General features: G+C 39.7%; 2 protein-coding genes across 3 annotated transcripts; both read right to left on the reverse strand.

Moving 5' to 3' along the window:
* Positions 1 to 2266: 2266 nt before the first annotated feature.
* Positions 2267 to 29826, reverse strand: LOC135465704 (alpha-(1,3)-fucosyltransferase 7-like). Its single transcript, XM_064743018.1, has 2 exons — positions 29589 to 29826; positions 2267 to 6258 (listed from the first exon to the last, which is right to left on the reverse strand). The coding sequence occupies exons 1-2, from the start codon at positions 29591 to 29593 to the stop codon at positions 4995 to 4997; spliced, it is 1269 nt and encodes a 422-aa protein (XP_064599088.1). The 5' UTR covers positions 29594 to 29826; the 3' UTR covers positions 2267 to 4994.
* A 13779-nt stretch (positions 29827 to 43605) lies between these two features.
* On the reverse strand, positions 43606 to 58436 carry LOC135465813 (uncharacterized). Of its 2 annotated transcripts, none has more exons than XM_064743165.1 (4): positions 58355 to 58436; positions 46484 to 46698; positions 45578 to 45706; positions 43606 to 44520 (listed from the first exon to the last, which is right to left on the reverse strand). In XM_064743165.1, the coding sequence occupies exons 2-4, from the start codon at positions 46643 to 46645 to the stop codon at positions 44494 to 44496; spliced, it is 318 nt and encodes a 105-aa protein (XP_064599235.1). In that variant the 5' UTR covers positions 46646 to 46698; positions 58355 to 58436; the 3' UTR covers positions 43606 to 44493. The 2 variants fall into 2 exon arrangements, with proteins under 2 accessions (XP_064599235.1, XP_064599234.1); XM_064743164.1 differs by lacking the exon at positions 58355 to 58436 and adding an exon at positions 55007 to 55270.
* Between the last annotated feature and the right edge of the window lie 13653 nt (positions 58437 to 72089).

The raw sequence follows: 72089 nt of genomic DNA on the forward strand, positions 1-72089 counted from the left end.
ACCAATCAGGATTCTTTCTCCTACTATTTGGATCCGATTTCATCACATTTCCTGAACTCGGGCTTTTATCCAGTATGACTTGTGCGTGAAATTTGAAATTGTTATACGAAATGAAAGTTCACCAACAGCAGATTTTCAGTGAATCAGATGATGAATATTTATTATGACGAGGGAGGAACCAGCAGTTGACACAAGAAAGAGTTGAGTTGAGTTCCAGTTAAATGTCATATGAGACAGAGTTCCAGGTGAGTGTCATATGTGACAGAGACCCAGGTGAGTGTCATATGGGACAGAAAGTCTCATTAGACTTTTGTCTCAAATTATGGTACCATAGTTCAGTTGATATATTCTGGTATATAGTCCACTGTGGTCCACTTAATATCTCATGTAATTTCTACTTTCATGACACTGGAGCTGGATTCTCAGGTTTTGTGAGACTGGAGAGTCCCAGAATTTTGGGACTGGGAAAAATCCCAGATTTTTGACACTGTATTCTCGGCTTCCTGGGACTGGTTCCCACCAAGTGTCAACTGTCTCTGAATTCTTAAACTGGATCACAAATCACTATTCCCGATACTGGGACTGTTTCCCAATTCACGGTACAAGAATTTTCCCACTCTTAATAAAATAGCTACTTACTGAGAATGCTTACCAGCAGTTTGATGACAACTCTCTGCAGATTCCAAGGCCATCTGCAGACGCTGAAAAATCAGGCCTATTTATAGATTTCCACATGGTGTGGGCGGAGCAATGAACCAAATCAGAAGACTCTGATTTGTTAGACGAGCAATTTTTTATTGTTTGTAAACACAGATGACACGATGACGTCATCACGATCGCGACCAAGAACTCCAAAATAATGGCTTCGCTTTGAAGCCAAAATGTAAATGCCAATGTCTGAAAAGTCCGTATTTTTATCCATATTACTCAAAAAGTATAACCAATTTCCACACAGTGACATTACATGATAAATTCCTTTTCAAACTGTGGTGGGAAAATCCTGGTATGATTTCTAAAAGCCTGTAAGTGCGGGTTCTATAGACACCTAATTACCATAAATGTACAAAATGGCGGCAACACAAACCTCTGCTTTCCAGGTTGAACTGAGGACAATAAATGCCATATTTTCTGTGTGGAACAAGAACGAAAATAAAAGGTAAAGATTTTCCAGATAAGACACTGACATAGAATTTCGTAAAGTCTACATTATCATCACTACATTGCTGAAAAATACTTATAATTATCCCAAATATGTAGGAACGCCGATACAACAACAACATCACTCGTCCATGAAACAGATAAACGTAAGTTTAAAACTTCCTACGAGAATAAATAAACGCTATCCTGGCAAATATTGGTTTATTTATTTGATTAGTGTTTTACGCCGTACTCAAGAATATTTCACTTATACGACGGCGGCCAGCATTATGGTGGGTGGAAACCGGGCACAGCCCGGGGGAAACCCACGACCCTCCGCAGGTTGCTGGCTGACCTTCTCACGTACGGCCTGAGAGGAAGCCAGCATGAGCTGGACTTGAACTCACATCGACCGCATTAGTGAGAGACTGCTGGGTCATTACGCTGCTCTAACGCGCTAACCAACTGAGGCAAATATTGGCTTCGTAAATTAACTAGTATGGCCTCAGATAACGATCTTAACAAAACTTCCGTGAAAATTCATTAAAACATAAATATATGAAACTTCCATATGTTAAATTTATTTCTTAAATCCTACTTCCTTAAATCCCGCTATATTACCCTTCCGTTAATACGGGTATACAAAACATTCCACGAGTACATGGGATTTGGATATGGTCGAGAAAACGGGTGGACGTTATCGACTTCCATACATGTATGTATCAGTGCCCTGTTGGCACTCCCGATTTTCGGGATAAATGTGGAGGAAAAGTCTTTTTTCGCTGTCATTTTTTTGTATAAAGGTGCAAGCAAATTCTGGGAGAGAGGAGATAACGAGATAACGTGGTGATGACGCTATGGGTGACATCCCTTTAGTATTGCTTTGCACTTTTCTCAGCTCCTGACATAGAAATGTCCAGATTTTGAGGGTCAACCTATGTCCAGATTTATACAGCTGCTTTCTCACAGACTGAGCAAGGTATGCATCAAAGGTTACTCGGCATTCGCGTGGACTAAGGTGCTGTTTACGTGTTGATTTCTTGGTGCCCTTTAACATCACCCCCCCCCCCCCCACCCCCCCACCCGACGTCCCCGTTACTGTTTTATCAATGCTTAAAAATGAATGGGGAGAGGTTCAATTTACATACAAATAAAAATAGCGGTAAAAGTAAGACGTTCTTTACTTCAATCTCTGTAACACCACACGTAGTTGACAAAGTAAAAATTTACTTTCTTGGAGCATTTCGCTATCCCAAGTAGCATGGAATGCTTAGAATGAATTTTATTTAGAGTAACTATTGGTTCAAATCTGAAAAATGAATGGACTATATTGCAAATGTATACATATAATAAAAACTTGAAGACGGTCACACATTACAAAGAGGTGCAGCAGATCTTCTGCGCGCCCCTTGCAAAACACACACATATTTGCATTGATCAGTCCAAATCTATACAACTTTTGCCTCGAAAAGATTTCACTACGTGGGTCACACTGTGATTTGAATTCGGGTTTCAGCAGCCCAAGTCCAGCTCTCTACCAGCTGAGCTAAAGGGAAAAATCTAATTGCTGACCCCAGCGGCTCTACACTCAACACATATAGTATTGCATAGGGCATCTTTGTCGCATTGACTTTCGCCACGATAGGGCTGAAATATTGCCGATGTGGCGTTAAGCCATTATCATTCATTCATGCATTCAATCGTATGGACTTACCCGCTGGAAAATATTTAGTAACACGCCCATTACATTGCACAACACTTCTGGTAGCATGGTATAAAACTTCAATCCCTTTACAAAGTTTATACCGTAACGAAATTTGTGTAACACTTTGTGCAGGTACTCATGCGAAACACTATCAAAGGCCTTTTCTTGATCGAGTTTTAGGAAACTCCTAAATCATACGCATTAACCTATTTCTCTAAATTAAGAAGATGATTGATGTTACGATCACTCTCGCGAGTGTACAAATCTCTGGATCGCAACACCGTCCCCATATAAGTTTCTTTCTCATAATTAGATAGCCCCTCCTGTAGTTCAGATATCACAGAAGAATCATAATTATCTATATAAATGAGGCCCATGCGTATTCTTTTTCCAATCTTTGTCATATTGCGTTGATGTTTTTGTACTTTTTGGCTTTCTCTTCTTTGTCGTAAGCGTGGACAAACTTTTTAATCTTATACTTCAGATGATCCTACCAAACGCAGATATCGTCCGTATACAAGGCACAGGAATAGTGTTCGTCGATAAAGCCACTTCACCCCTTCACAAAAATCCGTCTCATTTAATAACATATTGTTTAAAATATAAAGGCCAGAGTCTCTTTCAATTTGATCAAATTCACATTTCCAAAGCATAATGGAATGGTCGCTATATGACGTAAATCGATTGTCAGAAGGTTTTAGTGAACAGGTAGGCCTAAAGGTCAATGCTGATTTGCTGTACAACTTCCTTGATTACTCGGCGCCAAGTAAATGATTTGTAAATGGTGTCGGGACTTCTTACGCGCCATGTGTCTTTTAGCTAAAACGCCGACATCAGATTACACAGAAAGTGTCGATAATTATCTCGCTCCAAAAATGAACAACCCCTGTAGTCCGATGCTTATACCACTGAACCTCTCGAGTTGTTGTGATCAAAGGTGTTTGAGAACGAGATGAACATGGTAAGAGTTGAATGCGCGTGTGCGTGTGCCATATGCTTTTGTCACGTGGACTACATCTGAAAAGGGTCTCCTTTATATCTGGCCAACCTACAGGCCCTCGTCTCGATAAAACAAGCCTGGAAATATCACTACATGTGTACTGTATGTGCATAGAAAGGCAAGATCGGAAACACAATTTTAGAAATAAAGCATTTCCCCGCTAAGTTTACTCGCATCTGGACTTCCTGATGTTATGCGAGTCTCATGCTGGCATTAGTTTATCTGATTTATCCACAATGTGAACATAATTCATGAAAACATCAGAAAATAGATTAGTACATGATCTGGAGACAGCGCCATTGGTTATTTACTAGTACATCCCATAATATCACGGACGTCATGTTTCTGTACAAAAGAGGAAATGTGGCGATAGGCTCCGTGTACATATATCTATGCATTATTTAGTTATATTATAGACTTTGCGACAGAAAAAAGCAAATCCTTTTTCAGATGTCCTCTTAAAAAGATTAATTAAACTTCTCAAATGACCACAAGCTGATACTTCTGTTGAAAGGGAAATGGTATACAGCACTGTACAAAAAAAGCGTTACACTCAACAGACTAGCTTAATTGTCCTGAGAAGCCTATAAAACCACAGCAGGACTGGCATGCAGAGCAGCCCTGTTAAACCATGGGCTGTGACTGACCAACCCAGCTGACCAGGACCATTGACCCTGGACTGGCCAGAGGAACATCTACTTAATCCTGTAACATTTAATGTCATTTGGAATTGCATGTTTGAATGCATTGGACAACATACGTGGGAACACCTGTCACCAACCCAGTCTGACCAATCAACAGCAGATTTACATTCCATGGAAAGTTAGTGATGCATACATTTGTTGTTAATCGTTAATGCCCTAAACTGCGATTCTTTTGATTCTACATTGCTTTTGTTGGTAATTATTCCTTACACCTTTAAAGGAGATGTAGGTCATTTGTGTCTGAGTTGTATTAACATCAATGCATCGCTGCAAATGACTTCTGACATCGCAACCACCGTTATGTTGAATTAGTTAGTATATGTAGGTTATATTTAACGGAACAATCTGCTTCAATAACAAAATACATCCTAGCATCACTCAGATAACAGGCTTTCTGCTAAATTTAACAGAATACTTTTTGAGAGTACATATCAGCGGCTAGCCACTATTAAATGCAGCTAAACATGTCTCTGAAGTTCTTCCTAAAGCAACAACGATTCCACGATGTACAGAATACATTCGGATGGTCGTAAGGGCATACATCTTGCGAATACCAAGCTGCTAAGTCCGTGTAGACTTGGGAAGGTAAAGATGAATTATGCAGAGCTGCACACAAATCGCACCAAGCCGGGTGGGGTGGAAGGCTACTCTTCCATCTTTTCTGTGAGATAAGCCCGAGAGATACTACCTTGTAGTTCTTCCTCCAGTTGTGATACTCCATGTATAGCTGGTCGTCTTTATCCAACTTTAATAGGTAAGTAGCTAACTCTTTGGGAGAAGAGAAGTCAGCCGTGTTTATATACGAACCAGGGGGCGCTACTAGTTCATAGTCACGTGGCGAAGATCCCCCGAGGACAACCGGAACAGCATCGAAGGTAAGCAAAGCGTTCCAGAATTTCTCCGTGATGTAATTCAGGCAGTTACCGTTTTCAAACGCCAGAAAAAATTTGTATTTCTTCATAGCTGCATCATTACATTCTGCATCAAAGCACGGCCGTCCGGCGCATTTTCCGTAGAAATCTAAGTGCATGTGCGTTTGGAGCTCCCGGACATATTCGAGGCGGTTGTTTATGGCAAAACAGTTAGAAATTATAGCAATAGCAAGTTTTGTTTTTGTCCCGACCTCTACCTTAGTAAAACTGCTACCTCCATCATGAGGACTGACCTGGTTGTAAGAATATACAAAATCCGAATCTTGTCTGTAAGACATCGTCCAGTTGAACAGGCTGTTATACTTTTGCGGCAACATGCTACTTAAATAAGGTGGTTCCACGTTAAACAGCAGCCACCTTTGATGTGGCCATTTTTGCGTCGGGAGATACTCATCGTTTATATTTCTGGAATGAAACACAACGACGTGGCTTTTCTGCAGTTGTCCTTTGTCGCTGGTAAATCCACAGCTTGAGACCGGACATTGTTCGAAAACATTATCCTTCATCCAGCCATCATTATTAAAGAACTTCGTCCAGAGTAAAATTAGTTTCTTCTTGCCTTCACCGAGTGAGGTGTTTTTAATTTCCCAATACCGATGCAGGTTGCTGGACTCGGAAACAGACTTCTCAACTGTAGTGGAATTAGTTGTTCGTTTTTCACCAAATTTCCATAACAAGAACACGACGCTAACAGAAAACATGCATAGAGTTAGTAGTATTTTCCACTTGACCATGATTGTAGCTTTACTTGCATGCAGACAACGGATGCCGGGGACACACCTGAGGAAAGTAAACATTGCAGTCAATATGAGCGGTTCTACTTGGACGAGTCCAAATGTACAGGTTATTTACGGGTTGGGCAGCTGGTGCACTGAAAAGCTAGGTAGCGACCATTGTAAGGGATACAGTACATGAAATGGTCTGTTTATTTCTTAAAATGCTGTTTAGGATGGGTAATAATATAACAGTACAAAAATGTTCTCTTTTCCGTGAGTAAAAATGGCCTTAATGTTTTCAGTCCCAGCGGTCAGACTGGAAATTAGTTAACCTGCACTGATGACGTCAACGATATTTTACATGGCTGTAGGTAGGTATCCATTTTGCAACCAGCTAGGTAAGGAACGGGTAGTGAAATATTGGTTTTAGTTACTATCTGATGTAAAAACATATACTTTCAAGGCTTACAAAGAGCAGGAGTGGTTCTCCAAAGTAAAGGGGCAAAGTATTATCACAGGAACTTGGATCAAACAAACTGGGGTTATAGCAAGATATTTCACACACGTCTTTCCCTGCCATTAAGCTAAGGGTGCGTAATCACTAATATCAAACAAGGCGTTAAAGCCACGTATGTTAAGGCAACTGCATCTTTCTACCAATAGTGGGCTTACCTATTATACTGAAAATATGGAAACAAATCTTCTTGCATATACGTACATAGAAACCGGGGCCTATGCATTTATGTAAACTAGCCTGCGGATTGTAGTGGGTTTGCCCCGGGCTCCAAACCGGTTTTCTCTCACCATATAATGCTGACCGCCGTCGTGTAAGTGAAATATTCTTGAGTAGGGCGTATAATATCAATCAAGTAAATAAACTGTAAACTAAAAAATAATTAGCCCTACCGGCTACCAATAAAAAATCTGCAAATAAAGGGGTGATTTGACAGGTCACGATATCATGCTCTAAAGGAAGGGGCCGCAAAACTCAACATTTCACCAACAACAGTAAATTCGGTTTGAGTGAACAGAGACCAACGTAAATTTTGAATCCGTTGTAGACTGCCATTCCGCATGCAAAACATATCGGTTTAAAACGCTTAATGGTGGAATTGGACAATAAAAAGCATTCCGATCCCGATTTTCCGGACGCTGAAATTGAAACTTACGCGAATATACTCGATTTCATTTCATGTCATACAGGTTGTGTAAGTTCTGTATTTGTTGGCTTTATTGTTTATTTGTTTATTTGAATGGTGTTTTACGCCTTACTCAAGAATATTTCACTTATACGACGGCGATCAGCATTATGGTGGGTGGAAACCGGGCAGAGCCCGGGGGAAACCCTCGACTATCTGTATGTTTGCTTTATTACATTTGTTGCATTATCCTTTATCAATATCCTATTATTTTGTTTTGCTGTTCTCACTCCTAGCTGACCGCACATGCACATGTATAGGACAGGTTTAGGGGTGAGTGAGTGAGTGCTTGGAGTTTAACGTCGTACTCAACAATTTTTCAGTCATATAACGACGAATGAATCATTTGGGTGCATGTACGTGTAATGTGCCTCCCTTGTTGCAGGACGGATTTCCACCGCTCTTTTATTTAGTGCTGCTTCACTGAGACGACTTACCGAAGGCAAGTAAGCTGCCCCGCCCGAGCCATTATCGGGCATATATTGCACTATCCCCATCATGCTGAACGCCAAGCGAGGAAGTTACAACTTCCTCTTTTAAAGTCTTAGGTGTGACTCGATCAAGGATTGATCCTCGATCTACCGGTCCCGAAGACAGGTTTATGCTTGTTTAGTCCAACGGCACATCACACATGTATAGGACAAGTCCAACAGCATATGCACATGTATTGGGCAGGTCCCCGCCTGTTTAGGCCAACAGCACATGCACATGTATAGTAAAGGTCCCGGCTGTTTACGCCAACAGCATATGCACATGTATAGGACAGGTCCCCGCCTGTTTAGGCCAGCAGCATATGCACATGTATAAGACAGGTACCCGCTTGTTTAGGCCAGCAGCACACCTACATGTATAAGACAGTTCCCCGCCTCTTTAGGCCAAACAGCATATGCACATGTATAGGACAGGCCCACCTCTTTAGGCCAACAACATATACACATGTATAGGACAGGTCCCTGCCTCTTTATGCCAACAGCGCACGTACGTGTATAGGACAGGTCCCCGCCTGTTTAGGCCAACAGCATAAGTATAGAACAGGTTCCCGCCTGTTTAGGGCAACAGAACATGTGCATGAATAGGAAAGTTCCCGGCCTGTTTAGGCCAACAGCACAAGTATAGAACAGGTCCCCGCCTGTTTAGGCCAGCAGCATATGCACATGTATAGGACAGGTCCCCGCCTGTTTAGGCCAACAGCATATGAACATGTATAGAACTGGTCCCCGCCTGTTTAGGCCAACAGCATATGCACATGTATAGGACAGGTCCCCGCCTTTTTAGGCCAACAGCACAACTATAGGACAGGTCCCGTATGTTTAGGCCAACAGCACATGTACATGTATAGGACAGGTCCTCGCTTGTTTAGGCCAACAGCATATATGTAGGACAGGTCCCTGCCTGTTTAGGCCAACAGCACATCCACATGTATAGAACAGGTCCCCGCCTGTTTAGGCCAACAGCAGATGCACATGTATAAGACAGGTCCCCGCCTGTTTAGGCCTACAGCATATGCACATGTATACGACAGGTCCCCGCCTGTTTAGGCCAACTGCATATGCACATGTATGGGGCAGGTCCCCGCCTGTTTAGGCCAACAGCGCAGCTACATGTATGGGACAGGTCCCCGCCTGTTTAGGCCAACAGTATATGTACTTGTATAGGACAGATCCCCGCCTGTTTAGGCCAACAGCGCACCTACATGTGTAGGAAAGTTCCCGGCCTGTTGAGGCCAAACAGCACAAGTATAAAACAGGTCCCTGTATGTTTAGGCCAACAGCACATGTAAATGTATAGGAAAGGTCCCCGTCTGTTTAGCCCAACAGCATATGCACATGTATAGGACAGGTCCCCGCCTGTTTAGGCCAACAGTACATGCACATGTATAGGACAGGTCCCCGCCCTTTTAGGCCAATGGTACATGCACATGTATAGGACACGTCCCCGCCAACAGCACACGCACATGTTTATGGATGTTTTTCTCACTTTTCAAATTGAATAACATGATGATCAATTAGGCTGTATCAATTCGGACTTCCCCACAAAGTTGACATTATCACAGTGAGGATACTTAATTTCCAGACTGACTACTGTAGCCTTTAGAAAACTGTAGGCCTACTTTAAAGCCACATTTACACTCAAAAGAAGAGTGGAGAATTTCTCCTTCTGTTACATGTTGTTACCATTCTAAACTGTATATAAACAAACAAATACCAATCCCTTTCATGCAGCCTGAAACAGTTATTGGACTTAAGCTAACTCCCACATTTTCAATTCATTGTTTATAAGTATTTAATCCTTATATATTAACTTTCGGGGTTGTGAACAACCAATTGTCGGACACAAGTGAGGAATATAAGCGTCATTTCCGACGTTTGTATACCATTCGTAGTCCGTAAAGAGCGTTCCAAGTCGATAATCGCAAGATCCATTTCCAAAACAACGTTTAACACTAGCTCCCAAAGACAAAGGTGTGTAAGAAATTATACACATAGAAAATAAAGCCGGTAACACACAAGAGAGAAGCGGTCATCAATTTTGACTGATGCCGGGCAGACAGTGGATATTTCAGGCATGAATTCCATGTCAAAGTCCAAATTCGTAGTCCATGAATGAGTTCCAGGACAAATAACAATTAAACAAGGTATCTTAGTCGCGCTTTGATTGCAACTGTTCACAAAGGCATCATGCAGATGTAATGAGCATGGCTGCCTTTACGCCCCCTAGTCCTAGGTTAAGCGCTATTATATACAGTTCGAAAATGACGAGCGTTACAGATCTTAACCGAACTGATTGTGAACCACTGAGATTTGTCAGCTGCGTTAAAAACAAAAAACGCCTACTTTTAAACATAAGACAGCTGAATAAGTGGGGATATATTTACAATACCGACGTGCAAGGAGTCTGAGTAAACAAAGTCACCATTAATCTATACGGACACATCTCAAACCAAGGAATAAAATCATATCTCATATACAACCTTGATTTTTTTTTTGTTCTAAATATTCCAGGAATGTATATTTTGAGGTAAAACAAGTGGTATTGACTTAAATCCCTTCATTATCCATTTTTCTGCAATGAATATGGACATCTGTTTGAAATTCATGTTGAATAAATTAATCAGTCAATCAAGATTATCACGCTCGGTTTTCTGAATTTCAGAAAATATTTTAGGGTGCCCAATTCAGAAAGCTGTATTTGACCCTCCCCATATTGAAGAGTTTTTCCATAACGCTAAAATGTACGTAGATTAGGTTGACTGCAGGCTATAAACCATAATAAATTCACAGCTTGCTCACGATGGACTGCGTTTACATGTACACGTACAGATTATACAATGTAGTGTTTTAACAGGTTTACTGGTGGAAGCCCTACCTGATGTTATTCTATATACCATCTACATACATAGCTGTTTTACGTATTTTATGTTTAAATGTAGGAACAGTTTATAAATCCTTAACATTTTGTCTTTGTGATGTTGCATAACTGCAGAAAAATCGTGCCACCATGTTACCAATTTTGATCAGTCAGGCGCGAATTATTGTTATAACTCGAGAACGCAGCTGTTTCCGATTACGTCACCCAAACAGTGGTTTGCCCTTTAACACTGCGTGGGTTGCAAGTGACGCGACAAGTTTTTCCCATTATTTAAACGTGGTGCACCCGATGGCCTCGTAACAATTCTAAATTAAAATTTGATTTATCCATGCTATTTACACGATCTTTTCACTGGCTTGCCTGCGCCAATAAAGCTGACGTGTTGGTACGAATAAAGTGGCAAATACCTGGATGCCCGTAGTTTCGAATAGGCCTACACCACAAGATAATCAGTGTAAACGTAAGCAGGCAACCAGTCAAATGCTGCTAGGTTCACAGCGTCGAACTTTCCTGATGTCTAATAAAACTCTGATTGGACGACGCATCGTGATAATTTGCATACAGCTGTCATCTCCCGACAGTGTCTGTTGACATTCTAGTAACTTATACTGAGTGGAAAGAATGCGGGATTTCCTGTTCAGAAATAACTTCACTACTCTCTCATATTAAAACTGATCTACGGGAGCATCCACCAGGTCGCAAAGCGGAATTTCATGATGATACAAGCCAGGTTAAACTCGACATTCTAAAGCTCTCTGTGCGACAAAACACACAGGTCACGGCTTCGTACAACGATTCCTTAGTTTTATTGCCTTGCGTTAATATGTTTGAACATACAACAATATGTTTTAAGACTCGATTCTGATAAAGGATCTGGTACGGTAAGACAGAGAATCGGTTCCAAAGATTTTATTTTATTTTATTTATTTGATTTGTGTTTTACGCTGTACTCTAGAATATTTCACTTATACGATGGCGGACAGCATTATGGTGAGAGGAAACCGGGCACAGCCCGTGGAAAACCCACGACCATCCGCAGGTTGCTGCAAACTTTACCCACTTACGGCCGGAGAGAAAGCCAGCATGGGCTTGACTTGAACTCACAGCTACCGCATTGGTGAGAGGCTCCTGGGCCATTACTCTCCACTAGCCACGGAGACTCGATTTGTCATGACAACTGTTTGGAAGTCTTAACCTTGTTAAGGCATACACATTTTTGCTCTCAACTTTATAATAGCTATACTGAAAAAATACATATTTTCAATCTGACTGATTTGCTCAACGTGCCTTTATGTAACCCGAATATACGTGTTTTCATTGAAAATGTTGTTAATAGCAACACTTCTGCGAATCATGATTCGTCGGTCTAGAATGTGTCTGTGTTTTAAATGCTCGATAACTTTGTCTCAAATGTTACTATAACTCTGATAACAAGTCAGGGAGATTGTGTTTTATCTGTGATGGAAATTCATTCAAGAATACTCTAAATAAACCAGTTCACGGTCGTAAATTTACAGACAGACGTTCTATGTATTATTCAGATCTCAGTTTAGAACTATTTCTTTAGTTTTGCTTCTTAGTCATTCTTATACATCCAAAATGCATGTAGTGGAATAAAAAACCTGTGATGCTGAGACTGGAATGGCAGCTTCACACGGTAAGAACAACCGAGCACAATAGAACTTACACATTTCCTAAGCTGCCACTTTCCAGGGCCTTCGACTTTGCCTTACCGCCGAAACGATCAGTGTGCCATTGGTATCGGTCATGTGTGGTATAACTGAATTTTTCAGTTTGATTAATCTTTGGTTTAGCTTATAGACGCTAAAGGTGTGTTAAAGTAGTGAGGAAAGTAGTCTTTTTTTAAGCTCTGACAAACCATGACAGCATGGATGTACACGTTACACGCGACAAATTAATTATGTATTTATAAGCTAATGAGATATTAAAATGCTACGCACGTTAAACGTGGTCGTTTACATGCGAGTGCATGTCTGTTGACTCGACAGTCAAATTTGTCTTAATATAGGTCGTGTATTTTTGGTAACGGTTCCTTTTTGGCTTTTTTTTATTTTGTAACTATGATTATCCAAGTTAAACGGTTAACACTGTTGTTAGCTCATCATTTCCCACCAATCTGTATTTTCCAGAGGAATTCTATCCCTAGTTGTATTTATTTATACAATGTGAAGAATGGCTGACCAAATGCATTTTTCGCCAAGCAATGATGTGAGTTTACGTTTATCGTTATTCGGTTAAGAATTTTATACAATTAAATGTAGTGTAATGTAAAACAACTAAGATTTTTTTTTTGGCATTATTTGATGATTACAGAATTCTAGTCATATTATGTAAACAAAAGAGGGATTTATTTTTTTTTCTTTACTGTTCGATTATTTTGTAGACTCCTTTCAGAAAGACGGATTACAGCCGTGGAATTCTTGATGCAGTACGTAGTAGACTGAGCTTCACAGAATACGCAGAACGTGACGAATATGCGATAGAACAACAGAATCCAAATAATATGGATCAATACCAGTACGCTAGCGATGAACTTAATGATATTCATAATAATTATGAAGAAGAAGAAGGCTTATTATTATTATTTGAAAATTGACGACAACGTATATATAGACTTTGTGTCTATGTAGGGATGGACCGTTGTGTTCATGTTACATGAACAGACAGTGTTGTGGAGAATGCAATTTTCAGACAAAATTAACAATATTATTTTTATCTTTTTATAATTCTATGGTGGTGGTGTTTTTTTTCAACGTCTCTCAATACATTTTGAATAACTTAAAAATGTCTGAATACGAGTTGTTGTTGATGCTGCTGCTGTTATTCTCTTTATATCACATATTTTACGTAGCTTATTTTAGTTTTTAGTTCAAGACGGGGTTTTTTTTTCTTGTCGATTATCGAATTTTTTTCTACTGATAATCATGGGGTCGGGGATTAAAACAGTCACTAGTATAGTAACAGTTGTGGACCATAAAATATACTGATCGATTCGATATTTAACCAAAAAATTGCATTGCTCGGTTCATATGCGAATAACGGCATGGATGTACACGTTACAGACGACAAATTGTTAATGTTACAGTATTGCGGACAACTCAACGATTGCGTAAAATATTATATGGAACCGTAATCACACCGAATAATTATTTTATTATCGGTTTTTTTTTCTACTCCATTACAACAGATAAGGCACGTGGCAGTATCGATCGTATGTATCTATTCGAGACATCGTCATTTAAACACCACGTATCATCATATGGTCACACGTGGTATTGATCTCGCTGCGTGAGTGTATTCACCACTGACCTATACATTACTACAATGTGTGCTTGGATCTTTATAAGTCCCATGCTTGCCATATAACAGGCAAAGAAAGATAAAACAGAACGTAGCCTTAGGAGTGTGTCAGCAGAGGTCACTCACAGTTCTAGCCAGCATTGCTTCTTGAGGTGCACAGTTTCTTCCACTGGGGTCGATTCCCCGCCTAACCATACCAGGTCTTTTCAAAAGGCTGGGTAAATCAATGAATATTTACTGAATTTGTTTTCATATGGTTTGGTTGAAAGTGCGCGGCACCGGTTTCTCTCTCACACACACATGGCTGCCGTCAGGAGGTTTCTCTCAAGAGGTTTCTTTGCCACATACAGATGGCTGCTGTAAACACGTTTCGGTCTCTCTCACGCATACACACATGGTTGCTGTCAGCAGGTTTCTGACTGCCTCACATGGCTGCTGTCAAGAGGTTTCACACACACACACACGGTTGCTGTCAGCAGGTTTCTCTCACTCACACACATGGCTGCTGTCAGCAGTTTTTTCTCTCTCACACACATGGCTGCTGTGAGCAGGATTCTCTCTCACACATATGGCCGCGGTGATCGTGTTTCTCTCTCACGTGCATGGTTGCTGTGAGCATGTTTCTCTCTCACATACATGAATGCTGTAAGCATGTTTCTCTCCCACACACACATCATTTTTCAGCAGGTTTCTCTCTCACACACGCACATGGCTGCTGTCAGAAGGTTTCTCTCTCACACACACATGGCTGCTGTCAGGAGATTTCTCTCTCACACACACATGGCTGAGGTCAGCAGGTTTCTCACTCACACACACATGGCTGCTGTCAGCAGGTTTCTTTCTCACACACACATGGCTGCTGTCAGCAGGTTTCTTTCTCACACACACATGGCTGCGGTCAGCAGGTTTCTCACTCACACACACGTGGCTGCGGTCAGCAGGTTTCTCTCTCACACACACATGGCTGCTGTCTGAAGGTTTCTCTCCCTCTCACACACATGGTTGCTGTCAGAAGGTTTCTGTCTCACACATACATGGTTGTTGTCAGAAGGTTTCTGTCTCACACACATGGCTGTTGTCAGAAGGTTTCCGTCTCACACACACATGGCAGTTTTCAGGAGGTTTTTCTCACACACACATGGCTGCTGTCAGAAGGTTTCTCTCTCACACACACACATGGCTGAGGTCAGCAGGTTTCTCACTTACACACACATGGCTGCGGTCAGCAGGTTTCTCTCTCACACATACATGGCTGAGGTGAGCAGGTTTCTCACACACACACACATGGCTGCTGTCAGCAGGTTTCTGTTTCGCACACACATGGCTGCTGTCAGCAGGTTTCTCTCTCACACACACATGGCTGCGGTCAGCAGGTTTCTGTCTCACACACACATGGCTGCTGTCAGCAGGTTTCTGTCTCGCACACACATGGCTGCTGTCAGCAGGTTTCTCTCTCACACACACATGGCTGCTGTCAGCAGGTTTCTCTCTCACACACACATGGCTGCTGTCAGCAGGTTTCTCTCTCACACACACATGGCTGCGGTCAGCAGGTTTCTGTCTCGCACACACATGGCTGCTGTCAGCAGGTTTCTCTCTCACACACACATGGCTGCTGTCAGCAGGTTTCTGTCTCGCACACACATGGCTGCTGTCAGCAGGTTTCTCTCTCACACACACATGGCTGCGGTCAGCAGGTTTCTCTCTCACACATACATGGCTGCTGTCAGCAGGTTTCTCTCTCACACACACATGGCTGCGGTCAGCAGGTTTCTCTCTCAAACACACATGGCTGCTGTCAGCAGGTTTCTGTCTCGCACACACATGGCTGCTGTCAGCAGGTTTCTCTCTCACACACACATGGCTGCTGCCTGAAGGTTTTTCTCCCTCACACACACATGGCTGCTGTCAGAAGGTTTCTGTCTCACACACACATGGCTGCGGTCAGCAGGTTTCTCTCTCACACACACATGGCTGCTGCCTGAAGGTTTTTCTCCCTCACACACACATGGCTGCTGTCAGAAGGTTTCTGTCTCGCACTCACATGGCTGCTGTCAGCAGGTTTCTCTCTCACACACACATGGCTGCTGCCTGAAGGTTTTTCTCTCTCACACACACATGGCTGCAGTCAGCAGGTTTCTCTCTCACACACACATGGCTGCTGTCAGCAGGTTTCTCTCTCACACACACATGGCTGCGGTCAGAAGGTTTCTCTCTCACACACACATGGCTGAGGTCAGCAGGTTTCTCACTCACACACACATGGCTGCTGCCTGAAGGTTTTTCTCCCTCACACACACATGATTGCTGTCAGGTGTCACTCTCACACACATGCATGGCTGCTGTAAGGATTTATTTATTTATTTTTGTGATTGAAGTTTTACGCCGTACACAAGAATATTGCTACTGTTAGGAGATTTCTCTCTTACACACACACATATATGCATGTTGTACTTATCACATTTCAGATAATATGCAGATTCTTCTGACTGATCTATCAACTTTGGATAAGCTACCCCAGTCGCCGAACAGGCGAGGAATACAACCTCACGCGTTAAGTATTTTTCTTTGTACCTGACGGAAACATTGATGCACGTGCTGGCCAAAAGCAAGGCTTGTCGACAATGTACTAGTCAATAATTCTTTGCCTTCTTTTTCAAAAGAGTTCTCATGATTCAGCAGCTTTCAAGAACAAAATGTGAAAGCAATTTTCCTAAATACTTTTTGAGATCATGAAACTGCTCACGACAGAAAACTGATCTAGCAGTTCACTTTTTGCCAGCATTTTCTCTCAGCCCAACCAAGTTTTCTTGCCAAACATTGTGCTCCTCTTCTTATCCCGTGAGTCAAAACCTCGGCTTCAGTGGCAAAGTGGAAAAGCCTTGGTGAAAACAAAGAGTTGCTTGAAGTACAGGAATCGGTCCAACAAAAGTTGTCCATAATCCTCTTGTTGTCTATACATGCGTGAGGTAAATTAAAAACTGAATCATTGTCTACATTTATTGTTACAATATCTGAAATAGTAAACAAAGAATTTTTGAAATATATATTTGTATATTATCTGTATAATCAGCTTGACTTATGCCTATAGTTGGCTCTTCCATCAACCACATACCGTCCTAAAGCAAAGATAAATAATACTTTTACTTTAAGAATAGAAACAAGCCATCGAGAAGATATTTCTAGTTCATGTATGACAGGACTGAAATAAACCAGGTGAACACATGTGGGTCCTATACTGGTACTTTGAAATCGGTCACGCCCATATCAAAAAATTACCACCTCCTCTACATTTATCTGGCCTACTGTCTTGAACTTGTGAGATTGATTCTGGCTTAACAGATGAAAAACAACTGTTTGTAAGAAAATGAATCACGTGTTTATTAATATTGACTGTATATCGTGATTGTCTATGAAGTTTGTCTGAAATCATGTTGGAATTACCCAGTAGTTTCTTATAAAACTATCCATATTCAAAAACAGAAACAAGACATTATTTAACCATTGTAGGATTTGCCTTTACATGTAGAGATGCAGATAAAATCTCTTGAGCCGCATTTCACCTCCAGCCTGAAATACATATATACTACTTTTTGAAATTTATTTACACTTAACTTGGTGCACCTTGTATTATTCGCAATGTACATGCGCAAAGACTTTATAATTCTTTTCAATATATAACTGCTTCGTTATTTTTTTTAAATCAATGTGAAGTAGTTTACATTTGCTAATGAAATATAAGGTTGTTGGAAATACTTCGCAGTAAAAGTAAAAAATAAAATCTGTTGTTTTACCTTCTACCAGCGGGCATCATTGCTGTTGTGGGCCTACGGCCGATGAGATTAGCAGTCTACATGTATATGTGGTGTGTGCTGTTTTTGATCTGGTGAGCGTCAGGAAAACTCGTTTCAAAATATGTCGAATTTATTTTCTACTGTGCCCTCTGAGGTTAGCGGCCTAAAACAGGATCGCTGAATAGCGCGTGGTTGCTAGGATACCTCGACAGTGAACTTCGTCGCGCTTTCGCCTTTGGGGCTCATACGCAGTCACAAAGAAATAAAAGTGTTCAAAAGATTAATGATGCTGGTGAATAAGGCAGTGAAAATGAAGAGCCTTCGGCCCAGATAAATTTAAGATCAGGTTTAAGATTTGGAGCGGTAGACACTTCTTAATCAGTTTATCACAACGTTTTATGACGTAACAATATAGATCTAAACTACCCAGCCGTAAAAAACGCAGAACGTGACGTGACGAATATGTGATTGAACAACAGAACCCAAATAATATGGATCAATATCAGTACGCTAGCGATGAACTTAATGATATTCATAATAATTATGAAGAAGAAGAAGGCTTATTATTATTATTTGAAAATTGACGACAACGTATATATAGACTTTGTGTCTATGTAGGGATGGACCGTTGTGTTCATGTTACATGAACAGACAGTGTTGTGGAGAATGCAATTTTCAGACAAAATTAACAATATTATTTTTATCTTTTTATAATTCTATGGTGGTGGTGTTTTTTTTCAACGTCTCTCAATACATTTTGAATAACTTAAAAATGTCTGAATACGAGTTGTTGTTGATGCTGCTGCTGTTATTCTCTTTATATCACATATTTTACGTAGCTTATTTTAGTTTTTAGTTCAAGACGGGGTTTTTTTTTCTTGTCGATTATCGAATTTTTTTCTACTGATAATCATGGGGTCGGGGATTAAAACAGTCACTAGTATAGTAACAGTTGTGGACCATAAAATATACTGATCGATTCGATATTTAACCAAAAAATTGCATTGCTCGGTTCATATGCGAATAACGGCATGGATGTACACGTTACAGACGACAAATTGTTAATGTTACAGTATTGCGGACAACTCAACGATTGCGTAAAATATTATATGGAACCGTAATCACACCGAATAATTATTTTATTATCGGTTTTTTTTTTTCTACTCCATTACAACAGATAAGGCACGTGGCAGTATCGATCGTATGTATCTATTCGAGACATCGTCATTTAAACACCACGTATCATCATATGGTCACACGTGGTATTGATCTCGCTGCGTGAGTGTATTCACCACTGACCTATACATTGCTTCAATGTGTGCTTGGATCTTTATAAGTCCCATGCTTGCCATATAACAGGCAAAGAAAGATAAAACAGAACGTAGCCTTAGGAGTGTGTCAGCAGAGGTCACTCACAGTTCTAGCCAGCATTGCTTCTTGAGGTGCACAGTTTCTTCCACTGGGGCCGATTCCCCGCCTAACCATACCAGGTCTTTACAAAAGGCTGGGTAAATCAATGAATATTTACTGAATTTGTTTTCATATGGTTTGGTTGAAAGTGCGCGGCACCGGTTTCTCTCTCACACACACATGGCTGCCGTCAGGAGGTTTCTCTCAAGAGGTTTCTTTGCCACATACACATGGCTGCTGAAAACACGTTTCGGTCTCTCTCACGCATACACACATGGTTGCTGTCAGCAGGTTTCTGACTGCCTCACATGGCTGCTGTCAAGAGGTTTCACACACACACACACGGTTGCTGTCAGCAGGTTTCTCTCACTCACACACATGGCTGCTGTCAGCAGGTTTTTCTCTCTCACACACATGGCTGCTGTGAGCAGGATTCTCTCTCACACATATGGCCGCGGTGATCGTGTTTCTCTCTCACGTGCATGGTTGCTGTGAGCATGTTTCTCTCTCACATACATGAATGCTGTAAGCATGTTTCTCTCCCACACACACATCATTTTTCAGCAGGTTTCTCTCTCACACACGCACATGGCTGCTGTCAGAAGGTTTCTCTCTCACACACACATGGCTGCTGTCAGGAGGTTTCTCTCTCACACACACATGGCTGAGGTCAGCAGGTTTCTCACTCACACACACATGGCTGCTGTCAGCAGGTTTCTTTCTCACACACACATGGCTGCTGTCAGCAGGTTTCTTTCTCACACACACATGGCTGCGGTCAGCAGGTTTCTCACTCACACACACATCATTTTTCAGCAGGTTTCTCTCTCACACACACATGGCTGCTGTCTGAAGGTTTCTCTCCCTCTCACACACATGGCTGCTGTCAGAAGGTTTCTGTCTCACACATACATGGTTGTTGTCAGAAGGTTTCTGTCTCACACACATGGCTGTTGTCAGAAGGTTTCCGTCTCACACACACATGGCAGTTTTCAGGAGGTTTTTCTCTCACACACATGGCTGCTGTCAGAAGGTTTCTCTCTCACACACACACATGGCTGAGGTCAGCAGGTTTCTCACTTACACACACATGGCTGCGGTCAGCAGGTTTCTCTCTTACACATACATGGCTGAGGTCAGCAGGTTTCTCACTCACACACACATGGCTGCTGTCAGCAGGTTTCTGTCTCGCACACACATGGCTGCTGTCAGCAGGTTTCTCTCTCACACACACATGGCTGCGGTCAGCAGGTTTCTCTCTCACACACACATGGCTGCTGTCAGCAGGTTTCTGTCTCGCACACACATGGCTGCTGTCAGCAGGTTTCTCTCTCACACACACATGGCTGCTGTCAGCAGGTTTCTCTCTCACACACACATGGCTGCTGTCAGCAGGTTTCTCTCTCACACACACATGGCTGCGGTCAGCAGGTTTCTGTCTCGCACACACATGGCTGCTGTCAGCAGGTTTCTCTCTCACACACACATGGCTGCTGTCAGCAGGTTTCTCTCTCGCACACACATGGCTGCTGTCAGCAGGTTTCTCTCTCACACACACATGGCTGCGGTCAGCAGGTTTCTCACTCACACACACATGGCTGCTGTCAGCAGGTTTCTCTCTCACACACACATGGCTGCGGTCAGCAGGTTTCTCTCTCAAACACACATGGCTGCTGTCAGCAGGTTTCTGTCTCACACACACATGGCTGCTGTCAGCAGGTTTCTCTCTCACACACACATGGCTGCTGCCTGAAGGTTTTTCTCCCTCACACACACATGGCTGCTGTCAGAAGGTTTCTGTCTCACACACACATGGCTGCGTTCAGCAGGTTTCTCTCTCACACACACATGGCTGCTGCCTGAAGGTTTTTCTCCCTCACACACACATGGCTGCTGTCAGCAGGTTTCTGTCTCGCACACACATGGCTGCTGTCAGCAGGTTTCTCTCTCACACACACATGGCTGCTGCCTGAAGGTTTTTCTCTCTCACACACACATGGCTGCGGTCAGCAGGTTTCTCTCTCACACACACATGGCTGCTGTCAGCAGGTTTCTCTCTCACACACACATGGCTGCGGTCAGCAGGTTTCTCTCTCACACACACATGGCTGAGGTCAGCAGGTTTCTCACTCACACACACATGGCTGCTGTCAGCAGGTTTCTGTCTCGCACACACATGGCTGCTGTCAGCAGGTTTCTCTCTCACACACACATGGCTGCTGTCAGCAGGTTTCTGTCTCGCACACACATGGCTGCTGTCAGCAGGTTTCTCTCTCACACACACATGGCTGCTGCCTGAAGGTTTTTCTCCCTCACACACACATGATTGCTGTCAGGTGTCTCTCTCACACACATACATGGCTGCTGTCAGGATTTATTTATTTATTTTTGTGATTGAAGTTTTACGCCGTACACAAGATTATTGCTGCTGTTAGGAGATTTCTCTCTTACACACACACATATATGCATGTTGTACTTATCACATTTCAGATAATATGCAGATTCTTCTGACTGATCTATCAACTTTGGATAAGCTACCCCAGTCGCCGAACAGGCGAGGAATACAACCTCACGCGTTAAGTATTTTTCTTTGTACCTGACGGAAACATTGATGCACGTGCTGGCCAAAAGCAAGGCTTGTCGACAATGTACTAGTCAATAATTCTTTGACTTCTTTTTCAAAAGAGTTCTCATGATTCAGCAGCTTTCAAGAACAAAATGTAAAAGCAATTTTCCTAAATACTTTTTGAGACCATGAAACTGCTCACGACAGAAAACTGATCTAGCAGTTCACTTTTTGCCAGCATTTTCTCTCAGCCCAACCAAGTTTTCTTGCCAGACATTGTGCTCCTCTTCTTATCCCGTGAGTCAAAACCTCGGCTTCAGTGGCAAAGCGGAAAAGCCTTGGTGAAAACAAAGAGTTGCCTGAAGTACAGGAATCGGTCCAACAAAAGTTGTCCATAATCCTCTTCACTGTGATAAATATTGATCTTCGAGACGAAATATCAGGCCTTACACCCACACAATACTATGCCTGGTATAACATAATATCCCTATCAAATGAAATAGGTAAAGCCTAAGACAGAACATATTGTACAGGCCTAAATATACATGCGTGAGGTAAATTAAAAACTGAATCATTGTCTACATTTATTGTTACAATATCTGAAATAGTAAACAAAGAATTTTTGAAATATATATTTGTATATTATCTGTATAATCAGCTAGACTTATGCCTATAGTTGGCTCTTCCATCAACCACATACCGTCCTAAAGCAAAGATAAATAATACTTTTACTTTAAGAATAGAAACAAGCCATCGAGAAGATATTTCTAGTTCATGTATGACAGGACTGAAATAAACCAGGTGAACACATGTGGGTCCTATACTGGTACTTTGAAATCGGTCACGCCCATATCAAAAAATTACCACCTCCTCTACATTTATCTGGCCTACTGTCTTGAACTTGTGAGATTGATTCTGGCTTAACAGATGAAAAACAACTGTTTGTAAGAAAATGAATCACGTGTTTATTAATATTGACTGTATATCGTGATTGTCTATGAAGTTTGTCTGAAATCATGTTGGAATTACCCAGTAGTTTCTTATAAAACTATCCATATTCAAAAACAGAAACAAGATATTATTTAACCATTGTAGGATTTTCCTTTGCATGTAGAGATGCAGATAAAATCTCTTGAGCCGCATTTCACCTCCAGCCTGAAATACATATATACTACATTTTGAAATTTATTTACACTTAACTTGGTGCACCTTGTATTATTCGCAATGTACATGCGCAAAGACTTTATAATTCTTTTCAATATATAACTGCTTCGTTATATTTTTTGAATCAGTGTGATGTAGTTGACATTTGCTAATGAAATATAAGGTTGTTGGAAATACTTCGCAGTAAAAGTAAAAAATAAAATCTGTTGTTTTACCTTCTACCAGCGGGCATCATTGCTGTTGTGGGCCTACGGCCGATGAGATTAGCAGTCTACATGTATATGTGGTGTGTGCTGTTTTTGATCTGGTGAGCGTCAGGAAAACTCGTTTCAAAATATATCGAATTTATTTTCTGCTGTGCCCTCTGAGGTTAGCGGCCTGAAACAGGATCGCTGAATAGCGCGTGGTTGCTAGGATACCTCGACAGTGAACTTTGTCGCGCTTTCACCTTTGGGGCTCATACGCTGTCACAAAGAAATAAAAGTGTTCAAAAGATTATTGATGCTGGTGAATAAGGCAGTGAAAGTGAAGAGCCTTCGGCCCAGATAAATTTAAGATCAGGTTTAAGATTTGGAGCGGTAGACACTTCTTAAAAGCTTTATCACAACGTTTTATGACGTAACAATATAGATCTAAACTACCCAGCCGTAAAAGCGACATGCTGAAAAACTTTTTGTCAGAGGAAAAAAAAACATTTTTTGAAAATAAAATAAAAATTTCACATGGAGAAAATAACTTCTTGGGAAAGAGAAAGTCTGCTTTGTTAACCTAAGACTTCAAACGTTTGGGCCCCTAGTTTAGAAGTCGGAGCTCCGACTTAATTGACCAATCACAAGTCGCTTGCCATGAAACAGCCGATATGGAAACCATATCCCTCACTGATAACTACATATTTTGACTAGGGTCTACCATGGGAAAAATAACCTTTATTTTTAATCAATAACAAGGATTACATAAGGCAATCGTAATCAACCCCAGTCTGTTTAAAAACACATAAGGTAAAATGGGGTTATATGGACCCTCGGGTAATATGGACCTCCTGGTTATTTCAGCCTATAGTGTTTGTCAGTGCTGCCATCTATGTTGCTGTGGTTTAGTTATAGAAGAAAGAGTTAACACACCCACTCCTGCTAATTTTCCAAAAAAGCTAAGACATATTTTCCAGTTTTAAAAAAAAATGACCCATTTTCTTATGATGTCAGCGGCATCCTTCAACGTTTGTAAACTCTGAGTACATTTATCTTAATCAGTAATACTGTGTTAGGTTATAGTACAGGCAACAATCTCCCGCCATAACTGTGCAGAGTAATGGTTATGGTCGTTGTATTCGTCAAGGCCATCCGAATTAAGAGTATGCACCTGTGGGAATATGGCTGCCCACAGTGGCCATATTCTCAAGAGGTGGAATATTACCCACCTTGTCACACACCTTATTCTCATTATTTATTTCGGCCATTTATAAAATGACATTTCCATGCAGGCAGTTGTTTTCTTCATCCTAATGTACGTATGGAGAAATAAAATATCTCTAGATATATAAGCTTATAGTGGTTTAGGGAACTATACAGTGTATGTAAGTCTTTACCAGGATTTGAACTTGGATCTTCATATCCCATATTCAGAACTTTAGTCTTATTGAGGTCCGCTTTTCTTGGAAACCATATGGTCGCGGCACATCACATAAACTAAATCTTTCTCTCTGTTTTTACATCTGCGTCAAAAATTTTTCCTTTTTAGCTCGCCTGTACCAAGTAAGGCAAGGTATTATGAGAGGGAAGAAAAGTGTCAGTGTCGATTTTAAGCCGTGTTTCAACTCTTGTATAATGGCTTTCATACATCTATTAAAGGTTAAGATATTTCTTTTAGCTCCTGTACATGTATAATCGGCTCTCATTCATTAATTATTGTTAAGTTTTTTGGTTAAGCTCTCTAGTCTAAAGTACATTGTGTAAATGAAAATATTCGGATGGGAGGTTAAGCTTTTTGTTAGCTCTTGTGTATTGAGCTATCATACATGGATTGAAGGTCAGGCTTCTCTAGTATAAGGCATTTCGTGTGAATGCACATTCTCGGATGGCAGGATAAACTTTTATTAGCTCCTGTTCTATGGCAGTCATACGTGGATCTCCAACATACCGATAAAAAGTCATGTTTTGTGTGTTCGTGTGTGTGTGTGTGTATGTGTGTGTTTATTTCGCCTGAGTACATCTACAAATGGCCTACTGATGCAAGGTTGAACTGTCTTATTGGCTTTAGTTTTATAGGCTTTGTAAATGTTTTGTAATGATTTTAACGGATAGACTTTTCAAATCAAAAATTTATTAGTTATATAAATTTCAATTTGTTTTCTGTAGTAAACACGTTCTCTAGAAATTAAGCCTTAATGCAGGGCAACGATTTATTATATACAGGGTTTTTGTATTTTATTGTTTAGAAAATTTATGAATTATGTACTTATGAATTAAAAGTTTTCATGCACATGCCTATCTATATGTAGGAGAACAAGAGCGGTATTGGGTTTCTCTGGCGATTTTACCATTTTCCTGTTTTGTGCACACACATTCAGATTAACTTCAGTTTGTTCTCATGTAAACACGGATTTCTGCTAGCATTTCTTGGTAGTTTCTTGTGCCATCACCTATCTAGAAAAGTCTCTCTGGCTACATTATGATTTGTAGAGTGTAAGAATTTACCCGGAGTATACCAAATTATCTGGTATACGCAGTATCCGTAGTACCTCTAGCTATAGTACCACATTTGTAGAGTGTAAGAATTTACCTTGTGTATACCAATTTATCTAATATACACAATATCTGTAGAAAGCTTTCCACATCTGTATTTGTACTAGGCCTATGACGCTGGTCGATGCATGTGCCCTCCTGTACAGTGACGGAATGTTTAAACCATCCACGCAGACAGTGACTGTCGTCAGATGAGTATTTGCTGTCAATCAGAAGGCTGCAGTGGCCACCCTTAGTACACTTAGCCAATCATGGGAAGCGCTTTGCATATCAAAGACCGCTCCAGCGAGTTGATACAAGAACACTCCACAATGAAGTTTTTTTACCGCCATAGGTCAACATTTGCACAGCCATTCACAGCTTTGGAATTGTTCACGGATTGCACCATGCAGTTTAAAATATGCATAGGAAAAACTAATTTTGTGCCTAAATTTGTGCGCGCACTCCCCACAGTGACGTCTTTACCACCACGACACTTTACAACGTTTTTCTTTATTCTGATTCCATTTGACTGCTATAGCAAGCACGCTGGGGGATTCTCTGAATGTCCTGTCGAAAATTATTATAGTACTATTTCACTTGAGGTAATATGGACACAGGGGGTTCAAATTTCCCATATCTGTGGGGAAATATGGACAACTCTGGCAAAATTTTCATGTCTTACATAAAGCAACTTTAAAGTTTCATTGCCCTCTAATGCAGTACAGATATCTAATACCCCAAGGTACATATTGGGATAAATTATATCCAGCTTGACCTGATTTAGTGGATAAAACTGGCCTTAAGCTTAATGGGTCCGTATTACCCCCATTCAACCTATTATCAGCTCCCACTCTCTAGTGCTTGTGAACTTCATGTACAATGTTCGACTTCGCTTGACCGGAACGACTAGGTCTACGCAGGAACAGTGATGTACCAGTACTGAAAGAATAAAACAGTACACCGCTTTAGACCGACCTTCGTTTTAGTGGGCAGTGCATTTCTCATCATGAACGATAAACAGATTGCAAATAAACAGATTTCAAAGAGATAAACATTTGGACTAAATTAAAATGAAATACAAAATACAGCCTTATACAGCCTAGTTGAATTCTTTCCATATCAACTGCAACAGCTATATGTGAGACACTGTTCCAATACATGTATTTGACCCAGCAAGGGTGGAACTAAGGCAAGCTGTAGGCCTATATACGTTAGGACCAAAGGCCTCAACTTTATGTCACACACATATCTGAAGACGGATGTGATAAGTTTTAATTTTATCGTATTATTTGGTTGAATGTTTACTGTTATGTGCACAACTGCCGTCAGCTTCTAAATTTTGCTTGCCACTGTTTACATATGCTGAGTTCAGGGCCTGCTGTCTGCCTCTGCCTTAGAATGTTCCAGAATACTCTCAGTTCGGGGCCTGTTTGTTTACAAAACCTGTTCAGGAATTTTCTTATTCTAGACAATTCCACTAGTCTATATAAGACCTATGAAACCAGGTCAATGGGGAGAAAGGAGAAAGAAAAAAGGAGAATAATTGAGAGTTTGGATGCTTTCGCTGTGCGTTACTTTAGTAGGCCCTTTGTGCTGAATTTTGGTGTCTTTATAGCCTCTGGCTTTGTTATATCATATCTCCACCGAGCACTTGTTCAGTCTGAACTTATATATTTAATTTGTGCTCCTGTGTACACAGTGCCTATTAGTACACGGACCCTGTCTGTGGAATTTTGTGTATATTTCGTCATACACTCAGTTATACTGTGGATTTTCCCTCTTATTTGTGCATTTATGCCTGTATGGTTTTCTGCATTGTGGAATATATGCGTCCGTTTGGACTTGACACCGTTGTACATGTAAGTACTTTAGTATTTGTATAGATACTGCTATCCTTTCTTGTTAAACTTATGTACTTTAGTATTTGTAAAAGTCTTGTTATCTGTCCTTGTTAAACCTAATAAATTGTTGTAAAATAAAATCTTCTGGTTTTGGTTACTTTTTTGTGCGGCTAAACTGCCGTGTATTTCGAACAAGCTATCTCTTTATAATACAGACAGTTCGGGTCGTAACATTACTTTACTGATAATAATCCCGGATTGTTGAGGACTGTACTATAAATCGTGTTGGCGTTCCTCGTCGTTTAGTAGAACACCTTGGTACTGAGAAAGTATAACTCGCAAGCGACAAAAGTTAATTTGCAAAAGCATATTGGCAATGACGATCAGGCAATGGCCCCCTATGTATAGATGAAATTATAGCGTAACCCTTATGATTGGTCAATTATGTCGCGGTCCCGATTTGTAAAGTCGGGGCCCCGACTTCAAAAGTTGGAGGCTAACAAATAAATTTCTCTTGCAAACAACATTTTTTCACCAGGTACTTTTTTCGTTTTCTTTCAAAATTTTTATTTCACCATGTCACTTTTACGGTTCCGTACTAAATCATTTTACAAAATGAAAACTTTAGGTTAGAAAGCTCAAGGTTGATGGTGACTGTATAGCTCTGAATAAGTGCAGACAGTTATACACAATGCACAAGTCTATCAATACGCCACCTCATGACTCCATTTCATTATGTATAAACAAAAACAAGAACACACCACCTCATGACTCCATTTCATTATGTATAAACAAGAACAAGAACACACCACCTCATGACTCCATTTCATTATGTATAAACAAAAACAAGAACACACCACCTCATGACTCCATTTCATTATGTATAAACAAGAACAAGAACACACCACCTCATGACTCCATTTCATTATGTATAAACAAAAACAAGAACACACCACCTCATGACTCCATTTCATTATGTATAAACAAGAACAAGAACACGCCACCTCATGACTCTATTTCATTATGTATAAACAAGAACATTTAGTTATTAATGGATGTTTGATCGATATCAAACTGGATTTACCCAAGTGCTGTATCAAAGCAAAGCGTCATATTGGTTTCTATGGCAACTGTGTATTGCATAGTAGGTAAAGGATATGCTTCCATGCAGAAATGTGCAAACGCATGTTGAATACGCCGATTTGACATTTCTCCATTTCTTTTAGAATAAAGATGCACCAGTAATCTCAACAGTTTTTCTTAGATTTTCAGGGTATTCACATTTTTATTAGAGTAGGTTTCTCTCTCTCACACACACATATGACTCCTGATAGGATTTTTTCTCTCTCTCTAACTCTCTCGCACACACGTCTGCTGTCAGAAGGTTTCTCTCTCTCACATACACATGGCAGCTGTCAGGAGGTTTCTCTCTCACACACACACATGGCTGCTGTGAGCAGGTCTCTCTTAGTCACACGCAAACATGATTGCTGCCAGGAGGTTTCCTTCACACACACATCGGTTGAAAAGCAACCGTGAAAACACAACATATGTCGCCAGAAATACCGCTATTGATTCAGGAAAATTTGCCCGTGATGCTCTGCATTGTGATAAATTCGTTATACCAGCGTGTTACGTGCGAATGGATTTATTGATTTTCGAGACGCAGTATCAGACCTTATATACCTACGCAATACGCTGATCTAACTTATACTATCCCTATTACCCGCTTGTGGGAAGATCTGACATCTACCTGCAGAAGGTCGTGGGTTCCCACGGGTTCTGCCCGGTTTCCTCCCACTCCAATTCTGGCCGACGTCGTATAAGCGAAAAAGTACGACCTAAAGCACCAACCAAATGAATAAATAAATGAATATCCCTTTTACTTCTTCTTTCCGACAGTATCAAACATTTTCACTGATTATGCATTCTAAATACATGAATAACACATTAGCATACACTAACTACCATTGTTATGAGATTAGAACGTAACACTAAATAACATACCTCATGATTCCAGTGTGAAAACACTGTGTATTAAGATGACGCTGGTAGTCTCATTCTGATGATACCGAATGGCCGATGATAAATTCAACAAGATGCTGTGTCTCGGCTACTTACACTTCTGCCTGACGTGTGCATGGATATGCAATCCCCAGATAACCGTATTACATGATATTCTCTTGCATTCATACACACGTACATCTCTGGGCAACCATGCAAGACGTCCTAATATTCGGTTGCTATTGTATTGTCCTATGTAACAGCGCATAATGCATATCTCGTATTACTGCGTCATATAGTGGGTCACTGCAAAGTCAACAGAGCCAGCCATTCATTCATTGTCGTGCATGTCTTTTTAATCAGTAAAAATACCCAGAATCCTCTCACCAATGCGGTCGTCGTGAGTGCTGACTACCTCTCTGGTCGTACATGAGAAGGTCCACCAGCAACCTGCGGATGGTCGTGTGTTTCTCGCGGGTTTTTCCCGGTTTCTTCCCACCATAATGCTGCCGCCGTCGTATATTCTTGAGTACGGTGTAAAACAACAATCAACTAAATAAATAAATAAGTAATTACTGAAGATATTGCATTTACGACCAGAACGGAATCAGCACTGTGAGTACAAACTGTGTAAACAAAAGTCATAATCACCATAAATTAGAAAACAACAAGTAAGGGTTATTTCAAGTACAAAGATGGTGGAAATAAAGTCCACTGGACTGATTCTCTCCCAGTGAAACACTGATATAGTGAGTGAGTGATTGTTTGGGCTTTAACATCGTACTTAATTTTTCAATGATATGAAAACGAAGGAATCCTTAGAGTGCGTGCAATGTGCCTCCTTGTTGCAGGACGGATTTCCCTCGCTCTTTTATCTAGTGCTGCTTCACTTTGACGCCTTGACGTAAGGCGCCCCGCCCGAACCATTACACTGATAGGGATCAACCAGTCGTTGCACAATCCCCTTCATGCTGAACGCCAAGCGAGGAAGTTACAACTTTCTCTGTTAAAGTTTTAGGTGCGACTCTTAGGATTGACCCTGGATCCACCACTCCCAAAGTGGAAGCTCTACCAACTGTGCTATATCAACTGTCAAAATTACAATAGTGAGTGAGTGAAATTATAAATTTGGCATTTTCCAAGCCCTGAAAAGATATGATGCACGCAGCACTTAACTGCAAGAGTAAATCTATAATACATTATTAGACATAATACACAAATAAACGGGATGAGGGTAGGTGCGACTCAAAATCGCCTTGAATTAACCATGAACTTCGCCACTGAAAACTTTAGAACTGTCTGTATTGTGTACTGAAAAATACCATAATGTGATAGCTTTGCAAACATTTCTGACTACATTATATCTGGGACATCTTAAAAGAAAATGTACTTCGGACTCATCTACATCACAAAAATCACACCAACCATTTGGGTGACAGTTTATCGTGAAAGGGCGTAAGTTAAGAGGTAAGACACCAGACATTAATCTAAAAAATAAGACATCGTGTCGTCTTGGAGATAGGCTCACATAACCGCTGGAAATAGAAGACTGAAATTGAAAATAAAAACGACCATTATTCATTGTATCCCACTCATTCTGCCAAAGCGAGTAGAAGTGTGACTGAACATCTCTCGACATGATAACGTGTAAGAGACAGATATATTATTCAGCAGTAGCGCTTGTTTTGCAGCCTTGTCCGCTTCTTCATTACCCGCTATTCCCACGTGGGCTGGTACCCATGCCAGGCAAACCTCTATCCCCTGAAAGTACAACGAGGTTAGCAACCATAACAGCTCCAAAATCACAGGAGATACAGTTTGCCAAGAGTAATTCTTAATTGCCTGCAATGCAGCAAGTGAATCAGGAAAAGTCACAGCCCCCACTGGTCTATATTCCTCAATCCACCGTAAAGAACAGAGGATTGCTAATAACTTACATGTGAAGACCGAAAATTTATCAGACACCCTAAGTGATTGGCATAATTTTATATCCGGTACTGAAAACCCAATACCACACTTCCCTGTCTCTGGGCACTTTGATGCATCTGAAAATAGTTTTTAAAAAGCAGACCAGTTAGACACATAGTTTTTAAAATACAAGCAGATAAGGTTAGGCTAGTCAGATTTGTGGGTATACTCACGTGACGCCATGCAAACATTAGGTACATTGAGGAGTCAAGAGGGGTGCAGGAAAGGAGTAGCTTTTCCCAGCTTGGTCTGGTCAACACCCACGTCATCAAGGATTTCTCTTGATCGTACGCTAAAGTTTCCGGAATGGCGCCCATTGTACAGAAAATCATAATAAGGAGGCAGTAACAATTAAGAAGCAGGATTATCGTAGGACGACCTAAGAACAAGTGTGTATTTTAAAGTTCTCAGCTTACGTCCAATCGACAAGGGGAGCTCACCGCAGGCCACTTGCAAACAACGTAACGAGGTCCCTTTAATTGTACCAGTACACACAAATAACGTTCGGTATTGGATACTGTCTAGCTTGCCTTTAACTGACTAGGCCGCTGAATCGAATACTTCGCAGCAATAATCCAGTCTTGATAGAATGAGAGCCCTGTATAACATCAATAAAGTTATGTTTTGTCCATCGCAACTTAGATATGCTAGTCTCTTCTGGATGCTGGAACACCCCCAGGAGCTGATTACCTCGCATGTTCCTATAATATTATTATTTCGGTGACTGAACTTTTTTTCAAAAGCACTGCTGTCTAGATAAACTTATTAAACGATTCGTTTATTTCTATATAATCTATACGCATACCGATCTTTCGGGTCAGCTGCATTGAGTTGTTTTCGGCAGAGTGTTTTTTTCTTCATAAATAGGAGTGAGTAGTGCATGTGTAGTCCAAGGCTTTCGAATTTTTGCCACTGGTGTTTCTGTTGTAACTAGAGGAAATGGATTTAAACACTGTCATTTAAAGGAACAACGTTGTCCCAGTTAACACTGCGGATAATTTCTTTGATTTGATTTTCCTGATGCCGAGATTTATTTCTGGAAGATATTTTCGACTGGGAGCCTCCGTACTCTATCTCCAGTGTAAATATTAAAAATTGGGAAATGGTCCAGATGGTGAACTCCGTTCGGGGTTTAAGAACCCGTCTTAACCAAGTCAATATTAAAATCGCCTAACAAAACGACTTTCCTTTTGGTTATAATTCTTGGAGAATGGTATGCAATGGTTTCTTAAAGTGGGTAACGTTCTGAGCAGGTGGGTAAATGATGCCCAATGATATATTTTGACGTATGGGTAGAGATATCAACAAAAATAGATTTCATCATTATTTATATATATATATATATATATACTAATACAACTAATACAACGATCGCATATATATATATATATATATATATATATATATATATATATATATATATATATATATATATATATATGTGTGTGCGTCGCTTCAGTATATATATATATATATATATATATATATATATATATATATATATATATATATATATATATATATATATATATATATATATATATTTCAAGAAACATATAACAGAATGGAGAAAGTTAAAAAGCCGTTTTATTTTATTTTTTTTTAATTGAATGTTTCTTCTATGAGATAATTTGATTGGCAGCAATTCAGTTTGTCCCAATGTTGTATATATTTCAAGAAACATATAACAGAATGGAGAAAGTTAAAAAGCCGTTTTATTTTATTTATTTATTTATTTTTTAATTGAATGTTTCTTCTATGAGATAATTTGATTCAGTTTGTCCCAATGTTGTATTTAAAACCCATTGTCATCAGTCTGCGATTTGCTATACTCTGTGCCACTGAAGTGAATAGGGTTAAAGCACATTTGGTCAAATTTTTTAAGGTTGTTGACAGTCTGAGGTATATCCGACTCAGAGTGGAAGGGTATGACGGAAAAAGGATACTAGTGTGGAACAAACAGAGTATCCATAGTTTACGTTATGTAGTTGGGATAATATAATATATGTGTTTACAAGACATCCACAGAAGTACTGGATATCAGTAGTAAATTGTAACAAGAGAGGCTATACATGCATGTCCCACTTGGGCATCTGAATGGGCTCGTCCACTTGAGAGGGTCGCACCGATCCAGAAACGACCATTTAAAACATTTTATTTCAATTGTAAGACTTGATTACAAAAATTTGGAGATCAGGTCATAGCCTTTAGTGAAGATTCATTTAGTATATAGTTTGGTATAGAGTTGTATAATTATATCATTGTTTACGGTATAATTTACAACGAATATACTAAAGAACCATAGTAATATGTAGAGGGGGCCCTCCTTGGCTTAGTTGAGGCCCAACAGTCTCTCACCAATGTGGTCGCTGTGAGTTCAAGTCCAGCTCATTTTGGCTTCCTCTCCAGTCCTGCGTGGGAAGGACTTCCAGCAATCTGCGGATGGTCGTCGGTTTCTCCCGGGCACTGCCCGGTTTCGTCCCACCATAATGCTGGCTGCCGTTGTATTAGTGAAATATTCTTGAGAACGGCGTAAAGCACCAATCAAATAAAAAAAATAAAAAATATGTAGGGTAAATCATAAATTTTGAAAACAAAGTAAACCAGCAAGAACGTGTTGGAAACCAGATAATACATGCCTGTCACTCATACAATAGTGATCCGATAATCCTATATGGCTACAGAAAGCCGTGTAGAGCGTTTGAGGAAACTATCACATGTAAAAACACCATGACAGTTCCACATATTCACTGCATACATCCATAAGGTAGATAACAACTTCATTCCCGGCCGATTAAGGGTCAGAATCATTCTATTACCCTTGGAGATATTTACTTATTGTATACAACACAGTTAGGAAATTAGATTTAACTGAATGGGAATAGAAAGAGTAATCACAGGCATGCGTGGGTGTTACAAGGTGGGCAGTTACACGCTCATGGTTTGAGTTTGTCCGACCCACCGTTGATATATAGTGTCGGTATGTGAAGGAACATTCAATATGTCCGTCACATGAAAGACCGCTGTTACAGTATTGAAAACAGCAACAGAAAACAGACTCAGTGATTCAATATTACAATGTAAACAATGCTATATATATATAATGAGACGTACAGTTTTACAGACAGTTCAACAACAACAACATAAAAAAACATACACATCAGTATTACCGGTCTTTAAAAGTTTCCAGTTCACCTTTGCATCCCAAGGAACGTATTCCAGGAGATCCAACGTAAAGACCATAGGATAAACACACAATTCACACAAGTCACAAATTGTCCCAGTCAGGTACTTCGCTAGGTTAGCGAACGCGAACACAGTACACAGGTTACACAGAACTGGAACAGTCAAGCCTTTGAATGACGTCACACCCGCAGAGCACAACACAGGGTAAATCCAGGCATGGAGGTATAATCCACTTTAGAACAGTCACAGCTCCCGCAGAAACTCACAAACGAGCCGTTCAGAGACGTAGAATAATGTCACCTTGTGGCAGAACGAACGTCCTTTGCAAAACTGAAAACTTCAGATTAGAGTCCGTGACGAACTTGTCGGTCAGGTGAGGTCAGCGTGTTAAACAAATTACACAGTCAACACTGTATAATCATAATAAAGATCCGAACACCAATAAACGTGACTTCCGCAGAAATTCACTTAAACCAGACATCAGTACAACTGTGGTACACAAACGGTGCCGGCATAGAAATCTGTCCTCCCAAACGAAACTGGCATCACCAGCTCATATCAATATAATGGACTCGATACGAGAGCGTCGCGCACTCTCCTGGCTCTCAGTGGATGCAGCAAAAATACCTCCCCTCTGCACAGAAAACACGGCTTATATACGTTCCAGGTGGATTCAACTATTCTTAAACACAGAATTAACAGCCAATGAAATAAACTAAGCATTGAACAAGGTGCTTTCCAAAAGGTCAGCGCTGTACACATATAACAGGGCCTGTTATGTTTTCACAAAGGTCCGCAGACTAACAGTACATGAAAACGTTAAATAGTCATACATAACACCCCCACCCTTCAGGGAAAGAAAGTTTTGCATAAAACTTTCTTTAACTTATTCATAATCATGAATAATAATAACGTTTACCACAGTCTTTAAAAACAAAGCTGCAGAAAACCAACTAGACACGTGACAAACAATCAGCAATCACATTATCTTTCCCTTTTATGTGTCTAATCTCTAGATTAAATTCTTGCAAAAGCAAACTCCACCGTAACAATCTTCGGTTTTTACCTTTTAGTTTGTGCAAGAATGTCAAGGGATTGTGATCTGTATACACAACAATGGGGTAACTTGACGAAGTCGCATATACTTCAAAATGCTGTAGTGCTAGAATCAAGGACAGACACTCCTTTTCTATTGTCGAATAATTTCTCTGGCACTTGTCAAATTTGCGAGAGAAAAAACATACAGGGTGATCAACGTGATCTGTTTCATTTTCTTCTAACAAAACTGCCCCAGCAGATATATCACTAGCATCAACAGCTAGCTTAAATGGTAAATTAAAATCAGGTGCTACAAGTATGGGGCCGCTGCTTAGCATGGCCTTTAATCTATCAAAAGATCTCTGACACTCAATGGACCACAAGAATTTAGCACCTTTCTTTAACAGCTGAGTTAGTGGCTCACTAACAAATGAAAAGTTCCTACAGAAGTTACGATAATAACCTGTCATGCCCAAAAAACGCTTTAATTCTCTCTTACAACTTGGCACTGGAAAACAAGAGATAGCACTGATTTTAGAATTAACAGGTTTTACCTGACCCTGTCCGACAACATGCCCTAGATATGTGACAAAAGCACAACCAAACTCACACTTGGCCAAATTTACTGTAAGATTGGCTTGAGACAGTCTCGCAAATAATGCCTCCATGATAGTTAAATGTTCCTCCCAAGTGTCGCTGAATATAATTACATCGTCGATGTAAACACGACACCCTTTAAGGCCTGATGTAACGTTGTTCACAAGTCGTTGAAAGGTGGCAGGGCTGTTCTTCATCCCAAAGGGCATGACTTTGTACTGGTATAAACCATCTGGGGTAGCAAACGCTGACACCTCACGAGCGCGCTGCGTGAGCGGTACTTGCCAAAATCCTTTCAATAGGTCAAACTTGGAGACAACGTTGGACTTTCCCACGGCATCGATACAATCGTCAATCCTTGGAATGGGAAAGTTGTCCGCTTTAGTGACGGCATTCACTTTGCGATAGTCTGTACACATAGGGTAAGTCCCATCTGGTTTTGGCACAAGAATACAAGGTGAACTCCAGTTACTGTTACTGGGCTCGACCAGATCATTTTCTAGTAAATACTGAACTTCTTTTCAAGTATTCAGTTTTAGTTGGTTTCAGTCTGTATCGGTGCTGTTTAATCGGTTTGGAATCTCCAACTTCAACATCATGGTAGATGGATTCAGTCCTGGTTGGAACATCAGGGAACAAATGTTCATATCGACGAACCAAATCCTTCAACTGCTGGCGTTGCTGATATTCCAGATGACCCAACACAGAATCAATGTCCTCAAGAATACTTGAATTCTGGAGTTTGGCTGACCGGAACCTTAAGTCAAAATCCTGATCATCCCTAACAGCTGAATCAGGGCCTAAGTTAGAGGTAACAACTCCACTAGGATGTACAACATTGAGATCAGTGCTATCTCTGTCTGCATATGGCTTTAACATGTTAATGTGACAAAGTTGTCTAGATTTGCGCCGATCAGGGGTGAAAATAATATAATTAAGATCACTTAGCCTCTTGTCTACTACATAAGGTTCAAAATAACGAGCTTCAAGTGGCTTACCACAAACTGGAAGTAAGGCCAATACCTTCTGACCAACTTCAAATCTGCGTCTTACTGTCTCTTTGTCATACTTAGTTTTCATACTCTTCTGAGAAGCTGTAAGATTCTCTCTGGCTAACTCACATACTCTGTTGAGATTAGTACGAAAACTTGACACATACTGTAATAGGTTAACATTGTCACTATCACCAGACACAAACTTTTCCTTGAACAACTGTAGTGGAGCACGCACAGTATGGCCAAACACAAGCTCAAATGGACTAAATCCAAGTGACTCTTGTACAGACTCTCTTACAGCAAACATTAACAAAGGTACACCCTCGTCCCAATCTTTCCCTGTCTCAAAGCAGTAAGTTCTTATCATACTTTTCAGTGTCTGATGGAATCTCTCTAGTGCTCCTTGACTTTGTGGGTGATAAGCTGAGGACTTATACTGGCTAATACCTAGCTCATGCATAACTTGTTGGAACACACCAGACATGAAATTTGAACCCTGGTCTGACTGTACGGACTTAGGCAGACCAAACATGGTGAAGAACTTAACTAAAGCCTTAATTACAGTCTTGGCAGTAATATTCCTTAGTGGAATTGCCTCAGGGAAACGAGTTGAAGTACACATTATAGTTAACATGTACTGATTGCCAGACTTTGTCTTAGGTAGCAGACCAACACAATCTATTAAGATTCTACTGAATGGCTCACCAATTGCAGGAATAGGCCTCAAGGCTGCCTTGGGGATTGTCTGCTTAGGTTTCCCCACTAACTGACATGCATGACAAGACCTGCAAAATTCAGTAACATCTTTCCTTATTCCTGGCCAATAAAAATGACTGAGAATCTTATGATAGGTCTTATTAACACCTAAATGACCTGCTAACGGCGTTTCATGCGCTATGGTCAGTATGTCTTTACGATAAGACTTGGGCACAACTACCTGATGCTTAACTGCCCATTCATCCTCCAACGAAACATCGGGAGGCCTCCACTGCCGCATCAATATGCCAGACTTGACATAGTAGTAGCATGGGTCAGGTAAAGATTCACCATCTTTAGCTGTATCATTAAACAAGCAAGAAATACTTGGATCATTGTGTTGTTCAGCAATCAACTCAGTCCTACAAAATGGCTGATCACCACTAACAAAATTAGTATCTACTTCCTGCTGGCTGTCTAATTTGGAAGAATCTCCATCCAACATTTTGCTGAGAAAAGTCTCGCTCAAATCAACAGTACTACCCTGGTCTGTACTGACTTTTCTAGACATAGCTCTTGTAACAACACAGGACGGATATAAACCCGCTATCTTGCTTTCAACTGGCTCTGTGACTGAATTCAGAGAAGGCTTATCAACCATTAAGGGATCAACAGTAACTTTATCATGTGCTAAGTCATTTCCCAACAACAAATGAATACCCTCAAAAGGTAATGAAGGCTTAATGCCTACCCTGACAGGTCCAGATATCAAATCTGATGACAAATAAATATCATGAAGGGGAACACTGACAAAGTCACTAGACTCTACACCTCTAATAAGGGCACGAACCCCAGAGTATGACTCTTCAGAAAAGGGCAGAGTATTCATCAACAACAGAGACTGAGATGCCCCAGTATCCCTTAATATCTTTATAGGGGTAGCACAAGACATGTCGCTTCTAAGCGACACTGAACCAGAATTGATAAACGGAGCGAAGCTATCCATAGATCATTTGGGAATCTTATCCAATCCCATATCAGCTAACTCAGATCTGCTTTTAACTGCTGATGTAACTTCCGGCAATGTTTTGTGCATTGTAACACAAAGACCTGTCGGCTTAGACTCATTCTGAGCTTCCCGTCTCCTTTTCAACGTGTAACATTCACTCATCACGTGACCGCAAAAATTACAAGTGACCCTATTTCGAGGACTACCATTCCAATCTGAACTACGTGAACCATGAGCTGTAGAACCACTGGAGCCTGGTGTAGAACTCTTCTGTGTAGAGCTACCTCTACCTGTTGCATGTGACTGGGTATTTCTACGTGTAAGTGAATTAAATGGCTTACCCGTGTATGTAACCTTATGTGTCAAGGAATAATCATCAGCTAAACTGGCTGCCTCTTCAAGTGTACTCGCTTTCTGCTCATCAATGAACACCTTTACATCATTATGAATACAACGCTTGAACTCTTCTACCAGCACAAGCTGACGCAAACTTTCAAAACCCTTGCCTATTTTCTTGGCTGTACACCAGCGATCAAACAACTGCTCCTTAGCTCGACCAAACTCAACGTATGTCTGATCTCTACCTTTTTCATAGTTACGAAATTTCTGGCGGTAAGCTTCAGGCACCAATTCATAACCCTTCAAAATTACCTCTTTCACATAGTCATAATTGGAAGCACTCTCTACACTTAACTGAGTGTAAATTTCCCTGGCCTTTCCAATTAGCACACTCTGTAATAACATAGTCCAGAACTCTTTAGGCCACTTCAAACTATTTGCAATTTTCTCAAAATGCAGAAAATATTTATCCACCTCTTTTTCCTGAAAGGGTGGAACTAACCGAATGTATTTGGTCACATCAAATCCTGAATCCTGTCTACCGGAAGGACCCGGTTTCTCATCTCTCTCAACCTCTAACTTTTTCATTTGGAACTCCAATTCTCTTTCCCTCTCTCTTTCTTGCCTCTCTCTCTCCTCTCTCTGCACTTCCCTCTCTCTTTCCTCTCTCTGCATTTTCAACTTTTCTAACTGTATCTCATGTTCCCTCTCTTTCTCTCTTTCCTCTTTCTCCAATCTCAGCTTTAACTCAAACTGCTTAAACTTAAGCTCGGCGTCAGACTGACCCTCGAACTCATAACCAGATAATGCAGCACTATCAAACTTACCTATCCCTACTAAATGTTTCAACAAAGTATACTGCATATCTCTTTTCCTCCATGAAGACTTTACGGACAAACCTAAAAATGTCCCTAACTTAACCAAGTCTTCCTTCTTTAAACTCTCAAAAACATCCTGATCGGGCGCACTAACAAACTGTTTAGGATCAAAATCTCCCATTGTAAATATTTAGCCACTGAATCATTCACCGTTAAAATTAAGCAATCGCTTCTCACATATGTTTAACTTCAAATATCCGGTGCAAAACAAAAGGGAAACAATCGGTTCCCGGACAAGCCCCCAATTTCTGTTACGGTATTGAAAACAGCAACAGAAAACAGACTCAGTGACTCAATATTACAATGTAAACAATGCTATATATATATGAAATGAGACGTACAGTTCTACAGACAGTTCAACAACAACAACATAAAAAAACATACACATCAGTATTACCGGTCTTTAAAAGTTTCCAGTTCACCTTTGCACCCCAAGGAACGTATTCCAGGAGATCCAACGTAAAGACCATAGGATAAACACACAATTCACACAAGTCACAAATTGTCCCAGTCAGGTACTTCGCTAGGTTAGCGAACGCGAACACAGTACACAGGTTACACAGAACTGGAACAGTCAAGCCTTTGAATGACGTCACACCCGCAGAGCACAACATAGGGTAAATCCAGGCATGGAGGTATAATCCACTTTAGAACAGTCACAGCTCCCGCAGAAACTCACAAACGAGCCGTTCAGAGACGTAGAGTAATGTCACCTTGTGGCAGAACGAACGTCCTTTGCAAAACTGAAAACTTCAGATTAGAGTCCGTGACGAACTTGTCGGTCAGGTGAGGTCAGCGTGTTAAACAAATTACACAGTCAACACTGTATAATCATAATAAAGATCCGAACACCAATAAACGTGACTTCCGCAGAAATTCACTTAAACCAGACATCAGTACAACTGTGGTACACAAACGGTGCCGGCATAGAAATCTGCCCTCCCAAACGAAACTGGCATCACCAGCTCATATCAATATAATGGACTCGATACGAGAGCGCCGCACACTCTCCTGGCTCTCAGTGGATGCAGCAAAAATACCTCCCCTCTGCACAGAAAACACGGCTTATATACGTTCCAGGTGGATTCAACTATTCTTAAACACAGAATTAACAGCCAATGAAATAAACGAAGCATTGAACAAGGTGCTTTCGATCCGGTCCGCGCTGTACACATATAACAGGGCCTGTTATGTTTTCACAAAGGTCCGCAGAATAACAGTAGATGAAAACGTTAAATAGTCATACATAACACCGCATGTAGTAACACAAAGTAACCGATGTAAATCACCCGCATCTTTCAAACAAAATGTTTAAGCGACATATTCTTGAATACGGCGTAAAATGGCGGACAATGGTCAACCCATGATCACGGTGGTAAGGGAAACTAGGCATCTAAAAAATCCAGCCCTTCGTTCTCACTCCTGACCAGACAGCAACTGGTAAAACATGGGAAGAATGGTATTGAGTAACAGAACGAGAGCTTAGGTACTTCAAAATATCAAAACCATTTGATAAAAAAGACGCAAGGATAATTTATGGAGATATAGAAATAGCAAAACTGAGCAAAAGTTTACCAGATGCAAAGGGACGAATTGAACATACAGTATGAGAAGCTAAGGAAAAAGCTTCACGCCTCAGAAATATAGAAACCATGCAAAATGCATTTTTCTACAAAAGAAAATGGCATCTTCGAAGAGGTCTGGACCCCTTCATAAATGTCGTTTGCCATTCCTTGATCAATCCACTCCCCTAGTGGTTTTTCTAGGTAGTAAGGTACAGGTCTAGGTTTCTGTGTAACTGCGTACACCACTCGTTTTACAGTCTAAAGGAAGATACACCATATGACCATACGTCATGTACAGGCGCCAATCAGATTTCATACACAAGTTCCACGATCGTACGGTTTTTCTCCAAACTGGACCTGAAACAGGGATACCACCAACTTACACGGGGTAATGGTTGCAACTTTCATCACAATGTGGGGAAATATTCGTAAAAAGAAATTCATATTTGAGGTATCTGTAAATAGCCAGTCTTTCACGTATGTGCGTGTCATTAAATGTCACGTATTATGACGTCATTTAGTCAGCTGCTGCGCAGGAAACCGATACTCGTGGGTTTCTCCACGGCTCTGCCCAGTTACGGCATAAAACAGGAATCAAATAGATAAATGTTAAATAAATTCCCAAAAGAATAGCTCAGAAAGGTTGCTCTTATTTGGGCTGTGCTATTTTTCTCAAACATCATATAAGTACCAGCATTTGCGTGTTGAGTAATTCTCGACCAGTGATGTCTAATTAATAAATTGCAATTAAGATGAATTTTTAACCAAATTCCGCGGAAGCCATGGTGGTGGGGGATTGTAGCTATTTATAGCCAGTTCAGATGACTCAAGTCACAAAAAATGTAATATATTCTGTTTTTATTTGTTCATCTCATATTATGTAGATAACCTTAGCTGTTTACGCTGTTATATGTGTTTGTGAATGCATCACAACAGAAATCCAAAATTTCGGGTGATGTTTTAATTATGGAGGATGAGGGAGACAACTCTTATGTCAAACAGACTTGCTTTGTACCAATATGGTTTACCTCCCTTGTATGACAACGTTTGAGTCGTCTGATCAAGGCAAGTGAATACAAGAATATCCATCCGTTTATATAATGTGACTGATTGGCGCTGAACGTTCTTCTCCGGAATATTTGAATTGCACGACGATGGTAGGTTTTACAATGTAGAGGTAGAAGAAAATAAAGTGACCTATGTTAATGCCCGACGTAAAGATTCTCGATGTAAGTGTCAAATAGGTAAAGCAGCTCATCCTTATATACAGGTACATGTAGTTTAAAATTCTTGCATTTCAGATCTACCACTTATGAGACGTAGGTTTAATGTTATTGTCAAAGATTCCCAATCTCTAGTGTAGTCTTGCATGATGTTGGCTGGAGACCACTTGACATAATTTATTTATTTACCGGCACGATTGGTGTTTTCAAGTATATTTTACTTACACGACTGAGGCCAGCATTATGGTGGGAGGAAACCGTACAAAGCCCGGGGGAAACCCACAATCATCATTAGGTCACTTGACATAATATCAGATATGTCACACGGAATTGTTCATTCGGCTTCAGTGACGTTCCAGTGGACACTCTTCACCCATACAGCAGGCCACCATTGCATATAAAGTGCACAGGCCTTGGATATAGCGCTCAGCAATAACCAAGTGAATAAATATCGCCACCCACAGCCTCCGTAACAATTATGCACCAAGAAAACACTCCACGCAGAACAATGAAATCAACATTCCAATTTCGATACAAAAAACATTTATTGCAGGATTTACAAATGTACACTTCATACACAATGTCCATCAACAAAAGTTTTGTTTATTGATACAGTTTCCGAATGTATGTTCGCAAAACTTCTTGGATCGCACATATTCGCGTGTAACAAGACCCATCATTTGTACTAGTTTTTTTCAGGCAAAATGGAAAAATTAATCACTTTCTGAATCAACATAAAATCCATGTAAAAACAGTAAAAACAAAACCAAAGGATAAAAACAACAAAGAAATCCGCTAATCATCCGAACAAGGTGGGCCCTACATGTAACACTAATAAAAATACAAAAGTAAAAACTAAGTATAATTTTACAAATTAAATTTGATTAGCTGTAAACCAAGCTGAACGCAATAAGCAGGCATTTAAAAGAGTGTAAAATCTCTTCATTTGCATAAAAGTAATAAAAACATGTCTTCAGACAGATATGAATTAGAATAAAAGAAAAAACAACCATATTTTGATGTTCATGTCACACTATATTTATACATTTATTTATTGTGTTCGTGTCATCTCGAACTACTGTTCACTGAAACACTAAAGGTCGAAAAAATTAAAATATTAAAAATGTATATATATACAAATATACACCTGTAGGCCCTTTATAAAAATATATATATATATACTAAAGTGACCCTCTTGTTTAGTTATCCGAAACATTATACATCTTCTATATTGTACAACGTATATAACACAGAAATACTTTTTAAAAAGTAACAATATTGATAAAACCCATACATTCATAAACATGTTTAATTCTTATCAATGACATGAGCTGGAATACAATTCGTCAGTGATAAACGCTGTGCAATTATATTGCTCGACAAAACAAGAGATCTTCTGATGGATGACAACTCGTCATCGTCTGGTCTCCACGCGCTCGTGCTGCAAATACAGAATGGGAAAATGTAGACAAGTATGGCCATTGGAACAGGCCTTGAGGTATGAACAACTGCCCATGTTGCAAGTCAGAGTGGCCATAATTTTGTTGAAAATGAACAAAACTGCAAAACTCAAACCTGATTTGTAACTTGTCATACTGAAGGCACATATACACCTTCATCAATATAACAGTTTTGACGAAACGTTCGGAAAACTGTCCAAAACCAGGTTAAAAACGACGGTAATATTATCAAAAATGGTCGCAACGCCCAGAAACTCGAACTTGAACTAAAACTCATGTAAGGTCAAACCATAGTACTAAGCTTCATGTCCATATGATGAACCGGGAAAACCATTTACGTCTGACTAGCGGACTGAAAGACGAGGTGGGGGGCCTCCGTAGCCTGGTGGTTAGCGTGCTGGCACAGTACAATGATTACGGACCCTATCACCAATGCTATCGCTGTGAGTTCAAGTCAAGTTCATGCTGGCTTCCTCTCCTGCTGTACATGAGAACGTCTGCCATCCCATGGTCGTGGGCTTCCCTCGGGCTCTAACCGGTTTCTTCACAGCATATTGCTGACCGCCGTCGTATAAGTGAAATGTTCTAAACGGTGTAAAACATCGATGAAATAAATAAATATAGTGAGCGAGTGCTTGGGGTTTAACGTGGTACTTAACAACTTTTCAGTCATATGACGATGAAGGAATCCTTGGAGTGCATGTAATATGCCCCCTTGTTGCAGGACGGATTTCTACAGCTCACTGAGGCGCCTTACCGAAGGCAAGTAAGTCGCCCCTCCCGAGCCATTATAATGATACAGGTCAAACAGTCGTTGCACTATCCCCTTCATGCTAAACGCCGAGGGAGGAAGTTACAACCGCTCCCAAAGCGGAAGCTCTACCAATTGTGCTATGGGGGCCGATAAAATGAAAGACGAGGTGTAAATCTGTACTGCCCTCCCCCCACCCCCACCCCCCACCCACAAGTAGCGGTATAGAGGACTAATACGATGAAATCACATCAAAGGTCACGCCTTGATAAAAGTTATCTCATTACCTCAACCAGGAAGCCAATATGGTATTGTTCCAGTATTTCGTGTGCCAATCTTGAATGACCTTTCTCCTCGAAGGTAACAGTGACGTCACGTCCGGCGTTTTCTAAGATAATATCTGTACCCCCTGGATGCTGCAAAATATAACATTAGTAATCGCCTAGATTATTCATACATGCAGGGTAAAGGTAAGCTAAATTATGGCATACATAAAAGTCTTTACCAGTCTGCTTTCAACATTCAGGGAGGTCATGAACTCATTTTTAAATTCCAAATCTAAATTTGAAAAATTATTTATTTATTTGTAACTCTGCGTTAAGAGACCATAAAAACATGCGTCCAACATAAAGGATTTTATGCTAAAAGAGTAATACAGACAAACAAGATATATATATATAAAATATACATTTCAATGTATAATGTCACTGAAGATATACGTCAGTTGAAATAGGGTAATCAAGTTTAGAATAGAAATGTCTACATGCATGTAGACTGATCTACAAAAGGGACTGCCTAATAAAAATATGTAAATTCTTATATTTAAATGCGCGCATGTATGCTTTGGGTTTAGCGTGAAACCCAAGTTTGATCCCAGACACTCCCAACTTCGAGGAGGATTGCATTTAAATGAAATGAAATCATTGTAGTCATCAAGTATAAATCTGAACGTCAAAATCTGGTAACTATAAAGCAATGCTTTTGGCAACATTGTACATATACACGTACATGTATGTGACTGTGCTTTTTTTGTGTGACTTTGTTTATGTTAAGATGGTAAACTACAGCTATTAGTGCTGATAAAACCTTGCAGGAAACAAACGAGATAACAGCTTAATCTTCATTTTCTACGTTACTCCTGATTCCCAGTGCTTTAGCGCGCTGCCTGAATCTCCCGTGCAGCGTGTACTTGCCTGCTCTAGGAACGCCGTGACATCATAAACCCTATCTCTGAAGACAATCCAGCAGGAGGTATGGTCACAGTGTTGTTTCACTTCCTTCATGGAGTAGCAAGTCACCTGATCAGTATTGGGCAGGAAGTTTAACCTGGCCTCTGTCAACGTCTGTACCGCCATCTGTATCGCAAAAGGGTAACCCTGGACTTATTTCAAACGTTGTATTGAATAACCTGTGTGGAAAGAGAATAAACACATTATAATAAAGGTAACATGAGCGAAAAACGTAACGGGACAGAGATCAAAGAACCTGCGTGAAAAATAGAGCAAAAACACATTACGATGTTCACAAAATGGACGAAGAGCTGAAACGAGACAGAGCTTGACCAACCTGCGCTGAAACAGAGTGAAAATCACAGTACGATTTACATAAATGAATGAACAACTGAAACGACAAAACTGAAATGAAAACGTCAGAGAAGAAAATCATAACAATTCAAAAACTTATGCACCAAAATACAAGAATCATGTCACATATGCTGAAAAGTTGCCATACACCCAATCAAACTGATTATTTATCTAGCAAGAATGACAGGTGTTCATAACATGCGAAAGCCACAGTTACATATACAGTACATACGGTCATAGAAACAGCATTTAGAAAGTAAGTATAAAACTCACGTGAGTCGGATCTCGACAATTTCTAACTTCTGTGTTTATATACTGCCGTGATTCGCCAATATGCAATTCTTAATACAGTAAAGTGTACAATATTCGTTGAATTTCAGAGGGCCTACATATACAGCGTCCACGCTTTGACACAGAGTACATGGGTACTATAGTCTATTTCTTTTAGAGAGTCGCCTATTTTGGTAGCGAGTACTACTGATTTCACAGACAGCCGAATATAGGCAACTCTGTAGTAGAAATAGACCATAGGAATGTCCCAGCTGTTTAGCCTGCTATACAACCGCATGACAGCCTCAGTTATCAGGATTTAATTGTAACCATCAATACTTTATCCGTCTTTCATGTTTGCATGAGAGTGTAACACTTTGCACAAGAGTCATGAACAGAAGACTCATCCAAGCATGAGCTACAGACAATAACACTCCAGCGTATCTCCCCTTAATTGTGTGTCTTTACACGTCTATACGCAAGATTGAATGCAGTAATGTTACGTAATGACCATTAGCCGCATTTTTCAAAGGGTCCAAAGACAGGAAAAATTGTTTTCCCCATTCAGCGGTAACGTTGGTAACGCGCAGAGGTTATGCCGAACGAGTTAATCTGGGCGTCAAAACCGACATTCGTATACCAGTCGTCAACAAAAAAGGACGTTACTGCATTATCAGCATTTATATTTCCCTTGTCACAAAATATAAATAATTTCTCTGTCAGTAATTGTTTCTTTACTTTTTTATTCATTTGATGTTTTGTTTATTTTTTATATTCATTTGATTGGTGCTTTACGCCGTATTCGAGAATATAAATATGCACTTATACTACGCCGGTCATCATCATGTAGCGAGGAAACTGGGCAGAGCCCTGGGGAATCTACGACCATCCCGAGGTCGCTGTTGAGTACATAATCATTTTATCACGGGTGGGGTTTGGGAAGGGCCTGGGGTTGTCCAGGGTTTGGAAATCACACAGAAATATCCACTTTTCGTTTCGAATAAAGTTGATTATAAGATGATTAACTTTCACTAAATATACAGTATTACCCATACGATATTTGAGCAATTTATACTGAAGTGTGTTAGCAATACATGCATTTCAAACTATGAAAGCTTCAAATTCATGTAACTGGAAATGGTCCATGCGCCTGAAACCAAAAAGTTAACGTTAAGAAAACACAAAAAAAACGATGCAAAATTAGACCACAGAGGTGCAAATACGGTCTTTAATATCTTTTTTCGATTTTTTTTCTTTCAGAAGAAATGGGAATTTGAAAACATTTTTGTATGATGGACCACCCCTTGGTATATATCATCTTTGCATTATAATCAGGGATGTTCTAATCAAGGATGTGATGCATGTGTAATAAATTTATTTCAATGTAAATTTGTTGTTTATATCCATTCATAAATAATATTTTTGAATATACCAAACTAAAAATATGATCAAAATCCAAGTTGAAATCCAAGTTGACTGACATGACCAAATTTTAGTGCAAGCATATTTATTAAACATGTGTTATATCCTAATCTATATCATTATTACTCAATGACTGCATATATCAAGAGGTGGCCCCAAAAACCCGCCATATAAAATAAATTTTAAGCGTCTTTTTCTCTTTAAAGGAAAATCGAAAAAAAACAACTAACTTTTCGCACTCTTTCATCTGAACTTAATCATCTGAGTAATTGTTATGTTTTCCCCAGCTTGAAAGCAAAAAGAAGAGCAATCATGGTAAAATAATGACACGAAAAGCTCTAATCTCTCTCTAAAAAAAAAAACACAAAAAAAACCAGGCAGGGTCAGAATAACACGAATACACGTAGTTACATGTACACGAATTTACCTCCACAGAAGTCGTCCATACTTAAAGCCCACTGTACTTTTAAGAGCACATAGCGAAATAATGACAAATACGTTGTTCTTGTATGAACGCATAAGGCAACAATGACAAATACCTTGTTCTTATATGAGCGCTTAAGGGGACAATGATAAATTCATTGTTCTTATATGAGCGCTTAAGGGGACAATGATAAATACATTGTTCTTGTATGAACGCATAAGGCAACAATGACAAATTCATTGTTCTTGTATGAACTCATAGCGCAACAATGACAGATACATTGCTCTTTTAGAGCGCATAAGGCAACAATGACAAATACTTTGCTCTTTTAGAGCGCATAAGGTAAGAATGACAAATACTTTGTTCTTTTAGAGCGCATAAGGCAACAATGACACATACATTCTTCTTTTATGAACGCACAATTCAACAACGATACATACATTGTTCTTTTAGAGCGCATACGCCAACAATGACAAATACATTGCATTTTACGTCCGCATAACACAACAATGCCAAATACGATATTTTTTTTTAATATATAACACAAACCGAATAATGTTACTTATGAACTGATAAGCCCATCATGTAAGCCAGCAAGACTATCATATCAAAACATACACATTTACCTGATCAAGTCCTTGCAGACACACACGTACACTTGAATGTGTAACGTTCTATCACGGTAAACTCTTTTGCGTTGTGGAGACTGTTACTTGTAGATATAAATCTGGTCTAGCGGAGATCACGTGACCTACATGGGTAAGTTTTAGAGCACACGTGATGACACCGTGAATTACGATTAATCTGCAGTAAAACTGATACAACAATCTTGTGATTGGTTTGACTGGTTAGTCCCTTTGAATTCAGACGGATTTTTTACTGTACGCTGCATCAGTGCTGTGTAAGTACAGTATAACTATAAACGGGCTCCACGATTTGAGATTTGTTCTCTCCCAGCTTACCTTATAATTAACTATACAAAAGATAAAGCATTTAATGCAGCAAAGTGCAAGGGTTACAGAAATGTAAACTTTTCATGCTACATGAGCTTGCTGAGAAAATGCATAATGGCGTGCCTCGTGACACTGTCTATAGCATTAACTATGGATACCGCTCTCACATGCAACCTGTTTTAATTTCTGTGCAATTGTTCGCTTCTACAGTCAGCCACATAAAGCACTAAATCATTTGCCATTTCTTTAGACAGTGAGGGTGGGTGCGGGTAGGGGGGGGGACTAATATGCACTAGTATGCAGCTTAAAACTTCCATTAGAGATAATAAACCTGCTCTAAGCTGTTTCGCTGAAATACTAACTTTACCCAGGCTATATTACCCAGACCCAGACTGATTAGTTGAAATACTAAATTTTTCCCAGACACAATAACGCGTACAGCGAATATGCGGCTTGTGACCTCGCCATGTGGATGATCGGTTTGAAAAATATAAAATAACTTACATTTATGGCCTAAACCTTGATTATCGAGGGTATTCAATTTGTTATCAAAGCACAAACGTAGTCTATTTTAATATCGGTGGTTCATTAACTTTGTCGGATACAGCTTTACAGATCTGAAAAAGTCTCTAACAAAATGGACCGGTGAGCTGGATTCGAACTCTCTGCCACTAAAGTTAAGGCATTCCGACAGAGTGCAAGTTTTCAGAGACACTTGTCCATCACTAGCATTTAATCATGAGAAAAAATAATACAATAGAGTAATCCTTCTTTGTACAGACTTTCTGAACTTTTACCTGAAGGTACTCGAACAAAAATGTTATTAAGTTTTTTTATGTGCCCACGTAAACACGTCGAGATTTAAACCGGTTTTATGACATTTTTGTACAAACACGGCTTTAACAAACCCAAAAGCACCGAAAGAGTAATTCGTCTCTTTTTGATGACCGTTTTCTTCTGAATAGAAAATCTGGCAGTCGTGATTATGGACGGATGTGGCTATGTGTACATAACTGTAATTTCACGTTGTGCACATGTCACAAACACTGAATGGTCACGGGGCAGGTAAGTACAGTTGAAATCTCAACACTCGCCCTGTTTTTCCATCCACCACGCATGTTCGTGGGAAACCTCTTTTAACATTACACACAAGCATGCAGGGTGAAGTTTATACCGCTGATCATTCTAAAAAGATTGAGGGATTTTAACGTAAACACCGTTCTAATGACTACAAATTATGTTCACTAAAATAGGCTTTCCTCGGCAAGAAACGTGACTTAATAAAGGCGTAGGTTATATGTCAATCCGTATCGTGGGGTAACGCGTTGAAATCTTGTTATAACAGATCATATTTAGTCCAATAAAAGAAACGAAAACAGATAATATGGCCTGTTATTTCGGAAGACGAATGGAACAAACCTACACGGCTTAACCAGTTCTGATGTGCGTAAATCTTTAAAATCAACTTTAAATCTGGAATTCTTGTATTATATAAGGATACTATGGGATACGTTAGATGTTATACGGATATGCTAGAGAAACCGGAAATACGAGATAGCGCCACTCGTACCCCTACGTTCATACATACAAAACATATATTAGTTTGATTACTTCGACTCCATTCCATGGAATGATTTACGACAAGGCAATAAGCTGTGTTTCAGGGATAATCAACCGTAGTCAATCCATAGAGAACTATTCGTACCCCACGTCCATAAATGGCTATAATATGCGAAAAAAGGTTGGTTACGTCAGGAGAGATAGCTGCGTTCTCCGATTATAAAAATGACTCGTGCATGCATGATTGGTCATAACGATAGCGTGGCGGCGATTTCGCTTTTTGGCAATGTACGCGATTACTTTAACCTGCGATATATCGGTGTCCAACATCGCAAAATTTGAAATGGGATGTTTATTTTAGACGTTAATATTTATGGATATTTCACAGCTGAATATATACATCTGGCCTATAGTGTTCCGTTTTCTTTTTACAGCGAAACATTTTCAGCTGCGGGATGTATGATTAATTGAAAACCGCTTATTACACCATCTGAGAGGTAGTCAGTATACGCGTGATATAATTAACCTGCCGGACTCCGTACTAAAGATCGTGCATTTTTGTGCTGCTCAAATAATGCCATCCACAACCTGAAGACCATTCCCTCCCAAAGTAATTCGGACCTAACCTCTATATGTGTAGTCTTTCATTCATTCATGCCTTTGGGGCGACATTTTGTGGCCAAACCGGTGATGTATGTTACTCGTCCATTTCAAGAAAAAACAATAGTCAATTCATTCGCCATTCTACGTGAAAACGTCTCCCGCTGAGCTATTCCAGTCAAATAAGTATACGCTTTGTGGTTGCGTGGTATAAAATGTATATTTTTTTTTGGTCACTCATTTTAGATAGCATCATTATGCTGTCCACTTTTCTCGATAACTGACATGTATTTTTGGCATACCTATATATATATATATAAATCAATGATTTTAACTCCGACAAATTCATAGCATGATGCTCTGCCTATAAATACATTGATCTTTTAACCTCAACACCAAATTAACCCCGAAATGTGTCGTTTCTACTTCTATCTTCACCTGTACAGCGTGTAACATAGAGTTTTGAGTGTTTCAATGAACCGAATGAACCGATTTGAATGTTTCTCAAATCTGATGCTTAAATACGTCTGCCCTCCTTGAATGTGATAAATAAATTTGCATACAAGTATACTGGGCACTTTCCATGATACGAGCACTTTGTCTTCCAGATTGTCAGTGAGTGAGCGAGTGCTTGTGGTTTAACGTTGTGCTCAACAATTTTTCAGTCATATGACGACGAAGGAATCCTTAGAGTGTCTGTAATGTACCTCGTTCTTGCAGGACGGATTTCCACCGCTCTTTTATCTAGTGCTGCTTCACTGAGACGACTTACCGAAGGCAAGTAAGCCCGTGCCATTACACTGATACGGGTCAACCAGTCGTTGCACTATCCCCCTTCATGCTGAACGAGGAAGCCAATCGAGGAAGTTACAACTCTCTTTAAAAGTTCTATATGTGACTCGAATCTGGGATTGATCCTGGATCTACCGTTCTGGAAGCGGACGCTCCACCAACTGTGCTATCCGGGCCGGTCAGACTGTTCTTATATACTCCATTTACGAGGACAAAGCGTGCCTCATGCAAACTGTTACTAGAACTTCTATTGGTATAGATATTACACTCAAATAATTCTGAGAAGTGGAAAGGTCTGCACAATTAAGTGTGTGTGTGTGTGTTTGATGGGGAGTGGTGGGGGGGGGGGGGGTTCTGTAACATTCACGAAATACCCCTTCTGAACGCGAATTCTTTCCAAAACGACATGGTAGACATGCGAACACGAATCAACTTCTATATAGTGTGGCAATCTTATTCTAAGTCTGACTGACACTATAACAGGTATATCATGCCGTCTGCATCAATGACATTTTCCAAACAGCATGCACTGAAATGAAACAATGTTTATTAATTACCAATAAAGACACAAATTTACATGTATATACACATTTAACGATAATATTCCACCGTTTTATTTACATATTTAGATATTCGTTCATTTATTTAGGTTTCACACCAAGGTTCAGCATGCTGTACAACGTTTAAGATCTCAAAAGCATCTCACATATATTGTACATTTTATGAAACGCTCAGATACACTGACTTCAGTTTAACTTGCCACTGACATTTTATCAATGTTTACACATGACATTATTAGTATCAGTGGTTTTCATATATCGTGAGCCTGTAAAAATATACAAAACCAGCAAAAACTTGAGGGAAGATCGTATAATGGTACGCGGAAGGCGAGATCTCCATACCCTACTTCGCACCCATGCTGTGGAGCTTCAGACATTTAGGTATCGATGTAAAACATCAGTAGTTCAAATACAATTAATATAGTGCATTTGAAAGCTAGTTTATAAGCTGGTAAAGATTTTCTATATCAGGCCACATTTGGCAAATAGTATTTTATTGGTGAACAATACTTTATGGGATTGAACAAATGGAGATAATCACATTGTACACAAATCTGATGCAATATCATTTTCATAATTTTCATGAAAGGCCTATACATAACGTATGTTACTCTTTGTATACATATAGGCCTATACGTTCACGTCTCTATATATATAGACATGAGAGAGATCTATTTGTGAGTCGATGTGGAACAGTATTAATGCAATGAGAATTACAAATAAAGCATTTATTTCGACAGTTGCAATATAGTTAATAACCTGTACATAGGTAGTTTCAGTTTGTCTGTTATATGTATGGGGTACCTTTTTGAGAATAAAGGCTACTCGTGTGCAAGAGAGATTGACCGTTGCTCCCTGTAATATATGAGTACTACGTCACTAGTTTGCTCACAAAACGTCAATATATCGTTAGGACTGAACAATAGACTGTATTAGGCGGGAAATGTTCCCCACTCGGTTCGCTACTTTTTTTCTCGGCATGTATGAAAACCTTTATAACAGTACAAATCAAGATCAATTAATGCCTGAAAAAGAAACCATCAAAACTTTATCACTGTTTATAGGTTTGTTTACCGTTTCAGGCGCCATTCTCAAGAATTTTCACTCTAATACGACGGCTGTCAGTTTTATGTGTTGCGGAAACTGGACTGCCGGAGGTAAGTCACCGACCTTTGGTAAGTTACTGGCGAACTTTTCCACATGTGCGTTATGTTATATGCAGTTAGTCAGACGAATAAGACTATCTTCTGACCTTATCATTAACTATGTTTATTTCATTGCTATTCAACGCACCATCCTCCAGAATTTTTCTTGTTTAGTACGATGACTGTCAGTTTTATTGGTTAGAAGCAACTGGGTGCCCGGGGTAAACTGCGAGTTAATGACACACTTTCGCACATGTTACGTAAGGATTCATGTATTTATATCATACTAGTATTGGTGGAACACAGGAAGTCTTCAACGAGCGATACACAGCTAATATTATCACGTAGTGCCCACAAGCAGTGCACAGCTTATTGTCACAGGAAAATGTGACATCGTTTCATCTTACCTTGTCGTGGCAAGTTTTCGGGAAGCGTGTAAGACAAGTCGAAAGTTTGATGTCCTCGGTGTAAGTGTGTCCCACGTCGGACCAAACATAGACCTAGTTAAGCTCGTCGTAAGTCGGTGGCGGAAAAGTCTGATTAGAGACACAGAAGAGAGCCTAACATACAGTCTACAAACTTATCGTATATTATACTGGTACGCTGTACTTCTTGGCGTCAAGACCTTTTCTAATAAAGTCCGCGTTCAGTTATAACATCTTTATACTCGTTCGTGGAGCACTTGTTGTTGTGACCTCAATTTATAGCTGTATGGCCTATAAAACCGGTCAACCTGAAAATGGACCAATGAAATGATCGCATTAGAAAACGCCCACAGAATCAACCAATCAAAAACGGTGTTTGAGACCCGGTTTTATGACAATTTTCAAGGACGTTTTCTGAAATATACATTTTAATATGAACTTTGAAAGGAGTTCATCTGCCTATGCAGAACCTAGCCATATGCGAATATAACATTACGTAACATCAGAATTGTTTCCTTTGAAAACCTTAATAACTCGTTTGTCTCGGCCTTTATCCTTTTTTCTGTCTCTTTCTTTTAAATTATATGTTATATGCAGTCAAGTTCTTAAAATATAACAATATATAAAACTAAAGACCTAACTGCTAGAAAAGATGGAAAAACTTTAATTTAGTATTTTATTTTTTACATATACATGTACATAATTAAAAATTAAACGTGATTTAAAATAAATGGTTTAAAATATGAAGAAAAGAAGGCAGTTTTTAGTGATGATATATACATTTTCCCTATGAATAGATTCATACAATTAGCCAGACGAATTGCAAAAAAATTGCAGAATTGTATCTTTTACAGTTGTATTTACCAGTTTATCAGAAGTTTAAAGTGAATATAAACCGCTTTTCTTCGTGCGCCGCGCCATGTACCTATATAGCTGACCAGTTTGATCTGGTTCTGAACGCGCAAGAAACCAGCGAACACAAAAACCGCGTTTATCATTAATTGTGTCGCCTGGTGTGTTGACCTTGGTATCTGAATTTCACCCTATAAATCTCTTCTTGTTTTTTCTTCCTCTTGAATGACCTAGGAATGGATGTACACGTTTTTATCACACGTGAGACGTTCTGACCTGATAAAGCCAGCTTGGGTCACGCTACACATAGACGATGATCCTGACATACCTCTGCCACTTTGAAGATCATTGTTTTACGAGCAGATTTTGTCTCGTGACACATTTTAACACGAACCAGCCCGCGGTAAAAACGTTGCAAAACATATTCGTTTAGACAGCTTTAGACAGCCTGATATAAAATTATAGTAAAGGTCATTGTTAAATATAGTTCTGGGCCCGGTTTCACGAACGTTTTTAAAATCTTTTGGTTTTGTTTAAAACAACATACTACTATGTACATACATGTGTGAAGTGTTTAACTATAGTTTTGCCGACAAACACTACATATTCACTTAGACTTAGGCAAAACTGCTGACAATTTACTGCGCTTTCGTGAAGTTTCTTGAAACCGCGGTCCAACATTTACAGACTTTTACCAGGCAGAGGGCCCAATTTATGTAGATTATTTTTGAGAGAAGCCCACAGATTGTTGATCATTGCATGGACAGATAGAAAATGTTCTTTGAATGTTAGACCCTCTATAAAATTTTACCTTAAATAACATTATATAGCACTAACAGCACTAATAGCACTATAGCACTAACAAGTTTACCATGCACATAAACTTTCTGCCACTTTGTTTCAGGTATGTCATGTAAAGACAAGGGTCTTGATGATGAAAGAACTATGCAAACTTTGTGGTATGCCCTGATGAGGAGCTACTGAGCAAAGCTATGCACGATGACGAATGCAATCTCTTAAAATGTCGATCTATTGGTTAAATGGTGTTTAATCATTAAATACTCAAATAACAAGCACTGCTGGTAGAAAATTGAGATATTTAATTTAACCTTAAGTATCGTGCTTTCATTTAAGGTATATGTTTTATAAATGTGTTCTTTTCTGTTAAGACATCAGACATTCGTGTTCTTCATGCGTGGGTTCGTCGTGGAAAAATATATCGATAAAATGTACCACCAAGAACGCCCATTTCATGTTACCTGTTACTAATAGAAGTTTGTATATACATACATATATACATATATCCGCATTGTGATTGGTTTATACATTGTCACGTGACGTTCCACAATCGTCATGGTTACGCGAGACGGTAGCCCTATATTTATTTCATTGCTGTCATACTCCTGTAAAGAATTTTCACTCATACGATGGTCGTCAGTTTTATGAATAGAGGAAAACGAAGTACTCGCAGAAAACCACTTGCCTTTGGTCCGTTACTGACGAACTTCCCCATGTATATGACGTACAATGCACGCAGTACTGGTGGAAGACGGAGTCACCTTCCGCGAATGTTATGCACCATGAACTGCTCCGTCGCACGGGTATTATAGAACATTTCTTGTCGCCACAAGATCCCACAAGCCCTGAAAGTCGGAGAATATACAAATTCCCTGTCCAAGTCAGGAAATGAGCCCGCACCATGCCCTGCTCCCTTTTATATATACAACTTTAGCTGCCATTTGAACTTTCGAATCGCACCACTAAAAGTAACGTCTACCATGTTTGGAATTTTTTTTCTTTTTTGAATATCGAGCAGGGTGTTGGAATTTTTATCCCACCTAAATATGGTGTTTAACATTTACACGCGTGATAAACATAGGCCTTTCATAGGCCTATACATTGAAATCATATACGTAGGCCTATAGGCTTATCATATATTAAACATATACACTGAAAACATTAAATTACGCCGTTTTCAGCAAATAAACCCATCTAATTTACTGCATAAATGATTGCATTTATACAAAAATAGATTTAAAATAAATGCATGCATTTATTAAACAAACGCATTTATTTAAAAGAAATAAACACACCTTGAACAAGTCGTTAGCAGTTATTACAGTGTACTGGCAACTCTAATTTAGTCACATTCCTTCGTTTCAAAGCATATAAAGCATTTCTTACTAAGTTTCGTTATAATGCGTGGCTTAATTAATCCGGATTAATTGATGGAATTTATAACCATACGGCTTACCATTAGTCCTATGTGAGGTCAGGAAAAACCTGATGACTGCAACTAAAGTGTACTAGTCCCATGGACCTCTTCTGTATACCAATCTAGCAACATAGATTGCGCTGATAACACACCAAAAACAAAGTTGTGTACGGTTAGGCCGGTCTCAGTTGTCAGCAGAACGATGCGGAGCGTGCACTTCTGATTTTCTGAACACCCGTCAGGCTGCAATATACTGTACGTACCTTTTGAAGGGGAAGACGGCTTAAATCCACACCCTCGGTCGGCGAAAGATTAGAAAGATCCGAAAATGATGGATTACTCACGCTCAACAGGTAACACGTGACATCGGGTTACACACGAGAACAATCTTCGGTAAGGGGAGGCTACTCTGCACGAAAACGGGCGTAGTCCAGTAACTGGACGCTTGTTACCTCCCCTGTTCTACTAACTTAGAGCCGCCCAGAGGTACGGCCTGGCTTCTGACTTAAGTCAAAATGTTGATCATTAAATTCGCAATGTTCTTTTTCGTTGTATTAGCTGTAAGTTGTTGTGCACTAACACATGCAGAATTTGCCTTGTCCAACAATATTTTGACGCTGTCCCTTTAGAAATAACAAAAACAAAGTCGTTTGAAATTTTGACTTGAGTCAACAATCGCTTCGTTGATCCCAAGACCAGATGATACAATCTCCAAAAGACGAAAGAAGCAGAATCAAATTCCAGCATTTATTGGATGTCATGGGTTCAGCGATGGAGGTGGCTGGTTTGAGATTTTTGTTTTAGTCTAGTCTACAAGTAGGCCTACATGTGTACACGTACGGACACTGCGGTAGGCCTTTGGTGAACAGATGACTGATCATTAACATATCATCATGCAATGATCATGCAAAACAAGAGTGATCATCTTCAAAAATGGCCAGTTTTAGATTGTAATTCATAAACTTTGATTTCGTGGACATCTTCTATACAGGTAATGTATATACGTACATACTCTAAATAAATGTAAAGTGTAGACCTACATGTAGGCCTGTTTGGAAACTATTTTGTCCCGCAACTGGTTACGGTAGGCCTCCTTTAGAAAAAAACTATTTCTTCCAATTATCTGCTTCAAAACTTACACGATGAACAATTACAATTAAAAAATTCATTTATTAGTGAACACATTACATTGGTACATGTAAAAATCAAGTGTTTTATATTGGCCCACATGTAGTTCGGAGATTTGGAATGTCGGTTTAGATGTCTAACAACCCCGGTATCGATACATCTTCACTCGAGAAAATACCTAAAACACCAGGTACCTGGGGAAAACAATGGGAACCTGCCACGGAACATATAGGGCCTACATACAATTGGAGCGGTCGGAATGAAAATGTACCTAAAACATCTATAAGCTCTGAGACCAAACAAAAACATAAATGTTGCTTTAAGTCATGTAGGCTACATTGGCTACTCCATGTATTTTCAATGGCTTCTCCGGTTATCTCCTCCATATATAAATATCCATATGGCAAATTACATCAATTAATTAAACCCGTTGAGTTAAATCCCGTGGTTTCTTTTCCTTTAAGATTTACCGGAACAAGTTAGGTATCGGAAAGCCTCCGTACAATGGTAAGCCTGCATGTAACCTAATAGGGAGGGGCCTCCGTGGCTCAGTTGGTTAGCACGCTAGAGCAGCGTAATGACCCGTGAGTCTCTCACCAATGCGGTCGTTGTGAGTTCAAGTCCAGCTCATGCTGGCTTCCTCTCCGGCCGTACGTGGGAAGGTCTGGCAGCAACCTGTGGATGGTCGTGGGTTTCTCCCGGGCTGTGTCCGGTTTCCACCCACCATAATGCTGGCCGCCGTCGTATGAGTGAAATATTCTTGAGTGTAAAACACCAATCAAAAAATCAAACTAATAGGAAAGTTTCGAGTTCGAAATCTTTTGTCATTAAAGGTAAAACCAGTCCTGCTGTATCATGTGACTTAATGGCTGACATAAATTTACCGAACGTCTGTCTTACCGTGTTCCAGAGGCACAGATGACACCTCTCTCCCTTAACAACTTCTCAGGTTCACAAACGTTCAGCTCCTCGATTTTCTCCGTCGTTCAGTGTTATAGTAAATGGGATCAAAAATAGTTGCCTAACATGTTTGACAGATCACATGATGCCGTTGTCTGGTTCCCTTACGTTTTCTGCGTACCCTAAATCTAAAACGATTAGCGCCATCTGACGTCAGGGGGAGGGAACTTGGCAAGGTACGCAGAATACGTCAGGGAACTTGATTAGGAACCACCTCAATGATACAGTATGATTTTTTTTTTTACCTTGATCGGTAAAAGAATTCAAGTTGATCAAGTGTATTGAACGTTTCCCGAAAGCGTTTCAAACTGTAAGTCGAATTACATGAATTCCCCTAACATGAATGCTGATTTAAATACAAAGGCATACTTCTTTTCCCTATTACTTTCGAGAGTTTGTAATTTATAAATGCTTTTTACTCCGGTGTGCTATGTTAATCCATTCAAGGGAGACTATTCTAATGTCGGTGTTAAGGAAAAATTATGATAACAGGTTATCTCCCTTCTGCCCTGAAACCATTTAAATTTTTCTTATTTTCTTACATATTCGCCAGTAATGTGCAGCCTTTTCCCATAATAGGGCCTGTGTGTGATATCCTTGCCTAATGTGGAAGTAAGCGATAGTTAAGGTGGACATATATGTATGGATTGTACATAATTTTAAGGAAAGGACACGCCTTACATTTAGACCACATATGGACATAACGGTACGTTAAACAGTATATAGGCCTAAATATACATGTGTATCCATTCATTCATGTCATCATCACCAGTCCATTAATTTACAAGAAACAGGACAAGTCTGTGTGTGTTCCTACGCTACTTAGTTATTATGAATACTGAAAATTTATTTTGTACATTTACCTCCCGAAAAATTATGCTTACTTAAAAAATCTTCATTTCCTGGGATCCGTTTCCAGAACTTCGTGTTAAGTATCCCTTAGCTAAATGCACTTAATATTTCTACAATATACGTTGTCATAGTAGTTAAATGCTCACCTAACTAAGTGCACTCAGTGAAACCAGGAACAGGTAACAATGGAGACGAAGAGAGTCTCGAAAATGGTGGTAGCTATCCAACACGTGTGCCCGACGATTAAGAGTGAATTATCTCAACATTGAGTTATAAGATTTAAGCACTAACATATGTACATGTAAGACTGTTGCTTAACGCAAATTCTCAAGAATTTTTCACTTATAAAATGTCGTATTATTAGTAGTAAGAATAGAATTATATGCAATTTAAAATTGGTTAAAACTACATGTTTATTTATAACGTAACGATGCGTTTTGTATCGAGTGTGCCGTTAGTTGGTTTTTGTTTGTCAACAGAAATATTGTAGCTTTTAGAGGAAACACGTTCATAAATACATACCGTCTATAAATACATACCATCCATAAATATACACCGTCTATAAATACATACCGTCTATAAATACATACCATCCATAAATACATACCGTCCATAAATACATACAATCCATAAATACATACAGCATATAAATACATACTGTATATAAATACATACTGTGCATAAATACATACTGTCCATAAATAGATACTGTCCAAAAATACATATCCATAAAAGCATACATCCATAAATACATGTAAGCCTACATACTGTCAGTAACTACACCTACAGTACCTACAGTTTTGCTATGTTTGTTTTTGAGAATTCAACAATGTTACAGAAGTAAATATGAATAGCCTTTATCGGAAGCCACGTGTATACGAATAACGGTTCCCACGTAAACGAAGCAAGATACAGTTATTCTGAAAAAAGAGTGAGTGAGTGAGTCCTTGGGGTTTAACGTCGTACTCAACAATGTTTCAGTCATGTGATGACTATCGCTGAGCTGACTTCGATGCTGGTCACACCGTCGACGCTGAAAAAAAGATATGATTATAATAGCACGTTCGGTATAGCGTTAAGTGCAATTACAAAGTAAGATCAAGGGATGGACTGATCTTGTGCTGCATGTGGATGCAAATTCTTACTTTCAGTCTCAATTTCTATTTATGTAATAAATTCAATACATGATTTGCAATAATGCTAATCGTTACCATCTCTGTGATCCATGCTTGACGTCACGTGCATTTTCGTGTCATTTTTCATTTAGCCTGGAGTTAACTCAATTTGTCTTATATATGTGTAAACTGCTAATTAGTCTGTCATTACAGGTTTATTTTAAATGTTGACATGAGCTACCTTGGTTAGGGTCTTGTCGTGAGCTGCCATGCAGCAGGAGGGGTCCAGTTGCTTTGCTTATTAATGCCATGTGTACATCGTAATACGAAGCCGAAGATGGCAGCACAGGGGAAATAACTCTATTGCATATTTGTCAGGTTAGCTTACATTTGCACTCGTCTCAGCACATTGACGTGCTTTCTTTAAGTTAGCTTACTTTAACTGTTAGTGTTTTTGTACCATGATAATAATGTCATAAAGCCATAAGTTAATATTAAAGCGTGTCGTAGCTAAATGCGTGGTTAGACCATTTGGCAGACACAAGTTCTACCTCGGATTGGTAAGACCTACAAGTTTAAAACTGACATTGTAAGTTTTTTGTACCATGATAATAATGTCATAAAGCTATAAGTTAATATTAAAGCGTGTCGTAGCTAAATGCGTGGTTAGACCATTTGGCAGACACAAGTTCTGCCTCGGATTGGTAAGACCTACAAGTTTAAAACTGACATTGTAAGTTTTTTGTACCATGATAATAATGTCATAAAGCTATAAGTTAATATTAAAGCGTGTCGTAGCTAAATGCTTGGTTACACCATTTGGCAGACACAAGTTCTACCTCGGATTGGTAGGACCTAAAACTGACATTGTAAGTACTTTTTCCTTTGACAGTTTTAGCTAGATATGCTCATTGTTTGTCGGACTAGTGTCATACTGGGTGTGGTGTCGTGTCTGGTGTCTTGGGTATGGTATTCCATTGAGGTCGCTTACACACGTAGGCCTACATTACATCTAACATGAGTGTTTCTTTTCTAAACACATTCCTGTTACAGTTGCAAATCGTGTCCTTGTGTTCATAGTCATACAAAATATGTTTAGTGACTAAAGAGATGTTTATTATGCTAAACACGCGAAATGCTTACATAGTAATGTGGTGGATATTTTCAACAAACACAAATTGTCCAGTAAAATGACTGTCTTTACGTTAACCGATAAACATGTAAAAATGTTTGCTATATTGTAAAACATATGACATGTCTACATAGTAAATGTCACAGTAAACATGTTTACATATTTATCCGCATTGTCGGAGAAAATCTGCACCCTTTGATAAGTTATAGCACGCGATGATTTCCATTGAGAAGTTTGAGACCAATACCATAACTCCAAGAAACAAGATACAGAAGTCTATGTTCATGTTCCTAAAAGCGCATATGCCGCTCTCTACACTCCCTGCACATCACTGCCACCACAAGACAAGTTTGACCTTTTGAGCCCCTATCACGCACGTAGGCTTGATTAGGCTTAGCCTCACGTTTGGTGTCCCGTGCGGAACAATTTAATCAGCTTTCAATAATAAACTTATTTCAGATTTTGGTTATAATCATATTGTACTTACTTCATTAATAGAGAATGTATGTGCATAAAATATTATTAGAAACAAAGGTTGAGACAGAGTTTTTGTGTTTTCTTACATCACATCCTGCCTCATCAAAATTTCTGTACAAAATTTGCTGCTGATGGCAGTGAACGGTAGAGAGCGCGCACTGTAAGAGTGAGTGGGCGAGTGAGTGAGTTTAGGATTTAACGTCGTACTCAACAATTTTTCAGTCATATGACGACGAAGGAATCCTTAGAGTGCATGTAATGTGCCTCCTAATTGCAGGACGGATTTCCACCGCTCTTTTATTTAGTGCTGCTTCACTGAGACGCCTTACCAAAGACAAGTTAGCCCCCTGCCCCAGCCATTATACCGATACGGGTCAACTAGTCGTTGCACTATCCCCTTCATGCTGACCGCCATGCGAGCAAGTTACAACTTCCTCTTTTAAGGTCGTAGGTGTGATTTAATTTGTGTCTGTCTGACAAATTTTCCCTGAACTTCCCTGCCATTATTATGGACCATTATTTCTTCCTGTTCTATCATACGCGTAAGAATTTAATAATGCATCTAATATTTCATCTGTCTTGATGTGATATGTACATATACGTCAAATATATACCATCTGTGCTAATAAGATTGACGCGTTATGGCACTATGAAATTGACAGCTGTTTGACAGAGAAATTGCAACAGATTCTGATAGCGATCACGCGACTGGTCAGCACTTTGCTTCATCTCAGGCACCTGCCAATCAAAACAATTCATGCATATATAATGAGATGTAAAGTGTCGCCAGTTGAGTCTCTAGTCCAGACATTAGCCCCCGGGGGAACGGGATTTGTCGTCAATGTACTCACACCTTGCTAGTACAAGTGTGTATGTTTTAACTGGACCCGTGAAGTCTGATGAACTGTAGACAGGAGAAATTTTAATATTGATTTAACTCGACTAGACTTGTTTGTCCAGTGAGTTATTCTATTCTAATTATGTTCGCATACACAGAAACTGCTTGCGGGCATTACATGTGCTAAATTGGTCACTTCACTGCATGTTTAGCGCCATTTTTTGCTCCTGAGCCGACTTTTGTTAGAGTTACCCTATAGAACACATCTCGGTGCACACATTTTGTTTTTAATAAGAAATACTATTCCACGACTGGATAAGGCGATCTGAGAAATCGATTCCTATGACAGTACATATGCATGTAACATATGCATTTATATTTCATGTATGCAAATTTTCACAGCAGATGCTATTATGTTTCATTAGCCTGTTTTGGAACACCTGGAAATGGCAGTGTGATACCGCTGTTAATTTGAAGTTGGCTCCCGTAAACGAAAGGTACTTCTGTGACGTGTCTACAATTGCATGCATCCATCGGCGCGTGCAACGATGGCTCTGCTTGCAAATGCAGTATTGATCATGCATGCATGCACTTGTTCAATTCAATACGTAAAGAAAAAAAAATAAGCAACGAGTGAACTGCATGCTGGAGGAGATTTGCAGCTCGATTGGCTAATGGGAAGTGCATGGTGTGTTATTAGAGTAGCGATTTTCTGACATTTTCTACTCCGTTGATGTACACAGCGAACTCTGCGAAAATCGGCAAGAGCGGAACTCGGTCGAAAAAACACCATAATGTAAACGGCGCCTTATTTCTTCGTATAGGAGTGAGATAAAAAAATCCCACTGTTATAAAAAAAATATTAAAACGAAAATGTTCACACCATGCTTTGTATCACGTGATCGCGGCACTAATTAGGTCTTCGCTAAGAATCGGCAAGTCATGCAAGATGCACAAGGATTACAGTGAGCCACTGGTTGCATTTTAAAGCCCAGCAGCTTTCAACAGCTTTGTACATGCATGTATAAATATGTAACCAAATAATTTATCGAATGTAGAAACAATATGAAATCAATAACATTGTGGAATTACGTGTATTGATCAGTGATTTCTAATACATATAAAGCTGATGCTTGCATCTGAAATTAATTCTGTTTCATATAGTAAAGAATTTAAGCTTGCAAAAAACATTTTGCATCGGAAATTAATGTTTTCTATAAAAAAAAAACTTGTTAAATAACACGTGGTTAATTAGCGACTTGTACCTGGCAATGGGATGGATTTCTTTTTCTAAGCACAAGGTGAAAACAGACGAAGACACCATTATTAGGAAAAGCGATAGTTCTAAGATAACTGATGACAGAAATAGTGGACGAATTTGAATCAAGAAATACCGGCAGATCTTCCTTACGCAGCGTGTAGCACTGCGAGGACTATAAGATCGTAAATATCAGAATATCAATATAAAACATTTTTGATGCAACGGGCTCAGTCGGTATTACATCGATTACAACCCTGCTAAGATCCCTAATAATGTTTATTTCCTTTTTTGTTACACTGTTCTATCGAATTCAGAAAATGTTTGCAAACGTAGCACATATACCAATATGTAATTATTTTTCATATTGTTGAGGAGATCCTCAACTTGTCTCTGGCTGTATAAATAGAGAATTAAATTGAAAATTAAATACGATTTAGTGTGAATTCATAAATGACACGTGTGAACGTATATTGAAGAGTCATTATTTAAACGGCGAAGAACCGGCCAAACAGGCATTTCCACAATCTGCTGCGTTGTACTATCAGACAATCAAGTTAAATTTTTGTTAAACATTTTATTTTTTTTTGTTATTATTATTATTTTTTATTTTTATTTTTTTTTTAGAAAAACTGTGATGACGGCGCGTTTTCTTGCTGAAAAGCCTTCGGGACGTATCGCTAGCTAACTATAGGATCTCTGAGCTGTCGGAGTCGAGGCGGCCCCTGGACCTTTGTGTGTTGGATGGGGATAGTCGACCCCGTTCTGAAAATTCCTGGTGAGGGTATGTTGTTGTTCTTATATAAATATACATCGACGAAGTTTATGTCAGAACAGTTCGTATAGATGAGATGAGAGACTCCTAGTCCTGAATAAGAATATCAAACTCCATTCGATTCACCATTTATACATGTATATAGGTGTCCACATATAGGCCTGTAAGGGATTTATGTATGTATGTGGACGTATAGGAAAAAAGATCGGTGTCAAAACATTTCTTTTACCTGGATTCGAACCGTAAGTGCTACCGTCAGTGCGGTAATATGGCAGTGTAGAAATTTCCGATTACACATGTACCAATAAATAAATGCACACCCATCAATCAAATCTTCGTAGCAGAGGTTAACAGCGAGGGATAGCCAAGCGGTAACCTTGCCGCATGTAATGAATCTCGGCTGGCTAGACAGCTTAGGCCTACACAGCCAGCGCTTTCTGACAACAGATGTGTACGGCTACAAGCGCGTGGATGTACCGCGCTTTGGGTGCTTTTCCCGCGCCTGGAGCGAAGCCTTCAGACACCGTGCCGTCCAAGGTGCATGCGGTCAGAAAAGAGAATCTGAGAAATTAATACCTTACATCCAAATTTCTTCACTTTCTGTCTCGGACCGGGCTATGAATAGCAAATGAAAGTAATTTAATAAACATTGACAAGAACACGGAATGGAAATCAGAAAATGGCTCGAGTGAAACGAAATTAATGTTCGTGTATAACGGGTGTTTATTTGACAAATTATCGCGCGCTCTTGTATTAATCATAGGACAGTTGAATAACGGACAACTTCCTGGACATGTCTTGTTTCCTAAACAGGAATCTTCTCGTGCCCGCGATTAGTTGTTTGAAAAAAGCCGTGATTGGATCAATTTTGGTAGGAAATGATCGACCATTTTTCATACTTTTTGATGGTGTCTTGCATAAAAGGATCACAACAAAAGAAAATGGTCAGACATATGATAATTGCTCATTGCGTAACCTTCATATTAGAAATGACCCATTTTGACTTTTCGTCTGTAAAACTTGAAAATCTGTTAAATGACGCGTCTATGGCAGCAATAATGGTATTATATCTTTCATTTGTATTTTCATTTGAGTTATTCACATTTATTCATTAATACTTACACGTCAGTTTCAAAAATATAGGTAAACCCAAGAAATATTATTTTCAACCCTTATCCTAAACAAAGGCTATTAACATTATTTCCGGGTATTCTGTCTACAAGACAAATGTTTAAATGCTCTTCAACACTCTGTATTCGTGCGTCGTTAGCCGTTGTACGCCTGTAAATTATGGCTTTAATCCGAATGTTATTCGTCGTCTTACCATTAGTTCGGATTTAAGCTGTAGATTTATTTTTATCCTCGGTTTATAACTGTCGTTATGTCTACGCAGTCGTCTTACGGTTGATATTTGTCCCAGTTCCCCCCTCCCCATTTAGTGGACTGTTAATCTAACTTACGACATCGCCTCTGCGTGATTGGCTATCGTCAAGAGGTGCCGTTATCCATATAATACTCGAATTTATCAGTGTTTTACACAAAAGACGTTATGTAATCAGTGAAATGTCACGCGCATATGGTGTTGTAACTCAGAATTACAGTCCTATGGTAGCGCTGGCTGGCCTGTCTTTATGGAGAAACGAATTACAGTCCTATGGTAGCGCTGGCTGGCCTGTCTTTATGGAGAAACTGAAAAGTTGCGTCTTGCACCGCCAGATCCCAGCGGCCATGATGCATGTTCGAGAAGAAGAGCGAAAACGTTGACATCGTCAGTGTTTTACTATTTATTCTTATCTATTTAAACATTTATTTACTTTTTATTTCTCGATAGCTTTTGGCACTCAGTTCGTTTCCACTTCTCTTGTCTTTCTCTGTTTCTCTTCTTTTATTTTTTCTGTCTATTTTCCAACAACCGCAGTTTTTCAGCCAAACTTTCACATCACAGTGCATGTATTAACCACTTCACGGAGAAGTCAGATATTCAAGTGAAATCAGGTTTTAAAGTGAAGCCAGGTCTTCAAGAGAAGTCAGGACTCTTAAGTCAGGAGTTCTTAGGAGTCCAATAGTTCATATTGGGTTGCACAAATATGGCGCGCAAGTCTGGGTCTACGTCTTATGTGGGATAGATCGTTAGTCACCTCCTATATACAACGGCGCTTTACCACGATCAGTTTGGTTTCCCTCGCCAACATAACAATGCCCGTAAGGGGAAAATGCTATAATATGGCCCAAAACAGGAAGAAAAAAATAAATAAATTGTTGGCATTGCGTCATCGTATTATGGAGCATGTCACTCATGGGTGATAATTTTAGCCGGGCTCAAGATTACTTCCACTGGAACCGGACTGATAGCAGAGATAATGTACACAGTATATGTACATGAACATGCATGTATATATTAAACGTGATGACAACACATCATCTGGTGGAATTCTAGACATGTTTTTGCAATGACGTGTGATGAATTGCGTTTAACATAGCTCCAATTCTTTACCTTATTCACTTGATATACAATACAAAAACCTATATAGCAGCGACAACTATATCGTCGCTGCTCTGTTATCTATTGTACATACTTGACCAAAATCCCACTGTCTGTGAAGAAGCCACCGAACACGATAGCGATGGCTGGATTCGAACCCCTTACTTTAATCGATCGCTGACTATTTCAGCAAAGCGACTTCGTCCGCCAACGCTCTTCACTCTGACATGTGTTAATGGCGCAGAGTCCGTCTGGAATAACACAGCCCTTTCTGTCAATTATGAATTTAGGAGGAAAAAATGAATTGCCGAGCGTCAGTACCGAATGCTACCATAATTATCTTATGTCTTATCGACGAACTGTCAAATGCAGGGGAATCGGAGTTAACAATCTAAAAACTGTACATTCAAACGGGTACATTTTCCCCTTAAATTGTACGTAGAGTGTTACAATTCGTAACCCTTTCTTATAAAATAAGACATGTTACACAGGCAGAAATGTCAAGTTTGGTAGTGTGCAAATAGTTTTTATTGCTAAGTGTGAAGATTGGAAAGAATCTGGCCATAATGTAGAGATTCAAAACCGAAGAAAAAAGGTGTCATTTTTTAACCTTTACAACAGTAGAACAACATGATGAAACCAGTAAGTTCTCCATTTAATATTTAGACACATGCATTAACTCCGATTTATATTACAGTCCCACGTGGAGATGTTCTGTAAGCCTACTAACTTAAATTTCAACCTATTGCCCATCTAAAAGTATGCCGTAAATGTTATGCATGTATAAAGCCGCCAGCTGTGTCTGGTTTCTCTTTTATACAGTGTCTGTTGGTTTGTATTTATTTGTCTTTGTGATTATTATCTGGATATACTGGGTAATTGTATCTTTATTTTTTCGTTGATATAGTGTGTATGTTCATGTGTGTATACATTTAAATGTACGTAAGCAGTATACTGGCTGATCTCTTGTTGAGTCCCATCATCCATTGATGACGTCATCGTCTCTTCGACCCACTTTGCATGTACTCGATGGATGGATGGATGGATGATGTACAACAAATCGGACGCTTTACTTTGTTTTGCTCGGCTACGAAATTGTCTGGTGTAGCGAAAACAAAAAAATGATAAAAATTAGCCCTTGCGATTGCCCATCTTCCCGGCGAGTCAAATGAACGGAAAATGGCAAGCCTGTTGCCAAGACAGAGTATCGAAAAGCGTTCCACGTGAACCGGGCATCGACATAATTGATGGATGGCAACTGATGCTTGATAGATCATCGAGGCCTTTTTCAATGAACCACTTTCAAAGCTATCAGTGCTCCGCTTCCCGACAGGGTCGAGCCATGATGCATTGCCCGCGCCAAACTTCATATCACAGCTAAAGCCCCTGAGTATGAAGAGTGAGGGCATATGCCCAGGTCCATACAATGCACCCCCGGGACTTGTTATAACACGCAAACCGATTGACGTTTTACCAGGAAAAATGAACACTTGATAATTTGCGAGAATTAGGAACACGGGGAAAAATTAGGTGAAATCCGATCCTGGCTTATAATGTTTTAATAATTTTGTGTTGGTCAGGCAGATAATCGAGCTAAAACTTTGTGGTTGGAGCGTACCCATGAGGGGAAGGCGAGCGGGGACACGGGTCCCGGTTCACACAACCCCTCCAGGGCGCACACACTCAGAAAGCGAAACATCCCTGGCGAAATATCAAAAAATAAATTCGGTCCCAGCGAACAGTGTCAGAAAGATGTGATAATGACGTGCGCCATGTGCTACAATTATGACGATTCGTATAACGATTCGGCTTATACAAGAGAAATGCGTGTAATTTCCACAAGGCTACATGATCGATCAATGTCCCAACTGTCTAGCCGTAGATTGCATAGAGTGTTGCGTGGTCAATTAAAAGTTTGTAACTTTTGACATGACATTTTCAAGTTATGCCTTTTTTTCTCGTCCTCATGCAAGTCCATTTGTTTAAAACAGGGTCAATTGATGGGGATAGCACAGCAAGGTGACATGTTTGGGTGGAGTCGTCTTTCTGGATTTGAAACAACCTTATCATATTAAATCTCGCTTCCTACGAGATATCGGTTAGACAAGAGAGAATAAAATCCAACTACGGGCAAGTGTGGAGCATGTTAAGTTTTTGTTGTGCATTGTCGCGAAAGATAGAAATAAATCTGCCAATAGCTATATGTATACCCATGACTTATTAATGACTTAAAAGGTGCAAATTTATGAGCGTTTTGATAAGTGTTTAATCTCAGTCAGCCCTTCATGTCAAAAAATGCTATGGGAATAGCCTTTAATACTCTTCGCCATTTAGGAGATCTAGCGAGTATGCTACGAACGAAAATATATTACTATAAACAACAGGATATCATTAAATGTTACTCACTCACAAAACTCACAACTACTGCCTATCATTTTTAAATTGCTCGTGTGCCGCCTGTACATTGTCTCACTAACAAATGCCGCAGTATGTATTTTTCATTCAGTGTTTTTTGTTACATTAAGACCTGTCTCTGCACTTGATTTGACTGATTCATTGCTGATTCAGAATGTATCACTTAAATATGAATGTAGTCAGACTTATGAGTGGAGGAAACCGGAATGCCCGGAGTAAACCACCGACCTTCAGCAGGTATCTGCCAAACCTCCTGACTTAAAGTGGCAGCGGAAACAGCGCGAGCCGGATTCGAAAACGTTACTTTATTGCTCTTAGGCCTGATTGTTGCAGAGCCCCAACGCTTTAACCAAATGAGACAGATCTCTTTTTGAAGTACGCCGGTAAAGAAAAAACGATTGTCGAAAGAACAGCATAGTTCGCCAAAACGATAAAGATTTATTCATTCCGGTATTTGGAAACAAGTAGGCCTACGTGTCTTTTTCAGGGGGGTGTTAAAAGTGTACCAAATTGCGACGGTCGTCCGGCTACAATTCAATTGCCAATGTTAGTTAATAAGAACGTAT

Source organism: Liolophura sinensis, chromosome 5, assembly GCF_032854445.1.
Source record: "Liolophura sinensis isolate JHLJ2023 chromosome 5, CUHK_Ljap_v2, whole genome shotgun sequence".
Classification (NCBI taxonomy): Eukaryota; Metazoa; Mollusca; class Polyplacophora; order Chitonida; family Chitonidae; genus Liolophura; species Liolophura sinensis.

Bases quoted from the DNA above. Each gene is read 5' to 3' on its own strand.
- LOC135465813 (XM_064743165.1), bottom strand. From the start codon at position 46,645: ATGGCGGTACAGACGTTGACAGAGGCCAGGTTAAACTTCCTGCCCAAT. The intron at 45,707-46,483 runs GCAAGTACACGC...TATATTTTGCAG, and splicing joins TCACGGCGTTCCTAGAGCAG to CATCCAGGGGGTACAGATAT. The intron at 44,521-45,577 runs GTAATGAGATAA...CTGTATTTGCAG, and splicing joins ATATTGGCTTCCTGGTTGAG to CACGAGCGCGTGGAGACCAG.